Source organism: Scyliorhinus torazame, chromosome 6 (genome assembly GCF_047496885.1).
Source record: "Scyliorhinus torazame isolate Kashiwa2021f chromosome 6, sScyTor2.1, whole genome shotgun sequence".
Taxonomy (NCBI): Eukaryota; Metazoa; Chordata; class Chondrichthyes; order Carcharhiniformes; family Scyliorhinidae; genus Scyliorhinus; species Scyliorhinus torazame.
This window is the reverse complement of record NC_092712.1, coordinates 146,680,576-146,752,664: the sequence shown is the minus strand read 5'-3', so window position 1 is coordinate 146,752,664 and position 72,089 is coordinate 146,680,576.

Sequence of the window (72,089 nt, the reverse complement as noted above, 5' to 3'; positions counted from 1 at the left end):
GCAGGCCACCACATTCCGGGAGGCCCTCCCAGGGCCTGGAGAGCCCCTCCAGAGTGGTCCAGGTACTTTCAGCACTCTGATGCACCGCTCGATGAAGCCCTGGGCGCCATATGGGTGTCGTGATAGCATTTTCCGCGACAGTCCAAGGCCTCCAGATAGGTGTCATCAGCCACGACTGCAGCGGATAACCCCTGTCGCACAGGAGCCAGCCCCTTACCTGGTGGAGTGTCTCAAAGGTGTCGGGCACCGTCGAGTGTGCCGGGGCAAAGGCGTTGTGCACCCTGCCTGGATACCGGGTGAAGATGTACATGATGCTCATCCAGTGGTTACACACCAACTGCACATTGAAACAGTGCAATCCTTTCCGATTAATGAAGGGGACATGCATCCCTTCGATCACCTCCTGGATCTGGGGCATGAAAACCTGGTGGGCTAGGTCCAAGTTTAAGGTAATTTATTGTGCCACCCGGGCATACAGGGCACCCGTTACGACGCGGATGCACCTGTGCACAGATGTCTGGGAGATTCCAGACAGATCCCCGCTCGGTGCCTGTAAGGAACCTGTGCCATTAAGATTCAGGGCGACTGTCACTTTGACAGCCACCAGGAGCGGGTGTCCTCCCCTATACCCCCAGATGCGCCATGACCCAGCACAGATGTCGCATGGTCTCTCTGCTCAGCCTCAGTCAGCAACGGAACATCCGGATCCTCGTGTGGCAGGCTCTGTCAATACACACGAGGCCTGAAAATGAAAAATGAAATGAAAATCGCTTATTGTCACAAGTAGGCTTCAAATGAAGTTACCGTGAAAACCCTCTTTTCACCATATCCCGGCGCCTGGTCGGGGAGGCTGGTACGGAAACTGCTGGCCTGCTTTGGTCTGCTTTCAAAGCCAGCAATTTAGCCCTGTGCTAAACAGCCCCTTATGCAGGCCTGATGCGACGCCTCCATCCCACCGGCCTGTTGGGCGGGCGGCTCTCCATCCTCAACGACTGGCTCCTGCTCCTCTGGGGCAGGCTCCTGTTGTGCAGGGTCCTCCCCAAGCAGCTCCTGCTCGTGCAGCCTCAGTGCATCCGCTAGGATTGCGGCGGCCAGGCAGATGCCAACCACACCAGGCTATACACCAAAATCCATTTTGTGCAGGGGGTAAAGTGCTGCCATGTTAGCATGGTGAGGTCTCCCATGCCCAACCAGGTCCAATGGGCTACGTGTGGCCCAGGCCTGCACTGAATCCCCTGCCCCCACATGCCCTCTCCCCGCTTCCCATCCCAGACTCACTCCCCAACCATTCCCCTGACACTCTTCCCTCCGTACTGCCCCACCGGTACCTGTCATCGGGGGACCTCCTGCCCCTCCACCCATCCCTGCCAGCACTATGCTCTGCAGCCCCTGTCCTGTGCCCTCCTGTGGGGTCTACCCTGGGCGGCCTCCTTGGGTGTTACCCCGCCAGCACGGCCCGGGGACAGGGTGGGCGAGGGGTTTTGGCACCCGTTGGGAATGTACCTGTAGTGTGCTGTGGATCTTCTGTGCGGCATACAGGGTGTGCCTACCTGTCTGGGGGCAGTTTGGATGGGAGCAGCGGTGCAGTGGGCAGGTTGTGCTTGGTGCCAGCCAGTGCTCCTGCGGAGTGGCTTGGCTGATGGTACCACTGGTGGGGCATCTACCCTCGCCGGGGGGTGGTGGGTGCGGGGAAGTATGCCAGGGAGGGTTGCAAGGGCCACAGTGCAAGTGTCCACTGTTTGGCCCCCCCGCCCCCTGCCTGTAGTGGAGCAGCTCCTCGGATGGGTGCGCTGAGGTGTGTCAATACCTGGTGGGCCACTGGTCGCACTGGGACAAGAACATCCGGTTGATGGCTCGGCTGAGGTCTGGGGTTCCTGGACAGTGGCCTGGGAGGGCACCATACGGCTGGTAGTCCTCTGCACATTTATGGGACACGGAAAGCAGACAGCGGGGTGCGCAGCCAGATGGTTGCCTTGCAGGCCGCGGCAATAGCGGCCCATGCCCAGCCAGTCTGAACCCAAAGCCTACCACCTGGTCACCCCTCCCCCCCACACAGTACGCCCCCTAGACCTGGCAGATCCCCCTGCCAGGGCACAACTGGCAGCCCACGCTTGCACCTTTGGAAACAGCCTTAGCAGCCACAATGCCCAGTTCCTGGTTTTAAATACCTCAAGTGAACCGCGTCGGTGTCACTTCCTGGCAGAAGCGGAGCATTGTGGGAGTTTAGAGATTACCAGGTTGAGCCCATTAATGATATGCTAAGGGCCATTACTGTACGAATTGCTTGCCACCTCCTGGCATGGGATGTGGAACACATTCACGCCACCACCGAGGCGCCGGAACATGCATTCCGGTGCGTGCCAGGCGCTGACTTAGATTTTCAGCTGGCGCCCGATTCTCCCATTCGCAATTCCGACATCACTGGATGGAAAATCCCATCCTTTATCTCTGTACTCACCTCCTATCAATATTTCTATCACAAAGACTTATGTACAAATTTATTTTATAATGCAAATCTGTAAACATTATTTATGAGGGTAGAGGTATGAAATGAGGTTCTGACACCAAGAGCTCAATTTTCAGACATCACCAATGTTGGGAATGGAAGCAGACGGAGCCCGAAAATGACAATGTCGGCTGGCATGCCGGCTTCCCAACCTCATTCCTGACATTGATCATTTTGGCCAATGTCGGTTTGGAGTTCAGAAAGGCCCCCTGTCTATAGGAATTCAGCAAGTTATTAGGTTTGTTAAGAGCCTGATTAAAGTAAGTTAAGGAGTCAGCCTCCAGTTTATGATGCAACTGGGTGGGCAGCTCAATAGCTTCGAGGCAGATGCCCGCAACAGACAGTGGTGCCAGTGCTCCGGATGGACCTGCAGGCCCTACTTGGCTGCTTGGGTGGGATTGTGGCCAAAATCCACTCAGTAGCAGGGTTTCCTTCTCTCCCATAAACCTCATTGTGTGTTCTTGGTGAAGGGCCCAGACTCAAATAAACGGTTTTACTATGCTGACACTGCTGGGGACGAAGACATTTTTTTGCCTGATCAACAGCTTTATGATGTTATCATCAACTACTTTTTCTGTGCTCTGTTTTCCCAATAGTGCAATGTTTATTTGCACAAGATAAAGGCGTGACAAGTGCTTATAGCCTCTGTTGCTTGAAAGGCTGATTGACACTTTTATAGGGTTGTAGCAACAGCAGTTTGTTTGAGCATTGCTATAAAGAAAGACATGTTGAAGCTTTTTGTCTTGCATTTGTCTTGCAAGTGGCTGTTTAGCACAGGGCTAAATTGCTGGCTTTCAAGGCAGACCAGCAGCACAGTTCGATTCCCGTAACAGCCTCCCCGAACAGGCGCCGGAATGTGGCGACTAGGGGCTTTTCACAGTAACTTCATTTGAAGCCTACTTGTGACGATAAGCAATTTTCATTTCATTTCATTTATCAGGACACTTTGCAAGAATACCAGTAGAAGAGGAAAACAACAATGTATATTGTATGACAAGAGAATGCTGATTAGTTGGCCAGTGGATTCTGACTGGTAGAGGCATTGCCATGGAGAATGCACCAGTTGATGGTGAGACAGTAACTGTCAAGCATTGTTTGAAAGTTAAACCTGGCAGTTTGACCCTGATTGGCCAAGGCATTGAATCAGTGAATAGCTATCACTTATTTTGCTTCGCTGAAACAGGCACAATGTGTGTACGTGTTCTTGCTGTCAGTAAACAACAGGGCTTTGTGATTAATATATATATAGCTGCCGACTTCCGGTTGCGGCTATGCCTAGGTAGCTCGCACGGTCGGCAGCTCCCGCCGATAACTGGGTGCTTTTAAGGAGCTCCAGCGGCATTTGGACAACGATTCCCGGTGTGGGAAGGAAACAGTGAGGGTCCCCCAGCACTGTATGGAATGGACCAGGAGTGGAGCAGTCAAAAAAGTGGCTTTAGAGAAGAGAGGAGAATGGGCACGAAAAAACAAGATGGCGGCGGGTGGGGCTCAGGCTTAAAACTTACCTTGCAGGAGAAGCAGCCTTCAGATTTTCGGCGGGAGCAGTGTCCAGGGGCCTGTCGGGAAGGTAAGTGTAACTTTCAAAACTTATCTTTCCAGCTGCAGGAAGTCAGCCGTGGGGATTTTTGGGAAGATTTGTTCGTACCTGTATATAAGTTGGGCGGTTGCTAAACCCGAGACACTACACTTGTAGTGTCACCCACCCTTCCACCCCCTCTAACCTAAGGGTTGAGTGAATATCAGGAAAGCTCTTCCTTTCTTTTTCTTGATTTATCTAGAGGAGATGGCAGGGAAGGCAGTACAATGTTCCTCCTGCAGAATGTTTGAGGTGAGGGACGCCGCCTGTGTCCCTGCTGATTCAATCTGTGGGAAGTGCACCCATCTCCAGCTCCTCAGAAACCGTGTTAGGGAACTGGAGTTGGAGCTGGATGAACTTCGGATCATTCGAGAGGCAGAGGTGGTCATAGATAGAAGCTTCAGGGATGTAGTTACTCCGAAGAATAAAGATAGATGGGTGACGGTGAGGGGCTGGGAAGAAGCAGTCAGTACAGGGATCCCCTGTGGTCATTCCCCTTAGTAACAAGTATACCATTTTGGATACTGTTGGGGGGGGGGGGACTTACCAGGGGTAAGCCATGGGGTACAGGTCTCTGGTACAGAGTCTGTCCCTGTTGCTCAGAAGGGAAGGGGGGAGAGGAGTAGAGCATTAGTCATTGGAGACTCCATAGTTAGGGGGATAGATAGGAGATTCTGTGGGAACGAGAGAGACTTGCGGTTGGTGTGTTGCCTCCCAGGTGCCAGGGTCCGCGATGTCTCGGATCGTGTTTTCGGGATCCTTAAGGGGGAGGGGGAGCAGCCCCAAGACGTGGTCCACATAGGTACCAACGACAGAGGTAGGAAAGGGGATAGGGATGTAAGGCAGGAATTCAGGGAGCTAGGGTGGAAACTTAGATCTAGGACAAACAGAGTTATTATCTCTGGGTTGTTACCCATGCCACGTGCTAGCGAGACGAGGAATAGGGAGAGCAGTTGAACACGTGGCTACAGGGATGGTGCAGGAGGGAGGGTTTCAGATTCCTGGATAAATGGGGCTCATTCTGGGGTAGGTGAGACCTCTACAAACGGAATGATCTACACCTGGACCAGAGGGGTACCAATATCCTGGGGGGGAAAATTTGCGAATGCTCTTTGGGAGGGTTTAAACTAGTTCAGCAGGGGATTGGGAACCTGAATTGTAGCTCCAGTATACAGGAGGTTGAGAGTAGTGAGGTCATGAGTAAGGTTTCAAAGTTGTAGGAGTGTACCAGCAGGCAGGAAGGTGGTTTAAAGTGTGTCTACTTCAATGCCAGGAGCATCCGGAATAAGGTGGGTGAACTTGCGGCATGGGTTGGTACCTGGGACTTCGATGTTGTGGCCATTTCGGAGACATGGATAGAGCAGGGACAGGAATGGTTGTTGCAGGTGCCGGGATTTAGCTATTTCAGTAAGCTCGGGGAAGGTGGTAAAAGAGGGGGAGGGGTAGCATTGTTAGTCAAGGACAGTATTACGGTGGCAGAAAGGACGTTTGATGAGGACTCGTCTACTGAGGTAGTATGGGCTGAGGTTAGAAACAGGAAAGGAGAGGTCACCCTGTTAGGGGTTTTCTATAGGCTTCCGAAAGGTTCCAGAGATGCAGAAGAAAGGGTTGCAAAGATGATTCTGGATAAGAGCGAAAGTAACAGGGTAGTTGTTATGGGGGACTTTACTTTCCAAATATTGACTGGAAACGCTATAATTTGAGTACTTTAGATGGGTCCGTTTTTGTCCAATGTGTGCAGGAGTGTTTCCTGACACAGTATGTAGATAGGCCAACGAGAGGCGAAGCTATATTGGATTTGGTACTGGGTAATGAACCAGGACAGGTGTTAGATTTGGAGTTGGGTGAGCACTTTGGTGATAGTGACCACAATTCGACTATGTTTACTTTAGTGATGGAAAGGAATAGGTATACACCACAGGGCAGGAGTTATATCTGGGGGAAAGGCAATTATGATGCGATGAGGCAAGACTTAGGATGCATCAGATGGAGAGGAAAACTGCAGGGGATGGGCACAATGGAAATGTGGAGCTTGTTGAAGGAACAGCTACTGCGTATCCTTGATAAGTATGTGCCTGTCAGGCAGGGAGGAAGTGGTCGAGCGAGGGAACCGTGGTTTACTAAAGCAGTTGAAACACTTGTCAAGAGGAAGAAGGAGGCTTATGTAAAGATGAGATGTGAAGGTTCAGTTAGGGCATTCGAGAGTTACAAGTTAGCTAGGAAGGACCTAAAGAGAGAGCTAAGAAGAGCCAGGAGGGGACATGAGAAGTGTTTGGCAGGTAGGATCAAGGATAACCCTCAAGCTTTCTATAGATATGTCAGGAATAAAAGAGTGACTAGGGTAAGAGTAGGGCCAGTCAATGACAGTAGTGGGAAGTTGTGCGTCGAGTCCGAGGCGATAGGAGGGGGCTAAATGAATATTTTTCGGCAGTATTCACACAGGAAAAAGACAATGTTGTCGAGGAGAATACTGAGATACAGGCTACTAGACTAGAAGGGCTTGAGGTTCATAAGGAGGAGGTGTTCGCTATTCTGGAAAGTGTGAAAATAGATAAGTCCCCTGGGCCGGATGGGATTTATCCTAGGATTCTCTGGGAAGCTAGGGAGGAGATTGCTGAGCCTTTGGCTTTGATCTTTCAGTCATCTTTGTCTACAGGAATAGTGCCAGAAGACTGGAGGATAGCAAATGTTGTCCCCTTGTTCAAGAAGGGGAGTAGAGACAACGCCAGTAATTATAGACCAGTGAGCCTTACTTCTGTTGTGGGCAAAGTCTTAGAAAGGTTTATAAGAGATAGGATGTATAATCATCTGGAAAGGAATAATTTGATTAGAGATAGTCAAGACGGTTTTGTGAAGTGAAAATTAAAAATGAAATGAAAATCACTTTTTGTCACAAGTAGGCTTCAAATGAAGTTACTGTGAAAAGCCCTGTGAAAAGTGTAGGTCGTGCCTCACAAACCTTATTGAGTTCTTTGAGAAGGTGACCAAGCAAGTGGATGAGGGTAAAGCAGTTGATGTGGTGTATATGGATTTCAGTAAAGCGTTTGATAAGTTTCCCCACGGTAGGCTATTGCAGAAAATACGGATGCATGGGATTCAGGGTGATTTAGCAGTTTGGATCAGAAATTGGCTCGCTGGAAGTAGACAAAGGGTGGTGGTTGATGGGAAATGTTCAGCCTGGAGTCCAGTTACTAGTGTGTACCACAAGGATCTGTTTTGGGGCCACTGCTGTCTGTCATTTTTATAAATGACCTGGACTCCAGGCTGAACATTTCCCATCAACCACCCCCCTTTGTCTACTTCCAGCTGTATAGAACCTTAGTTAGGCCACACTTGGAGTATAGTGTTCAATTCTGGTCGCCACACTACCAGAAGGATGTGGAGGCTTTAGAGAGGGTGCAGAAGAGATTTACCAGAATGTTGCCTGGTATGGAGGGCATAAGCTATGAGGAGCGATTGAATAAACTTGGTTTGTTCTCACTGGAACGAAGGAGGTTGAGGGGCGACCTGATAGAGGTATACAAAATTATGAGGGGCATAGACAGAGTGGATAGTCAGAGGCATTTCCCCAGGATAGAGGGGTCAATTACTAGGGGGCATAGGTTTAAGGTGAGAGGGGCAAGGTTTAGAGTAGATGTACGAGGCAAGTTTTTTACGCAGAGGGTAGTGGGTGCCTGGAACTCACTACCGGAGGAGGTAGTGGAAGCAGGGACGATAGGGACATTTAAGGGGCATCTTGACAAATATATGAATAGGATGGGAATAGAAGGATACGGACCCAGGAAGTGTAGAAGATTGTAGTTTAGTCGGGCAGTATGGTCGGCACGGGCTTGGAGGGCCGAAGGGCCTGTTCCTGTGCTGTACATTTCTTTGTTCTTTGTAGAAGAATGGGTGAGTTAATTTGCAGATGACACTAAAGTCGGTGGAGTTGTGGACAGTGCGGAAGGATGTTACAAGTTACAGAGGGACATAGATAAGGTGCAGAGCTGGGCTGAGAGTTGGCAAATGGAGTTTAATGCAGAAAAGTGTGAGGAGATTCATTTTGGAAGGAATAACAGGAAGACAGAGTACTTGGCTAAGATTCCTGGTAGTGTGGATGAGCAGGGAGATCTCGGTGTCCATATACATAGATCCCTGAAAGTTGCCACCCAGGTTGAGAGGATTGTTAAGAAGGCGTATGGTGTGTTAGCTTTTATTGATAGAGGGATTGAGTTTCGGAGCCATGAGGTCATGTTGCAGCTGTACAAAACTCTGGTGCGGCCGCATTTGGCGTATTACGTGCAATTCTGGTCGCCGCATTATAGGAAGGATGTGGAAGCATTGGAAAGGGTGCAGAGGATATTTACCAGTATGTTGCCTGGTATGGAGGGAAGATCTTATGAGGAAAGGCTGAGGGACTTGAGGCTGTTTTCGTTAGAGAGAAGAAGGTTAAGAGGTGACTTAATTGAGGCATTCGAGATGATCAGAGGATTAGATAGGGTGGACAGTGAGAGCCTTTTTCCTCGGATGGTGATGTCTAGCACGACGGGACATAGCTTTAAATTGAGGGGAGATAGATATAGGACAGATGCCAGAGGTAGGTTCTTTACTCAGAGAGTAGTAAGGGCGTGAAATTCCCTGCCTGCAACAGCAGTGGACTCGCCAACACTAAGGGCATTCAAATGGTCATTGGATAGACATATGGATGATAAGGGAATAGTGTAGATGGGCTTTAGAGTGGTTTCACAGGTCGGCGCAACATCGAGGGCCGAAGGGCCTGTACTGTGCTGTAATGTTCTATGTTCAGGCAGCGTGGGCCCAGTGGTCCCGGGAGCAGCAGGAGTTTTTAAGAAGCTGCTTTGCTGACTTGAAGGGGAGATGCTGGCCCCTATGAAGGCGTCGATTGAAAGGCTGGTGGAGACCCACAAGATGCAGGCGACGGCGATCAAGGAGGTGCAGCAGAAGGCCTCTGATAATGAGGACGAAATTCTGCGCCTGGCGGTCAGAGTGGAAGCGCACGAGGCGCTGCACAAAAAATGGCAGGAGAAGCTGGAGGACTTGGAGAATAGGTCGAGGAGGCAGAACCTGCGGATTCTGGGTCTCCCTGAAGGCGTGGAGGGGTCGGATGCTGGGGCGGTATGTGACCACAATGCTGAGTACGCTGATGGGCGCGGGGGCCTTCCCTAGGCCCCTGGAGCTGGATGGGGTGCACAGAGTCCTGGCAAGGAGGCCGAGGGCGAACGAGCTGCCAAGGGCTATGGTGGTGAGGTTCCACCGCTTCACCGACAGGGAGTGTGTCCTGTGATGGACGAAGAAGGAGCGGAGAAGCAAGTGGGAGAACACGAGATCCGGATTTATCAGGACTGGAGTGCAGAGCTGGTCAAGAAGCTTGCAGGATTCAATCGGTCCAAGGCGGTCCTCCACAGGGAGGGGGTGAAGTTCGGGCTGCTACAGCCGGCGAGGCTGTGGGTCACGTACCAGGACCGACACCATTATTTTGATACGCCGGATGAGGCGTGGACGTTCATTAAGAATGAGAAGTTGGACTCGAGTTAATGGATTGCAGTATGTTATGGGGGTTGTTGGTGAGGGGGATGGGGCGGTGTTTGGGTGGGGTTTCCCCACGTTTTCTTGTGTCTTTGTGGCCCGTGGCCGGGAGCCCTTGGGGATTTGGGTGAGGTCGCAGTTGAGAGGAGCTGCGTCACAGGGGGTGGGGTCAACCTAGGCAGGGAGCGCGGTTTTTCCCACAAAATGGTGGGGGCAGTACCTGAAGCGGGGGAAGGTACTGTGTTCGATATCCGCATTGGTTCATACGGAGTGTAGGGGGGGGGGACTTTCTCTACCCCACTTAGGTGGGGGGGGGGGGGGGGGGGGGAGCTGGATATTTGGATGGGGAATCCACAGGGGGATTGGAGGTAGAGGCGGGAGCGGCCGGGGTCAGCATGAGTCAGCTGACTTTCGGGAGTGCAATTGGGGGTGTAGGAGGGTTAACCAGTTGCTTGGCCGGGGGAGGGAGGTGTTTGGGGGGGGACTGGGTTGCTGCTGTGCTGACTGAGGGGGAACTGATGGTAAGAGGGAGAGTCGGGGCGGGGAGCCTCCACCTGGGGGGGCTGGAGGGTGTGGGAGGCGTGGGCACGTGGCTGGCCTAAAAAAAGAGATGGCTAGTTGGCGGGGGTGGGGGGGGGGGGGGGGGGGTTGGAGGCCTGAATGGGCCGGTCAAGAGGGCCCGGGTGTTTTTGCACTTAAAGGGGCTAAAGGCAGACGTAGCCATGCTGCAGGAAACACACCTGAAGATCGCGGCGGATCAAACCAGGCTGAGGAAGGGATGGGTGGGACAGGAATTTTACTCAGGGCTGGATGCAGAGAACAGGGGGGTCGCAATTTTGTGAGTAAGCGGGTGGCATTTGAGGTGGTGGGTATTGTGGCAGATAAGGGGGGGTCGTTATGTTATGGTGAGTGGCAGGCTGCAGGGGGCCCAGGTGGTGCTAGTGAATGTGTATGCTCCGAACTGGGACGATGCAGGGTTCATGAAGCAGACGATGAGCAGGATTCCGGATCTGGAGTCATGTAGTTTGGTAATGGGAGGGGGGCGGGGGGGGGGACCTTTAATACGATCCTGGACCCGACAGTGGATCGGTCTAAGTCAAGGTCGGGATAAGAGACCAGCAGCGGCCAAGGTCCTGAGGGGGTTCATGTACCAGATGGGGGGAGTGGATCTGTGGAGATTTGCCAGGCCAAGGGCGAAGGAGTTTTCCTTCTTCTCCCATATGCACAAGGCTTACTCGCGGATAGGTTTTTTCGTGGTAAGCAGGGCGCTAATTCCGAGAGTGGAGGGGGCGGAGTATCGGCCATTGCGATCTCGGACCATGCCCCACACTGGGTGGAGCTGGGGATGGGGGAGGAGAGAGGCCAACACCCGCTGTGGCGAATGGGCGTGGGACTGCTGGAGGACGAGGAGGTTTGTGGGCGGGTCCAGAGGTGCATCTAAAGATATATGGAGGCCAATGATAATGGGGAGGTTTCGGTGAGTGTGGTCTGGGAGGCACTGAAGGCAGTGCTCAGGGGGGAGCTAATCTCAATCAGGGCCCACAGGGAGAAGAGGGAGAGGATGGAGAGGGAGAGGTTGGTGGGGGAGATACTGAGGGTGGATAGAAGGTATGCGGAATCCCCCGAGGAGGGGTTGTCGAAGGAACGCCGGGGCCTTCACGGAGTTTGACTTGATATCCACGGGGAAGGCTGAGGCCCAGTTGAGGAAGGTACAGGGAGCAGTGTATGAGTATGGGGAGAAGGCAAGTCGGATGCTGGCGCATCAGCTGCGGAAGAGGGCGGCGGCTAGGGAGATTGGGGGAATTAGAGATGGGAGGGAATATGGTGCTGAGCGCAGCTAAGATAAATGAGGTCTTTAAGGACTTTTGTGGTAAATTATACGAGTCGGAACCCCCGGAGGGAGGGGAGGGGAGGGGATGAGGCAATTCCTGGAACAACTGAGGTTTCCAAAGGTGGAGGAAGGGCGGGTAGAGGGATTGGGGGCCCCGATTGAGATGGAGGAACTAATTAAGGGGTTGGGGAGTATGCAGATGGGCAGGGCCCCGGGGCCGGGTGGGTTTCCCGTAGAGTTCTATAGGAAATTCTCAGAGCTGTTGAGAACTTTTAGGCTAAGGAAAAGGGAATCCTTCCCCCGACAATGTCGCAGGCTCTGATCTCACTTATCCTCAAGTGTGATAAGGACCCGCTGCAATGTGGCTCCTATAGGCCGATTTCGCTCCTTAATGTGGATGCCAAGCTGTTGGCCAAGATCTTGGTCACAAGGATTGATTACTGTGTACCGGGAGTGATTCATGAGGATCAGACAGGGTTTGTGAAGGGCAGGCAGCTGAATACGAATGTGCGGAGGCTTCTGTATGTGAACATGATGCCCTCGGAGGGTGGGGACGCAGAAGTGGTAGCGGCAATGGACGCCGAGAAAACCTTTGACCGGGTGGAATAGGAGTACCTGTGGGAGGTGTTAGGCAGGTTTGGGGAGGAATTCATAGGGTGGGTCAAATTGTTGTATCAGGCCCCGGTAGCAAGTGTTTCGATGACCCGGCGGCGGTCAGGGTACTTTAGACTATATTGTGGAACGAGGCAGGGATGCCCCTTGTCCCCCCTGCTGTTTGCCCTGACGATTGAGCCGCTGGCCATGGCGTTGAGGGAGTCCAGAAACTGGAGGGGGTTGGTTCGGGGTGTGGGGGGGGGGGGGGGTGGGGGGGGGGGGGGGGCGGGAGGAGCACCGTGTTTCACTGTATGAGGATGACCTGCTTCTGTACATTGCGGATCCGGTGGAGGGGATGGGAAGGCCATGTGGATACGTAGGGATTTTGGAGACTTCTCGGGATACAAGCTAAATGTGGGAAAACGCCAGTTCTTTGTGGTGCATGCGAGGTGCCAGGAAAAGAGCTTGGAGGAGCTCCCGCTCAAGATGATGGAAAGGAGCTTTCTGTATTTGGGCATCCAGGTGGCCAAGAGTTGGGGGGTCTTGCATAAGCTCAATTTAGCGCAGCTGGTAGATCAGATGGAGGAGGACTTTAGGAGGTGGGACATGTTGCCACTCTCCCTGGCGGGTAGGGTGCAGTCCGTAAAGATGACGGTCCTCCCTAGGTTCCTGTTTGTCTTTCAGTGCCTGCCCATTCTCATCCCCAAGGCCTTCTTTAAGCGGGTAAATAGGAGTATTACGGGATTTGTGTGGGCAAATAAGACCCCGCGGGTTAGGAGACTGTTTCTGGAGCGCAGTCGGGGGGAGGGTGGGTTGGCGCTGCCGAACCTGTGCAGCTATTACTGGGCAGCGAATGTGTCTATGATTCGGAAATGGGTAATGAAGGGAGAGGGAGCGGCGTGGAAACGGTTGGAAGCGACGTCCTGTATAGATACTAGCCTGGGGCACTGGTGACGGCACCGTTGCCGCTTCCGCCAAAACGGTATACCACGAGCCCGGTGGTGGCGGCAACACTGGGGATTTGGGGGCAGTAGAGACGGCATAGCGGGGAGGTAGGGGCCTCAGTCTGGACCCCGAGATGCTACAACCACAGGTTCGCTCCAGGTAGGATAGACGGCGGGTTCCTAAGCTGGCACAGGACGGGAATCAAAAGGATGGGGGACTTGTTTATCAATGGGACTTTTTGCCAATCTGAGGGCGCTAGAGGAGAAATTTGGGTTGCCCCCAGGGAACACTTTTAGGAACATGCAGGTTTGGGCGTTTGTGAAAAAACAGATAGGGGAATTCCCGCTGCTACCTGCCTGGAGGATACAGGACAGGGTGGTTTTCGGCATGTGGGTCGGGGATGGCAAAGTATCGGACATATACCAGGAGCTGCAGGAAGCGGAGGAGGCCTCGGTGGAGGAGCTGAAGGGCAAGTGGGAGGAGGAGCTGGGTGAGGAGCTGGATGAGGGCCTGTGGGCTGACGCCCTGGGCAGGGTCAATTCCTCCTCATCTTGCGCCAGGCTGAGCCTGATTCAGTTTAAAGTGGTGCACCGGGCGCATATGGCAGGGGCGAGAATGAATAAATTATTTGGGGTAGAGGACAGGTGTGTGAGATGTTCAGGGAGCCCAGCGAACCATGCCCATATGTGTTGGACATGCCCGGCACTTACGGAATTTTGGAAAGGCTTTGCAAAGGCTAGGTCCAGGGTCTTGGACACTCAGGTAAAACCGAGCTGGGGGATAGTGATATTTGGGGTATCGGATGATCTGGGAGTGCAGGAGTCGAAAGAGGCCGGAGTTCTGGCCTTTGCCTCCTTGGTAGCCCGGAGAAGGCTCTTGTTAATGTGGAGGGACGCGAAGCCCCCAAGCGTAGAGGCTTGGGTCAGTGACATGGCGGGGTTTCTCAGGTTGGAGAAGATGAAGTTTGCCTTGCGAGGGTCCTTGCAGGGGTTCTCCAGGCGGTGGCAACCGTTCCTTGACTTTCTCGCGGCACGTTAGATCGAGGTCAGCAGCAGCAGCAATCCAGGGGGGGGGGGGACGGAGGGGCGGGGGGGAGGGTGTTGGTGGGTTGATTTCATTTTATTTGTAAGGGGCAAATGCCCCACCTTGTTTTGTTTTGTTTGTTAAATTGTTAACTTGTTGGAGGGTTAAGTTGTTTTGTTGGCTGGGAGAGGTGAGTGCATATTTAAAAGAGACTTCAGTTCCTGGAGCAGGCCACAGGCTGCAGGGTTGCTGGGAGAGGTGAGTGCATATTTAAAAGAGACTTCAGTTCCTGGAGCAGGCCACAGGCTGCAGGGTTGCTGGGAGAGGTGATTGCATATTTAAAAGAGACTTCAGTTCCTGGAGCAGGCCACAGGCTGCAGGGTTGCTGGGAGAGGTGAGTGCATATTTAAAAGAGCTTAGTTTACAGGTCGAGTGGCAGTTGGAGACTTCAGTTCCTGGAGCGGGCCTATTGGTTCATTGGAAATCAGGCAGGGTACAAAAGGTGTGGCAGGAGGGCCTTTAGACACGGAGTGCTGATTGGAACAGAGTGCATCTGAGTTTAGGTGAGTGACTGAGTTCGGGTGAGTGGCGAGAGAGGGCTGAGTTTTTGTTGGTGTTCGGGTTTATCCTTGAGGTTCTATAAAAAAAAAATTTTAAATTTAAATTACTTAAATTAATTAACTAGTTGAATATGGCTGGACAGGTGATGTGCTGTTGCTGTATGATGATGGAACTGGTGGATCCCATTGAGACCGTCAGTGACCACATCTGCAGCAAGTGTTGGCTGCTCGAGGAACTTCAGCTCAGAATTGATGAGCTGGAGACCGAGCTGCACACTCTGCGGCACATCAGAGAGGGGGAAAATTACCTGGACGCTTTGTTTCAGGAGGCAGTCACACCCAGTAGAATATGTACTGTTAATTCGGTCAGTGGTCAGGGACAGAGTGGTGTGACTGCAAAGGAGGCAGGTAGGGGGATCCTGAGTTTAGGAGTTGAGGAGCCTCAGCCCTTGACCTTGTCCAACAGGTATGAGGTACTTGCTCCCTGTGTGGTGAGGAAGAGGGCTGTAGGGAGGATGTGTGACTGACCTCTGCACCGTGGTACAGGAAGCCATTCAAGAGGGGGGAGCAAAAAGACAAGTGGTAGTTGTAGGGGATTCTATAATTAGGGGGATTGATGGCATCCTTTGTAAGCTAGATCGTGAGTCCCGCATGGTATGTTGCCTGCCCAGTGCCAGGATGAGGGACATCTCTGATCGGCTAGAAAGGATTTTGGCGAGGGAGGGAGAGGATCCAGTTGTTGTGGTCCACGTTGGGACTAACAACATAGGTAAGACTAGGAAAGAGGACCTGTTTGGGGATTATCAAACACTAGGGACTAAATTAAAGAACAGGTCCTCCAGGGTTATAATCTCTGGATTACTACCCGAGCCACGTGCCAATTGGCATAGGGTTGAGAAAATTAGGGAAGTTAACACGTGGCTAAAGAAGTGGTGCGGGAAAGAGGGATTCCATTTCATGGGGCATTGGCATCAGTGCTGGGGCAGGAGAGACCTGTACCGTTGGGACGGTCTTCACCTGAACCATTCTGGGACCAATGTTCTAGCGAAGTGGATAAATAGGTTGGTCACAAGGACTTTAAACTAGCAAGTAGGGGGGAAGGGAAGGGTAAAGCTATGGACAGTATAATGGTTAATGGAGAGCAAGGCAGCAGGTTACGTGACAGGTTATTATGTCGGGTTCAAAGACAAGGAAAATTAGGAGAAAGGGTAAGAGGAAAAATAATTTGCGAAAAGTTACTGATCAAGGTGTTAGGATTCATAACAAAGACATAAAAAACAGCATAAGTGTACTTTACCTGAATGCTCGTAGTATACGGAATAAAGTGAATGAGATGATGGCGCAAATCATCGTGAATGACTATGATTTAGTGGCCATTACTGAAACATGGTTAAAAGATGGTCACGACTGGGAGTTAAGTATCCACGGGTATCAGACTATACGAAAGGATAGAATGGATGGTAAGGGCGGTGGTGTAGCTTTGTTGTTTAAGGATGGCATCCGGGCAATAGTAAGGGATGATATTGGTGCTATGGAGGACAAGGTTGAATCAATTTGGGTGGAAATCAGGAATAGTAAGGCGAAAAGGTCACTGATAGGAGTAGTCTGTAGGCCACCAAATAGTAACAGGATGGTAGGGCAGGCAATAAGCAAAGAAATAACGGATGCATGTAGAAATGGTACAGCGGTTATCATGGGAGATTTTAATCTGCATGTCGGTGGTTTAACCAGGTTGGTAAAGGCAGCCTTGAGGAGGAGTTTATAGAATGTGTCCGGGATAATTTCCTGGAACAGTATGTAATGGAACCTACAAGGGAACAAGCAGTCCTAGATCTGGTCCTGTGTAATGAGGCAGGATTGATTAATGATCTCATAGTTCGGGATCCTCTTGGAAGGAGCGATCACAATATGGTGGAATTTAAAATACAGTTGGAGGATGACAAGGTAAAATCAAACACTAGTGTTTTGTGCTTAAACAAAGGCGATTACAATGGGATGAGAGAAGAACTAGCTAAGGTAGACTGGGAGCAAAGACTTCATGGTGAAGCAGTTGAGGAACAGTGGAGAACCTTCCGAGCGATCTTTCACAGTGTTCAGGAAAGGTTCATACCGACAAAAAAGAAAGACGGTAGAAAGGGGAAAAATCGACCGTGGATATCTAAGGAGGTGAGGGAGAGTATCAAATTGAAGGAAAAAACATACAAAGTGGCAAAAATTAGTGGGAGACTAGAGGACTGGGAAGTCTTTAGGGGACAACAGAAAGCTACTAAAAAAGCTATAAAGAAGAGTAAGGTAGACTATGAAGGTCAACTTGCTCAGAACATAAAAGCAGATAGTAAAAGCTTCTACAAATATATAAGACAAAAAAGAGTGGCTAAGGTAAATATTGGTCCTTTGGAAGATGAGAAGGGAGATTTAATAATAGGAGACGGGGAAATGGCTGAGGAGCTGAACAGGTTTTTTGGGTCAGTCTTCACAGTGGAAGACACAAATAACATGCCAGTGACTGATGGAAATAAAGATATGACAGGTGAGGACCTTGAGATGATTGTAATCACTAAGGAGGCAGTATTGGGCAAGCTAATGGGGCTAAAGGTAGACAAGTCTCCTGGCCCTGATGGGATGCATCCCAGAGTGTTAAAAGAGATGGCTAGGGAAATTGTAAACGCACGAGTGATAATTTATCAAAATTCACTAGACTCTGGGGTGGTCCCAGAGGATTGGAAAGTAGCAAACGTGACACCACTGTTTAAAAAAGGAGGTCGGCAGAAAGCAGGTAATTATAGGCCGGTAAGCTTAACTTCGGTTGTAGGGAAAATGCTGGAATCTATCATTAAGGAGGAAATAACGGGGCACCTGGAGGGAAATTGTCCCATTGGGCAGACACAGCATGGGTTCATAAAGGGTAGGTCGTGTCTGACTAATTTGGTAGAATTTTTTGAGGACGTTACCAGTGCAGTAGATAACGGGGAGCCAATGGATGTGGTATATCTGGATTTCCAGAAAGCGTTTGACAAGGTGCCACACAAAAGGTTGCTGCATAAACTAAAGATGCATGGCATTGAGGGTAAAGTGGTAACATGGGTAGAGGATTGGTTAACTAACAGAAAGCAGAGAGTGGGGATAAATGGGTGTTTCTCTGGTTGGCAACCTGTAACTAGTGGGGTCCCTCAAGGATCAGTGTTGGGCCCGCAGTTGTTCACAATTTACATAGATGATTTGGAGTTGGGGGACCATGTGCAATGTGGCAAAGTTTGCAGATGACACTAAGATGAGTGGTAAAGCAAAAAGTGCAGAGGATACCGGAAGTCTGCAGAAGGATTTGGATAGGTTAGGTGAATGGGCTAGGGTCTGGCAGATGGAATTCAATGTTGCCAAGTGTGAGGTTATCCATTTGGGGAGGAATAACAGCAGAATGGATTATTATTTAAACGGTAAGATGTTAAAACATGCTGCTGTGCAGAGGGACCTGGGTGTGCTGGTGCACGAGTCGCAAAAAGTTGGTGTGCAGGTGCAACAGGTGATTAAGAAGGCTAATTGAGTTTTGTCTTTCATTGCTAGAGGGATGGAGTTCAAGACTAGGGAGGTTATGCTGCAATTGTATAAGGTGTTGGTGAGGCCACATCTGGAGTATTGTGTTCAGTTTTGGTCTCCTTACCTGAGAAAGGACATATTGGCACTGGAGGGAGTGCAGAAGAGATTCACTAGATTGATCCCAGAGTTGAGGGGATTAGATTATGACGAGAGGTTCAGTAGACTGGGACTGTACTCATTGGAGTTTAGAAGGATGCGGGGGGATCTTATTGAAACATATAAAATTATGAAGGGAATAGATAGGATAGATGCGGGCAGGTTGTTTCCACTGGTCGGGGAAAGCAGAACTAGGGGGCATAGCCTCAAAATAAGGGGAAGTAGATTTAGGACCGAGTTTAGGAGGAACTTCTTCACCCAAAGGGTTGTGAATCTCTGGAATTCCTTGCCCAGTGAAGCAGTTGAGGCTCCTTCTTTAAACGTTTTTAAGAAAAAGATAGATACCTTTCTAAAGAATAAAGGGATTCGGGGATATGGTGTACGGGCCGGAGAGTGGAGCTGAGTCCACAAAGATCAGCCATGATCTCATTGAATGGCGGAGCAGGCTCGAGGGGCCAGGTGGCCTACTCCTGCTCCTAGTTGTTATATTGTGTTGTTCTCTTTGCATTATTTTTTCTTTTGTGGTGGTTTGTAAAAATTTTGGAAAAAAACATTTAAAAAAAAAAAAAAAATGTATATAGCTGCCAGTACATGCAAATGTACCAAACTGTAAGCCTGACTGGGACTCCTAAATTGGTTGTCAGTATAATTCTTAGCACGCTGAGGATTATTTAGCAAATATTGTCCAATCACATCTAATGTTGAACACTGTATTTAGATTTTTTGCAAGCATGGACTGGTTGGTTACAATCTTTACTTTACCCATTGTGAACAGTGGCTGGGGCATGCTGTTAGATATGATCCGCCGGCCTTCGGGAAGTACAGCCTATATACCCAGCTTCACACTGCACTGAAATTTATGTATCACATTACTTATTTGTATGATAGGCAGAATGTCTTTTTGGCATGACGGCAGTATCCTGTTAGTAACAAAACCACTTGTGTTGCTACTGCATAGTAGCAGAGTGAAACAGCTAGATACTTTGCCAATGGATGAAGGGACCAAATGTGATGCAGGACTCCGTGCTCCATGGGATGTTCCCAGGGACAGTCACCAAGACAAGCATCAACTGCAGCTGGAGAATCGTCAACTCGGTGAAAGACGCTCCAATGTCTGCGTAAAACTTGTTGGTCTTCCAGGGCAAATTGTTGTCTGTGACCGAGTGTTGCAGATTGGCACATTCCAAGGTCCAGGACTATGTGCTGAGGAAATCACTAATCCTTGGGGCAGTGACTGAAGAGACACAATGGGGAAAGATCCCTGTCCAAGGCTTTTCAGCCAAAGTACAAAACGAGAAACCTGTTCTTTCACAGCCCACAGCTGTTCCTTCACAGCAATCGGCCAGTCAGGCAGAAGTGATCCCACCAGCTGTACTGAGAACAGAACTACCATCATTCCAAGATTTCCACGAGTTCCCAACAACTGCAGTGGAACAACAGCAGTCACCAAGGCAACAAAGGCTAGGGGAATGACACTCACCATACAAGGAACATCTCCTGGACAAACAGACAATGCCAACACATACGTGATCCATTCAGAGACCTGCACGATTGAAAGACGATGCGTGCAATGCATGCGCAGTAGAACAAGCAGTTGTTAATGCATGAGAACAGTGAGTGCGATGTGGGTAACACACTGTCACGCAGGATCATGCATGTAAATGTATCTTTTGCTTGGGAGAAAAAAGGGGATATTTGTATCTTTTGTTCTATATGCAAAGGGAAATGTTTGTGTTTTGGAAATACAATCTCACCGGGTGTACTAAATGACTACGTGGCATTCCGCAGTGATGTGACTCTCCCATGAGGCACTCCACCAGTAGGCTGCCATTTCTGATCAGTCCAATAAAGACTTTCACTGAGTACACACTGAAGAATCAAGCCATCCTTATACATGAAACAGGTTCACTATCCCTTGAAAATTGGAGGCTCCACGAATGGGGTGGAATCCAGAAACTAAGTCCCACCCACCACATTTAAACTCCTCTCCCACCTCCATTCTGACATGATAGGAGACGCATGAAAATCTGGGCACTGGCCTGCAAAGTAAGAAGAAAGAAGCTTGAATCAGATGGTCTGACCTGTTAGAGAAGTCAGAAGTGGATGGAGATAATTTGTGAATGGCTGGGTCTCAAAGTAATGTTTGGATTGTTGAGAAACTGTAAATCACTCAGAATATACCATTTGCAAAACATACAAACAGAATGGAATCATTCTATTTTTGGCAGAGTTCCAGATAACATGCAATAAAGTGAACAAAATAATGTGCTGTCTTTTTGAAATTTAAGTGTCAATAGATCTGGAGCCATTGAGTATTTGGAATTTCAAAGTTCCTTACTTCAGTGCTTTTAAGAGAAATCTAGTGGAAATTGCCAAGTCAAATATGAGTGTGTGCTTCATTTCTTCAACGCTTTCTGAGGCACTTAGGGTTGCTTTGAGTTTCATTTGACTCCTTAGCAACAGTGGAGCTTTATAAAAAATCTATCACGAAGCTGACCCTGAGAGCCTTTATTTTCTTAGTTGTACAGTGGACAAAAAATAATTTCTGCAAAAGTCAAAAATCTCAGATTCTTTTTCCAGAGTCTGTGCATAGTAAGGTCACAGATTGATGAGTATTTACAGACTTGATGAAGCATGTCCTGGAAAACAGGGCGGGATTCTCTGTTGGCCGACACCAAAATCAGCAAAGGCGATTGGGTGGAGAATCAATTCTGACGGCAGAATCGCGGCAGGCGCCGATATGACACCAAATCGCGATTCACCAAATTCACTGGTTTAGCACAGTGGGCTAAATCGCTGGCTTGTATTCAATTCCCGTACCAGCCTCCCCGAACAGGCACCGGAATGTGGCGACTAGGGGCTTTTCACAGTAACTTCATTGAAGCCTACTTGTGACAATAAGCGATTTAAAAATTTTTTTTTAAAAATTCTCCGTCACCTCGTCAATCTGTTCCGGAATGCATGCACAGTAAACACCGTTTGCATGTCATTAGTGGGCCTGAACCGGTATTTTCCGGGGCCTCCATGATTCTCCGTGTCCGATGGGCCGAGTTCCCAACGTCGTGGTTCACTCGTGAAACTGGCATGGTGGCTGCTGAGCGAGGGAGAGAGGAGGTAGGACCCAGAGAGGAGCGACTGCGGGCTGCCGGGCCAGACACTGGCCGGGCTGGCTGGGGTGGGGGAGGACTTTCCAGGGCCGAGGTGGAGTCGGGGGGACCAGTCTGAGTGGCCGGATGACCCTCCCACCCCAGCACGGGATTCGGGCGGTGTCCAGGCATGGACCGCCATTACAGCAGCCACCATGCTGTGTGCCCACTGACCACCCACATTGGTATTTGGTTCTGCAGTGTGACACCGGCCATATGGGTGCTGCAACCCCTCACCCTCACATACCACCCCACTGCCACACTACCCCCCCTGCCCCAACTCCCTGCAACCCGGCCTCCACCCATCGGCGGCCCACCCAGTGCAACACCCACAAGGCCCTGGTGAGGGCAGTACCAGCCAACGGTACCCCTAGCATGTGGGTTGGGCGCCATGGCCAGAGACCCTCGAGTATCCAGGCACTGACTGGGCCAGGGGTGTGGCGATGGGGGGAAGGAACATCTGGGGCAGATCCCACAGTGCCAACCGGGTCCACCGTGTAGACCATGTCATGGTATCCATATTAACATATCATGGTGCAATCATACACACACACTGATGGACAGGTAGACGGACCAATCAACACACACGCAACATCACAGCCAATCACCAATGAGAGCACATGCACTATAAAACAGGGAACACCACAGTTCCCGCTCATTCCACCAGGAGATAGATCAGAGCACAGAGCTCACAGCGTGCCACTCAGACATACACCATGTGCTGAGTGCCTCTCTAAGATGGTGCTAGGGCTGGGTCCACAGGTTAACTGGTGAAGTACGAACCACAGCCAGAAGTTAACAGTTGTTATTGTACAGAATAATAAAACAGAGTTGTACCATCTACAACCGTGTTGGTTCGTTTGTATATCGGAACACCCAACACGACATAGTACCAGGATTGGAAACTCGCCATCAACTGTGAGACCTACCTGCACCTCTTCAGAGATCCGCCATCCTGCGCCATGGACACCATCAGCCCGCCGCAGCCGCTCCAAATCGCTGGAAAACTCAGCGTCAACTGGGAGCTGTTTAAACAGCACTTCCAGCTCTTCTTAGAAGCCACCGACAGGGAGAATGCATCGGACACCAGGAAGATCGCCCTCCTCCTCTCCACGGCGGGGCAACACGCCATCCACATCTACAACTCCCTGGCATTCACAGAAGGCAAGGACAAGACGAAGTACAAGACGGTCCTTCTAAAATTTGAGCAAAACTTCAGCGTCAAAGTGAATGAGAGCTTCGAGAGGTACCTCTTCCAGCAGCAACTGCAGGGTAAGGATGAGCCTTTTCAATCTTATTTGCCACACCTCCGTATCCTCGCGCAGTCCTGCGGCTATGGGGCCACCTCCGATTCCATGATTCGGGACCAGATAGTTTTTGGGGTCACCTCGGACACCCTACGCCAGCAGTTCCTCAAAATAAAGCGCCTCATCCTAGCCACTGCCATCGAAACCTGCGTCCTCCACGAAGACGCGACCAGCCGCTCCTCCCAATTTCAGGCGGCCGAATCGGCACGGCAGGGGTCCTACGAGGCCGAGCGGGTCCGGTCGATCGAGTTCCTCCCGGCCCGCGGCCCGGACGAGGGCGGCCATTTTGCACGCTTTCCGAGGCCTCCCACGCTTGTACGCGCCAAAAGAGGGGACGTCGACACAGAGGGACGTGACGCGCAGGCGCGCTCTACACAGGAACGAACCGCGCATGCGCGGTGGTGCAACGAACGCCATGACGTCACGACATGCAGCAACTGTGGATCCGCACACTTAAAGCGGCAATGTCCAGCCAAAACTCGACAATGCCTCCGCTGTGGCAGGATGGGCCACTACGCTGCCTGCTGTCGAGCAGCTCAACCTGCCAACGCTCCGCAATTCTGCCAGCCTCGCAGGGACGTGCGGGCCATTCAGCCTCCATACACCGATTCATACCCTGACGACGTACAGACCGGTGATACCGACGACCGGGAACCCTTCCGCGTTGCGGTAATAGACAGAAATCGGATGTCCTCAAGTAGGACCCACCAGCCGATGCCAGTGCACAGCGTTAATCCGGGTGATGAATGGTGTGCCACCCTAACGTTCAACCGATCACCAATCACATTCTGCTTAGACACTGGTGCCTCCGCCAATCTCATTGCATGGTCAGCCTTCTACACCTTGAAGGTCAAACCACCGAATCGGCCATCCCACTATCAGTTGGTCGATTACAACGGTAATGTTATCCCGGCCATGGGGTCCTGCCAGCTCGAGGTTGCACATAGTTCATACACAGCCACACTGTCTTTTGAGATAGTTGGATCCTCGAAGGACTCTCTGCTAGGCGCACAGGCGGCAAGATCCTCCACCTCGTTCAGCGGGTACACACTCTGTCTCCAGAAGGCACGTCCGACTTCCCGGATGCAGACTTTAGGGCACAGCTCCACTCGCTCCTCGCCCACAACCAGGAGGTTTTCGAGGGCATGGGCACACTGCCCTACACTTACAGAATACGGCTCAAACCGGACGCCACCCCGGTCATTCACGCACCCCGTAGGGTCCCAGCACCGCCTCAAGCAGCAGCTGCAGGACCTGCAGGACCAAGGAGCGCTTTCCCGGGTCACGGAGCCCACGCCATGGGTCAGCTCCATGGTGTGCATAAAAAAGCCCTCTGGCGAGCTCCGGATCTGCATCGACACGAAAGACCTGAACAATAACATCATGAGGGAACACTACCCCATACCCAAACGGGAAGAAATCACAAGCGAAATGGCCCGGGCAAAATTTTTACCAAGCTTGATGCCTCAAAGAGCTTTTGGCAGATTCAGCTGGATCAGTCCAGCAGGAAGCTGTGCACTTTCAACACTCCCTTTGGCAGATACTGCTACAATAGGATGCCGTTTGGCATCATCTCGGCATCCGAGGCATTTCATCGAATCATGGAACAGATGATGGAGGGCATCAAAGGGGTGCGCGTCTATGTTGACGACATCATCATCTGGTCCACCACACCACAGGAGCACATCAGTCATCTCCAGCGTGTCTTTGCTCGGATACGAGAGCACGGCCTCCGCCTCAACCGAGCCAAGTGTTCTTTTGGCCAAACTGAGCTAAAGTTTCTGGGGGACCACATATCCCGGTCAGGGGTGCGTCCGGATGCCGACAAAGTGGCAGCTATTGCAGCCATGCCGCAGCCGGCAGACAAGAAGGCAGTGCTCCGCTTTCTCGGGATGGTCAACTTCCTGGGGAAGTTTATCCCCAACCTTGCCTCGCACACAACGGCTCTTCGCCACCTAGTAAAGAAGTCCACGGAGTTCCAGTGGCTGCCCGCACACCAGAAGGAGTGGGAGCAGCTCAAGATCAAGCTCACCACCGCCCCGGTCTTGGCGTTCTTCGACACTACTCGAGACACAAAGATCTCGACTGATGCCAGCCAGTCCGGCATGAGGGCGGTACTCCTGCAACGGGATGACACTGCATCATGGGCCCCGGTCGCCTATGCCTCGTGGGCCATGACCCCCACAGAACAGCGCTATGCGCAGATTGAGAAGGAGTGCCTGGGTTTGTTAACTGGCATAGATAAATTCCATGACTATGTGTATGGCCTTCCGCAGTTCACTGTGGAGACCGACCATCGCCCCCTGGTCAGCATCATACAAAAGGACCTCAATGAGATGACCCCTCGCCTCCAGCGCATTCTGCTCAAGCTCCGGAGGTATGACTTCCAACTTGTCTACACCCCGGGAAAGGACCTCATCATCGCGGATGCCCTGTCCAGAGCAGTGAGCACACCGCCCGAATCGGGGGGGTTCGTCTGTCAGGTCGACGCACATGTAGCCTTCACATCGGCCAATCTGCCAGCTACTGATGCAAGTCTGGCCCACATTCGCCGTGAGACTGCGGCTGACCCCCTTCCACAACATGTGATGCGCCACATGACAGAAGGGTGGCTCAAGGGGCAGTGCCCACAATTCTACAATGTCCAGGATGACTTGGCCATCATTGATGATGTCCTCCTAAAGTTGGACCGGATTGTGATCCCACACAGCATGCACAGGCTTGTCCTCGAACAATTGCACGAAGGCCATCTCGGGGTTGAAAAGTGCAGGCGGAGGGCCCGAGAGGCGGTGTACTGGCCGGGCATCAGCGACGACATCGCCAACATGGTGCTCAACTGCCCCACCTGCCAAAGGTTTCAGCCGGCGCAACCCCCTGAGACACTTCAGCCCCATGAGTTGGTAACGTCCCCCTGGGCAAAGGTGGGTGTGGACCTTTTTCATGCGCTCGGCAGGGACTATGTCATCATAATTGACTATTTTTCCAATTATCCGGAGGTCATACGCCTGCACGACTTGACATCATCAGCTGTAATCAGAGCATGTAAAGAAACCTTCGCTCGCCATGGCATTCCGCTTACCGTCATGTCGGACAATGGGCCCTGTTTTGCGAGCCAAGAATGGTCTTCTTTTGCTGCTTCATATGGCTTCACACACATGACGTCCAGCCCTTTGCATCCCCAGTCGAATGGCAAGGTGGAAAAGGGCGTCCATATCGTGAAGCGGCTCCTCTGCAAGGCTGCTGATGCCGGATCTGATTTCTGTTTAGCCCTGCTGGCCTATCGCTCGGCCCCACTGTCCACAGGCCTCTCGCCAGCCCAGCTGTTGATGGGTCGCACCCTCAGGACCACTGTGCCGTCCATTCATGTTCCTAAACCCGACCATGCTCCAGTACTGCAAAGGATGCGACAGCAGCGTGCTCAGCAGAAGGTGGCACATGACACTCGGGCAACTGATCTTCCTGCCCTGGCGACTGGAGACAACGTCCGCATACACCTACCAGAGGGTGGCTGGTCGGCAACTGCCGAGGTTCTCCACCCTGTGGCTCCCCACTTGTTCCTGATTCGCATGCCTGATGGCTCCATTCGCCGGCGTAATCGGTGGGCCTTTCGGCTGCTTCCGCACTCGCTACGTGATCATGCACCGGTGCCACGCCCTCCTGTTGTCCCTGATGTCGACTTCGTGGAGCTTCCTGCCACTCTGCCTATTCGTTTATCGCCCGTGGCCAGGCCCATTCCTCAGCCAGTGGATCCTGACCCACCCTTGAGGCGGACAACCCAAATTCATCGCCCACCTACTAGACTGGACTTATGAGCCCGTTGCACATTGGACTCACTGAATTGTTGTGCAACAATGTTAACCTATTTCTTTTTTTGTCGTTCCAGGAGTTCTCTCTCGATATTTGATGATTGCACTTGTTTTGTTTGTGGTACAACCTCGTTGCTATGTTGCACCTGACACCTCCCTATGTATATAGTTTAGCCTCATGTACATGTTGTAAGTATTGCACACACATACTCAGCCGCACTCAGTACACACCAATATTTATTACCATGTAGGCACATATCCTTGTGAGTGAGTGCCTCTCTAAGATAGTGCTAGGGCTGGGTCCACAGGTTAACTGGTGAAGTACGAACCACAGCCAGAAGTTAACAGTTGTTATTGTACAGAATAATAAAACAGAGTTGTACCATCTACAACTGTGTTGGTTCGTTTGTATATCGGAACACCCAACACGACAGCCCGGTGGGCCTGCTTGGGCACGGGGGCATGCACCACACTAACATGTTAACCTTTCACCCCCTGCAGACAGTGGATATTAGGATTCAACCAGCAATGGTGGCCTTCCTGCTCATCGCCGCAGCCCTGGGGGATGCCTTGCGGCTGTACGAGCTGGTGCTGCTCGAGGAGGAGGAGGAAGCTGCAGCAGCGAAGCGTACCCCAGGGGAACGGGAGGCAGCCACCCAGGATGGAGAGCAAGCCGCCCAACAGGCCGAGGAAGAGGAGGTGTCAAGGGGGCGCCACTGGAGGCCTCGTGTGTACCGGCACCATCCGTCATTCAAGGACCAGTTGGACCGGGCATGCTGTCGACGATTCTGGTTGAGCAGAAAGACGGTGCGACATATCTGCCAGATGATGGCACACCTGGCCCCGCAGGTGTATGGGGGAGGAAACCCGCTTCCAGTCACCATCAAGGTGACAGTTGACCCAAACTGTTAAGCGCCGGAGTCCTTCCAGGATCCGAGTGGGGACCTGTCTGGGATCTCACAGACGTCGGTGCACAGGTGCATCCGTGCCATCGCGTAGACCCTATATGTCCAGGTGGATCAATACGTCTATTTCAATACGGTGGAGGGGGAGGATGGGCAGAACACAGGGCTCAGGCAGGCACGGGAGGGCACACGATGTGTGCGCCAGGGCCAACGCTCAAGAGCCGTTCTGATCGCCTCCAGGTTCACTGACGAAGATGGGTGGTAGAGGGGGGGACTGGTCAGGGGCACGGTCACCGCATCCCAACCCCACACACCCTCACAACCCCCCCCCCCATCCCCTTCCCTCCAGCCACCCCTGCCTGCAACCCCTCCGTGATACATGCCTGCCACACTGGGTGGGGGCCCTGGGTTGGCAGTAACAGCGGGTCAGGTCCGTGGGATGGAGGATGATGACAGCCCGCTCTGCGATGAGCTCTGGTGCTCTGCATCGTACGACAACGTCTGACTCCTGCCCAGGGTAGTACTTTCCACCATCCACCTGGGTGATCCCTGCATGCGAGCTAGCCATTCCATCACATGGAGCCATCGGATCCCTGAGGTGGCGGTGGTGGGGGAGGGTGGGGAACACGGGCCACCCACAGGGTCCACCTATTTGCACTTCCCCAACGTCTGCCCTATTCCCCTCCACCCCAGCCCCGGCCAGCCCAGACCAGCCCACCCCTCACACCCATCAGGCAGAGCACCGAGGCAGGTTGTAACAGCAGTAACAGGTGTTTATTGTGAACAAATACGTACAGATTTGTGCCCATCCCTTATAACATAGAAATAACATAGAATTTACAGTGCAGAAGGAGGCCATTCGGCCCATCTAGTCTGCACCAGCTCTTGGAAAGAGCACCCAACCCAAGGTCAACACCTCCACCCTATCCCCATAACCCAGGAACCCCACCCAACACTAAGGGCAATTTTGGACACTAAGAGCAATTTATCATGGCCAATCCACCTAACCTGCACATCTTTGGACTGTGGGAGGAAAGTGGAGCACCCGGAGGAAACCCACGCACACACAGGGAGGATGTGCAGACTCCGCACAGACAGTGACCCAAGCCGGAATCGAACTTGGGACCCTGGAGCTGTGAAGCAATTGTGCTATCCACAATGCTACCGTGCTGCCCCTGCACTAAACTGTGTCCTGCATCTATGCCAACTTAACTAGTGTCTACTTTTCTGGCTCTTTGGGCCTTAATGCTATGTCTAGGTGGATCCCCAGGCAGTACAGCAGGCGTGGAGGTGGCCTGCTTTGATCCCTGCTCTGCACCCTGAGACCCCGTTGGTGGCCGTCTTCCAAAGCGACCAGGCCTGGGTGGGCGCAGCTGCTGCCCGGGTGTCCCAGCTACGTGGGGTCGCCCTGATCTGCCCGTTGCCCACCAAATGCACCAGGGGCAAGAAGGGGAGAGTCCGAGGTGCTGCGGTGTTCCAGCACCTCCGTCACGGGCCCCGTTACCTCCTCCTCCCTCAGAATGCCCGATGGCCCCTGGGCTACTCCTTGGGACGGGGGTGCGAGCGGAGCTATTCCCTGAGGCTATCCCACCAGCTGGCACTGCCAGTCCTGGAAGCCCGCTGTGGTCTTCACGGGGGTCTGCATGCTCGTGGCCATGCAGCACAGGGAGTGGACCATCTCCTTCTGTGTCTGCGCCACGTTGGCCAGCACCTGGGCAATGTCACCGATGTTCCCAACCATGGCCTGCTGTGACTGGGCCACGCTCAGGAGTGCTGCTGCAATTTCCAGGTGGCTCTGGGACACGGTCGCCTGTGAGGTGGCAACACTATCCTGGGCCTCGGTCAGTGCCTGCATGGAATGCCACAGGCCTTTGACATGCTGATCCATAGCCAAAACCCTTGTCCCCAATGCCTCCACTGCAGATGCCACCCGTGCGGTGTTGACCTGGGTGACATGCATGGTCGGCAACACCCCTTGCTGCTCCATGCGGTTTGACTCCTCCAACTACGCCTGCAGATGCTGGATGCTCGCTGACAACCCCTCATGTAGTCCCTGGCTCTGCAACTGCATCTCCATTACGGATGGGACTGTCCATTCCAGAAGCCCGAGACCCGTCTAGACGGCAGCTAGTCCCTGGGGTCGGCCTGCCCTCCGACCGTCCGCCCCCTCGGATGTTCCTACCTCCACCTGCTGTACCGGGTCAATTATGCGGTGCGCACCAGATAATGTCCCAGGAGCCTCTTCACTAACATGGGCAATCGAGGTGAGTGTCTCTGGGATGGTGGAGGGTGTTGGAGACAGCTGTGACGGAAAGTCAGTGTCATCCTCCGATCCGAGGTCCAGCGTGTCCTGAGTCTCGGACGGAGGGCTGGTGTCCGAGCTGCTCCCCCCGTCAGTGCTCGGCTCATGGTGGGGCTCTGGTTGTGGCACTGGCAGGGGGCAGGGAACACTAGATAGACCCGCCCCATCTCCAGCAGGTCCTGCAAGACACAAGACAAGACACATGATTAGACCGTGGGCCGGGAGGGAGTGGGGGTGAGGGTGGTGTTGGGGAGGGGTGGACGCATGTGTCGTGGGGAACCGCACCTAACAGGGGTCTCACTTCCTCGCCCGCAGCCGAGCTCCACCTCGGCGACCTCCCTTTCCTCCAGGCTGCCAACCAGATCCAGGGCCCTCTGCTCAGCCACGGTGAGGGGCCGCAGGTCCCTCCTATCTTCTCCCGGCCATTGTGCATGGCCTTCTCCTTGGGGGGCGGGGGTGGGGGGGGGGGGGGGGGGGGCGGGACACAATGACCGACAGTGTTAGACAATCCGATGCATGCAGTCCAGGGAGTGAATAGGTTAGGGCCTCAGTGGTCTGGTCACCTGACCATGGTAGCCGTTTCCACCATTCACAAGGCCCCATTCCGTGTGGACCCAGGAGTCAAGGAGTAAAGATCTGGGGCGGGATTTTCCATCCCGCCGCACCCGTTTTCTGGTGTGCGCATCCCCGTCGGCAGCGGGGTTCTCCGTCCCGGCAGTTGACCAATGGGGTTTCCCATTGTGGACACCTCCACGCCATCGGGAAATCTGCGGCATGAATGCGCTGCCGGCAAAACGGAGGATTCAGCCGATGAAGAATTCAGCTCCTGCCGTTCAGCTGCTGTTCCTGGACATAGTTTAACTCTGTTTATAGTTGCAATAAATTATTTGTTGTTCAGGAAACCTCCTGGTTCATACCTCACGCTATTACATTGGCAACAATGGTAAATTGGAGAATGGTCACAGACGGTAAAACATTGAGGAGGAAGGAAACATCGACGGAAACCTCCGGAGAAGAGACAAGAGGTGATCACCACATTATCAGTGAGTGAGAAACAATGCCACTAATATGAAAACTCGATTCTTTTGACCAGGGAACAGAAGACTGGGGCCGATACATTGAGAGGTTTCGATAATTTTTCGCAGCTGATCAGATTACTGGAGAAGGCAAGCAAAAGATCATCTTACTGATGGAATGCAGACTCCAGACATATAACCTCATTAGAAATTTTACATCCCCAGAGGCCCCAGATACCAAGTCGTTTGATCAATTAGTCATTTTAGTGAAAGAGTGTTATAACCCCAGACACTCCATCATACTGCAATATTATAAATTTAATTTGGCAATCAGGGACCCAGGAGAGAAAATTTCCCAATTTGTAGCCAGACTTTGTCGAATGGCTGAACACTGCTAATTTAGCTCATAATTAAGTGACATGCTATGCGATTGTCTTGTTTGTAGTATTAACGGCCTCAATATCCAAAGAAAGTTATCAGCTGAAGCAAAGGTTTCCCTGGATAAAGCGATACAGATAGTTCAAGCCAACGAATGTGCTGAAAAGGGCTCTTCGGAGCTACAGTGCGTGCAGGAAGGCCAGATGAATCAAATGAGGAGTGGGACAGATGCTTGATGATGACCCTGAGTGGTGGTTACGGAGGAAGCTGAAACAAGATCTCAGGAACTGGATCGTAGACAGAAGCATCGAAGAAAAAACGTCTGTCATTCCAGGAATTTTGCTGAGTGTTACAGATGTGAGAGAGATAACCCTCAAGAGAAGTGCCAATGCAATGATTTTGCTTGCTTCAATTGTAACAGGAAGGGACACATTCACGCATGTGACCGCGCTGGGCATCGGGCCCCATCACCTCCTCCTCCCTCGGGGTGTCCGATGTCTCCCGGCCTACTCCTTGGGATGGGGATGTGGATGGAGTGAGCTCCGGGGGCTGCACCGTCACCTGCCGCTGCCATCCTGGAGGCCCGGTCTCATATCGACCATGGTCTCCATGCTCGCGGCCATGGAGCACAGGGTCTGTGCCACACCGCTCAGGGACTGTGCTACGTCATTCCGGGACTGTGCTATGTCACTCAGGGACCATGCCAGGTCCCTCTGTTTCTGGTTCAGGTCAGCAAATGCCAGGCCGATGCTGTTGATGCCCTAAGCCATGGCCCGTTGTATTTGCACCATGCTTTGGAGAGCTGCTGCAGTGTCCATGTGGTCCCGGTACATGGCTGCCTGTGACATGGCCGCCCTTTTCTGTGTCTCGACCACAACCTGCGCAGAGTGTACCAGGCCCTAAACATCCTGACCCAAGACTAATACCGTTGCATCCAAGGCCTCCAGGCCACCCGTGTGGTGTTGGCCTGGGTGGCACGCATGGTCGCACCACCTCCTGCCCCTGCAGGCCGTTGTACTCCTCAACTGCACCTGCAGGCACTGGGTGATTGCTGACATCCCCTCATGTAGTCCCTGGCTCTGCACCTGCATCTCCAGCATCGATAGGTCCACCCTTTCCCGAAGCCTGGCACCCATCTGGATGGCAGCAAGTCCCTGGGTTCGGGCCACTTTCTGACCGTCTGCCCCTTCGCGTGTTCCTACCTCCACCTGATGTATCACAGCATGAATGTGGTGATGAGCACCAGATAGTATACCAAAGTGCCCAACCAAGGTCAGTGTCTCTGGGCTAGAGTGGGTGCTGGTGACAACAGTGCCGGTAAGTCGGTGTCATTCCCCGATGTGTCCTCAGGGCTGCCGCGGGATTGTGGCCGGGGTGGATCATCGCCAGGTGATCCTGCAAGACAGAAGACAAGACGTATGGTTACGTCACGGGTGGAAGTGGTGTGGGGTGAGGGGGTGGTGGGGGAGTGGTGGGGGTGGGGGTGGTGGGGGTTGTAGGGGGGTTGCCACACGTGCCATAGGGACACCACAATCCATAGAGCGTTCATTTGCTTCCTCAATGCCGACCTCCGCCTCAGCAACTGCCCACTCTCCGGGCCCAGCCTCCCAGGTCGAAACGCCCTCTGCTCTGCGGTGGTGAGGGGGTGCAGGTCCAGCTGGCTCTCTCTGATTTTCTCTCTCTCCCTGTGGTTGTGGGCCATCTTCTCCTGAGACAGGAGAGGCAGACAATGCACGCAGTGAGACACTCAGACATGGGCAGCACAGGGAGTCCACAGCTAGTGGCCTATATTTTCAAGGCACCACCCAATCATGGCCGTTGGCATGGGTGTTGGCATGTGGTGTAGGGTAGGATGCGCGCGTATGTTGGCTGGTGGGGTTTGATCGCCTCCTAAAGGGGGGGTGGCTACAGGTGTGTGGGACAGGTATTTGTGCCAGGGGCATAGTGGTGGAGGTGGCTCACCCCAGTTGGCCTGGGGGCTTGCTCATCCTCACCCAGTGAATCAGATGCCGGTGTTGGTTGGAATTGCACAAGGTCCACTTGGAACCGGTGATAGCCCATTAATGTGTCCTGAATCACTACAGGACTGGCGCCTCTTTTGTTAACGTAGAACTCACATGATTCAGTCTTTGCACTTTGGGTTGGATTCTTCAGCCACACCTGCCACAAGATCGCCACGGACGGGACGTGGACTATGTAAAGGTCCATTGATCTCAGGCGGGAATTTCCGGTCGTCGGGCGGGCGAGGTCGAAGTATACCGCCCATAGTCTCTCAAACGGAGAACCCTGGCCTGGATGTTTTGGGCCTAGGAGAGTTTCTCCCCGGTCTAGCCCACACTTGGAAAAATTTTTCAGCAGTGGGAGATGAACTCAGCAGCGAGACAGGGTCCGTCGAGATCGGGGCACCATTTTGAAAGCGTGCCCCAATCTCTAAGTTATCTTGAGGGTCCCTCAAACCCCCAACCCACAGACAATGCCATCCTCCACAGACATGGGCATTCCCCGCCCCTTCCCCCAAGAGAGAACACCCCGCTATGGGGTCTCTCTTTCAGACCAACCCCCTGTGACAATATGTATATTGGAAGAATAATGGAGGGTTAACAATTTACTGTAACTTCACCCAACCACTAGATGGCGATCAAACGCATACATGTGGATCACGTGATACTCTTGATTTGGGGAGAAGGTTGTTAAGCGAGGTAGAAAATAGTGTGTTATCATGAGCTCTGTAATTAGAATCATAGTTTTAATGAATCTGTAATCGTTTATATCTTAGCAAGCAAGTCGAATATATTTAGCTGTAGTGTAAATAAATTAGCTTTGTTCAAAACTTAGTTTTAATATTCTTTGTGAGACACTATACTTCAAAGCCATCCTCATTCAGAAAGCAAAGAGCATCACATGATACCAGGAGTGGAATCATAAGGTACCAGGTGTGCATGCAAAGATAATTAGAAAGGTTCAGCAAGAGAAGAGGAGTTTGCAAAAATTTCCGTGAAACAAAACTGGAAAAAAACATTGCTAATCAGAGTCTGACTTTAACGACACGTTGAAGCAAATCCCAGTCGATTTGGAAGCGAGAGGGAAGGTCTGCAAACTCCACGGCAATTTAGTACTTTGGGGAAAGTAGACGTTAATTGGCGCAATTTCAAGCAGCAGTTTGAATTGTATATCTCTGCCCGAGACCTAGAAGTGGCCAGCAGACAGTGAAAAATAGCACCGTTTCCAACAGTGGCTGGTTCGCAAGCCCTTGAAATCTTTGAGGACGAGGCAGATAAAAAAATTAGGTCAAAGTTGTTGAAGAGTTTGACAGCACTGCCAGTTGCAACAAAACAAATCGTTTGAACGGTATGTGTTCAGGCAAAGAGTGCAAAAAGCAGGTGAAACGCTTGACTGCTTCATAACGGACCTGAGACTTAAAGCGCAGACATGTAATTTTTCGATTCTCCGAGACTCACATCTGCGAGATCAGATAGTCTACGGAGTAAAAAGTGACAAACTGCGGAAAAGGTTATGGCGACAGTCTGATTTGACGTTAGAAGACACAACCAGTATGTGTCGAGCAAGTGAACTTGCTAGAAATCAATTCTCAGAAATGTTGGTTGGAGAAAATGGCGTGAAAACTAATAACGTGGCTGACCCCATTAATGCGGTGGCGCAGCTAAAAAAAGAAACATGCTCCAGACGGCAGTCATTTTATGCATGATGCCACGAGTATCATGATGTGTAAATGGCGTGGCAACGTGCATCAGATCAAAACATGCCCTGCATTTGGAAAAACCTGTGCGAAATGTCACAAGCTTAACCACTATGCATCTCAATGTAGATTGGGAACAAATTTGCAGCAGTTTAAAAAGATTAGTGCAGTGAACAAGGGAAGAGCTATGCAAGAAGTAAGCATTAAAAAAAATGTTAAGCAAATGATCAAACCAGACTCGGAGGATGTATTTGACTTAGATGATTCCTTCTTTGTTGAAACCGTGGAAAGCATGGAAAAAGCACATCAATATATTACCAATTCGGAAACTTTAAAACAGATTTACATCATTCAAAAAACTATAGATTGGACGATTCGTTTAATAATAAATGGAACCAACATAAAGATGAAATTGGATACCGGAGCAAGAGCTAATCTCATTAATCAGACAGACATAGCTAGGTTAATGATAAAACCAGTGGCTGACGAGAATGATTGTCAACTGCAAAATTATAATGGCAACTTAATATCCACAATGGGTACCTGTTATTTAATGTTGAGGTCAAAGAGAAAAAGGTTCCGATTAAATTCGAGATCGTTGAACCAAAGAGATCATCATTACTTGGTGTTCAGGCATGTGAGATTCTGAAGCTTGTGAAATGCATTGACAGCTCGGACAGGATTTCATCCAATTGCAATGACCAGATTGACGTGATTATTCAGAACTTTCCTCACGTCTTTCATGGTATGGGAACACTACCATGAGAATACGAAATCCAGTTGAAAGCAAATGCCAAACCAGTAATACATCCACCTAAGAGGGTTCCAGCTTCTTTGAGGGAATGTTTCAAAGTGGAACTTGAGCGTATGCAGCAGTTGGAGATAATCGCCAAAGTGGAAGAACCAACTGACTGGGTCAGATCTATGGTTTGTGTGAAGAAAGCCAATCGTGACCTGAGAGATTTGTATCGATCCCAAGGATCAGAATCAAAATATTAAGCGGGAACACGACCCGATTCCTAAAAGGGAGGAAATTACTAGTGAAATGTTAGGTGCCAAGATCTTTACCAAACTAGACACATCCAGGGATTTGTGGCAACTGAAGTTAGATGATGCAAGTAAGAAACTCTGCATGTTTAACATACCACACAGGAGATACTTCTTCAACAAAATGCCTTTCGGGATCAATTCAGCTTCTGAAATGTTTCATTGGGCTATGGAACAGATGGTTGAAGGTATCACAGGCGTACAAGTGTACGTGGATGACATCATCATTTGGTCATCAAATGAAAGGAACATAATGCACTACTTCTGCAAGTCATGAAGCGGATTGAACAGTTTGATCTCAAACTGAACAGAGCCAAATGTCAATTTGGCATCTCCATAATAATTTGTTTGGGTGATCAACTATCAGCTCAAGGAGTCCAGCCAGACACGGAAAAGATTGCAGCCATTACCAGAATGTCATGTCCAAAAGACAAAAAGGCAGTCCTAAGGATGCCAGATGTTGTCAATGTTTGGAGCAAATTCATACCAAACTTGGCATCACATACCATGGCACTAAGACAGCTTATTGAAAGAATGTCACATTCACTTGGTCTGAGGAACACAACAGGGATTGGTCTGATCTGAAAAGAGCACTCACGACAGTATCTGCTCTGTCGCTCTACGATCCTCAAACAGTACGAAGATCTCGACAGATGCCAGCAAAGACGACATAGGCACAGTGCTGTTAGAACAGACAAGTGAAGGGCTATGGCAACCAGTTGCATGTGCCTCAAGAGCGATGACACCAACCGAGCAGTCCTATGTGTAAATTGAAAAGGAGTGTTTTGGTCTACTCACAGGTATGGACTAATTCCGTCACCACGTGTATGGGTTACCCACAGTCACTGTTCAAACTGATCATCGTCCTCTCGTCTCAATTATAAAGAAGAATTTGAACGACATGTGTCCATGACTACAAAGAATGGTCATGAAACTTCAAAAGTATGATTTTGAGCTAGTCTACGTGCCAGGAAATGAGATAGTTGTAGCTGATGCACTATCACGTGCAACCGATGATCCAGGGGTGACAGACATTGTGCAGATCATTGAAGCTCAGGCAACCCTCATTGAAGAAAACCTACCTGTCTCTCACGACAAGTCGAAGCTCATCAAATAAGAAAAGTGTAAAGACGAAATTATCCAATGAGTGTTAAAGTACATGCAGGATGGTTGGCCCAAAGAAACTTGTTCCAACTACTGGAACATACGAGCAGAACTAAGCAATGCTAATGGGTTCCTGCTCAGGCAAAATCGTATTGTCATACCGACTTCTTTACGACAAATGATCCTCAGCAAGATGCATGAAGGCCATCTGCGGATGCAAAAATGTAAAAGAAGAGCTTGTGAGTCCATGTATTGGCCAGGAATCAACAATGACGTGAGCAACCTAGTTGCACAATGTGAAACGTGTCAGAAGAACCAGTCCCATCAACAGAAGGAAGCACTGACAATGCACAAAATCTTCACAACCCCATGGTCGAAAGTAGGCATTGATCTGTTTTTCTTTCAAGGTGGTGAATACTTGTTAGTCAAAAATAACAAAGAACAAAGAAAAGTACAGCACAGGAACAGGCCCTTCGGCCCTCCAAGCCTGTGCTGACCATGCTGCCCACCTAAACTAAAATCTTCTACACTTCCTGGGTCCATATCCCTCTATTCCCATCCGATTCATGTATTTGTCAGGGTGCCCCTTAAATGTCACTATCGTCCCTGCTTCCACCACCTCCTCCGGCAGCGAGTTCCAGGCACCCTCTACCCTCTGTATAAAAAAACTTGCCTCGTACATCTCCTCTAAACCTTGCCCCTCACACCTTAAACCTATGCCCCCTAGTAATTGACCCCTCTACCCTGGGAAAAAGCCTCTGACTATCCACTCTGTCTGTGCCCCTCATAATTTTGTAGACTTCTATCAGGTCACCCCTCAACCTCCGTCGTTTCAGTGAGAACAAACCGAGTTTATTCAACCGCTCCTCATAACTAATGCAAATAGTCATTGACTATTTTTTGAATTATCCTGAGGTAATCAAGCTACCCAACTCAAGTTCAAAGCAGTCATCAAGGCTACAAGGAAATATTTGCGAGGCATGGCATCCCATTCACCGTAATGAGTGACAATGGACCGTGTTTTGATAACAGCGAATGAACTGCGTTTTCCATAAACCAAGTGACCTAAATCAACAAGTATCTGATTCCTTGGATAAAAGATCTTTATGCAAAGCTGGTGGGGGCATCGCATAGTGAAAACTCGGCTTAAATTGTGCTTACCTACACCTTGAACTGGACAAAGGCTCCAGGAAATATGCAGCAATCAACACACACAAGGGACTGTTCCAGTATACAAGACGGCTTTCACAGAATCATAGAATCTACGGCACAGAGACAGGCCCTTTGGTCCAAACTTGCCCATGCCAACCAAAAAGCCCATCTAAGCTAACCCCATTTGCCTGCATTTGCCCTATATCCCTCTCAACCTTTCCTATCCATGTATCTGTCCAAATGTCTTTTAAATGTTAACCACTTCCTCCGGCAGCTCATTCCACATACGTACCACCCTTTGTGTAAAAATGTTGTTTCCCATTAATTCTTTCCCCTCCTAACTTAAACCTATGCCCTCTAGTTTTTGATTCCCCAATCTTGGGAAAAAGACTGAGTGCATTCACTCTATCCATGCCTCTTTTGATCTTATACACTTCCATAAGATCACCCCTCAGACTCCTACGCTCCAAAGAAAAAGTCCTAGCCTGTCTCCAATCTCTCCCTATAATTCAATCCTTTGAGTCCTGGCAACATCCTTGTAAATTTCGTCTGCACTCTCTCCAGTTAAATAACATCTTTCCGATAGCAAGGTGACCAAAACTGAATACAATATCCAGGTGCAGCCTCACCGATGTCCTGTACAACTGCAACATACTTCCCAACTTCGATACGCTGCCCTGATGGATGAAAGCCAGCATGCCAAAAGCCTTCTTCACTGCCCTACCTACCTGTGACTCCACCTTTAGGAAACCGTGCACCTGAACTTCAAGGCCCCTCTGTTCCACGATACTCATCTGTTCCATGATATTCCCTAAGGTTCTATCATTCAACATGAAAGTCCTACCTTGATTTGACTTTCCAAAATGCAACACCTCACACTTATCTGTATTGACTCCATTTGCCATTTCTCGGCCCACTTCCACAACTGATCAAGATCCTGCTGTAATTTTTGATAACCTTCCTCACTGTCTACAAATCCACCTATTTTAGTGTCATCTGCAAACTTACTGATCATGCTTTGTACTTTCTCATCCAAATCATTAATATAGATAAGAAACAGCGATGGGCCCAGCACTGACCCCTGAGGCACACCACTAGTCAGAGGCCTCCAGTCTGACAAGCATCCTTCCATTACCCTCTACATCCTACCATCAAGCCAATTGTATATCTAATTTGCCAGCTCTCCCTGGATTCCATGTGATCCAACCTTCCAGAGCAGCCTACCATGTGGAACTTTATCAAAGGCCTTACTGAAGTCCATATAGACTACATCTTCCTCCCAGCACTCATCAACGTTCCAGGTCACTTCGTAAAGAACTCTTAACAAATTTGTAAGGCATGATCTCCCTTGCACAAAGCCATGCTGACTACTCCTAATCAAACCCTGGCTTTCCAAATGCCTGTAAATCTTACCCCTCATAATCCTCTCTCATAACTTCCCCACCACAGATTTTAGGCTTGCCAGTCTATAATTCCCATGTTTTTATTTTCAGCCCTTCTTAAATAACATTTGCTACTCTCCAATCTTCTGGTACCTCACCCACGGCTAACGATGATGTAAATATTTCAGCCCGGGCTCCCGCAATTTCTTCTCAAGCCTCACGCAGTGTTCTTGGATATACCTGGTCAGAGCGAGGAGATTTATCTACCTTCATACATTTTAATACGTCCATCACCTCCTCTACTGTAATGCGAACTGTCCCCAATATATCACCACTAGCCTTCCCAGTCTTCATGTCTTTCTCCACGGTAAACACAGAGGAAACATATTGAGAACCTCGCCCACTCCTACGGTTCCACACATAAATGTCCACTTTGGTCGTTGAGGGGTCCTACTCTCTGTCTACTTGTTATTTTTCCTTTAATATACTTAATGATCCCTTTGGATTCACCTTAATCCTCTTGACCAAAGCTACCTCATGCCCCATCAAACAAGCTACTCCAATCAACCCTTGCAAGCTCCTGTCTAATTCCATTAAAATTCGCCTTGCCCCAATTTAGAACTTACACCTGTGGACCAGTTTTGCCCCTTTCCATAACTATTTTAAAATTAATAGAACTATGGTCACTGGTCCCAAAGCGGTCCCCACCTTCACCTCAATCACTTGCTCTGTCCTATTTCCAAGAGTAGGTCAAGTTTTGCCCTTTCCCGAGTAGGATCCTCCACATACTGTCTGAGGAAATCTTCCTGAACATGCTTAACGAATTCCACTCCATCTAAGCCCAAGCCCTTAACACTATGGCAGTCCCAGTCTATGTAAGAAACGTTCAAATCCCCTGCGATGACAATCCTATAACTCCTGCAAGTCTCCCCAATCTCCCTGCATGTTTGTTCTTCTAATTCCCGTTGACTATTTGGGGGCCCAAAGTACAACCCCAATCAGGTCACCATCCCCTTATTTTTCTTAGTTCCACCCTCAAAGCCTCGCTGGATGATCCCTCGGCTATTTCATCACTGACTACTGATGTGGTGCTCCCCTTAATCAATAATGCAACCCCCCCCCCCCCCTCTCATTCCTCCATCTCTGTCTCGCCTAAAGCACCTGTACCCTGGAACATTAAGCTGCCAGTCCTGCCCCTCCCTTAGCCACGATTCAGTTATGGCTATAATATCCCAGTCCCATGTACCTATCCATGCCCTGAGTTCATCAGCCTTACCTGTCAGCCCTCTTGCATTGAAATAGATGCAATGCAATTTAATCCAATAGGTTTCCCTGCTCACCTAATGAAGGAGCTAAGCTCCGAAAGCTAGTGATTCCAAATAAAACCTGTTAGACTTTAACCTGGTGTTGTAAGACTTCTTACTGTGCCCACCCCAGTCCAACGCCAGCATCTCTACATCAATCTATTTTAAACCCTCCCTTGTCGCTCCAGCAAATCTGCCCACCAGGATATTGGTTCCCCTCCAGTTCAGATGCATCCCATCCCTCTTAAACAGGTCACCACCACCCCAGAAAAGATCCCAATGATCTAAAAATCTGAATCCCTGCCCCCTGCACCAATTCCAAGCATTCATCTGCCAAATTCTCTTGTTCTTACCCTTGGTAGCACGTGGCACTGGAATAATCCAGATATTACCATCCTCGAGGCCCTGTTTCTTAACCTTTTTCCCGGCTCTCAATAATCACTTCTCAGGACCTCATCCCTATTTACATCATTTGTGCCAAAGTGCACGACTTCTGGCTGTTCACCCTCCTCCTTGAGAATGTTCTGCACCCGCTCCAAGATATCCTTGACCCTGGCACCCGGGATGCAACACATCATCCTGGACTCCTGTTTGCGGCCACCGGATCGCCTGTCCCCCTAACTATTGAGTCTCCTATCACAACAGTCCTGTTTACCTTTACTTTTTCCCGCTGTGCCCCAGAGCCAGTCGTAGTGTCACAGATCTGGCTACTGCTGCTTTCACCTGATGGTCATTTCCCCCAACAATATCCAAAACGGTATACTTGTTTACATGGGGAATGGCCACAGGGGACTCCTGCACTACCTGCCTGCTCCCTTTGCCTTTCTTGGTGATGACCCAGCTACTCTCTGCCTGTATCTTAGGTGTGACTGCCTCACCAAAACTCTTATCTATAAATGCTCATCATCCCTGATGATCCTGAGTTCATCCATCTCCAGCTCGCTAACTTGGTCTCCCAGAAGCTGTAACTGGGTGCACTTCCCACAGGTATAGTCATCAGGGACAACAGAATTCTCCCTCAGCTCCCACATCTTGCAGGAGGAGCACATCACTGCCCTCATTGCCATCGCAACTGCACCAAGAGGAAAGTTAAGAGGACATTACCTGAGATTACCTGTATTCTGCTGAGACACCACTCGCCAAAGCATCTCGAGCCAAAGCCTCACCAATCAAGCACTCTGCTGCAAATTTTCTAATAGCGCATCTCCCTCTCTCCCTCCCTTGACAACAGCTCCTCCACAAACCACACTCTGGAAGCATTGACTCCCTAATGCAAACCTTCCCCACAATAGTGAATCAGCATTGCTGCTCTGCAGGACGCTTGCCTTCACTCGAACACGGAGGGTGTCTTGCTGAGGTCCACAATCTTCTCTGCAACAGCCGAACAGCGTTGCCGCTGATATGCTTTTTTGTCCACATGCACCAATAAACATCACAGAATTAAATTAATTTCTGGGCATGGTCAACTACTATGGCCATTTAATCCCAAACCTGGCAACTACATTAGCGTCTTTGTACCATGTCCATAAAACACATCAATGTTGGCACTGGAGAGACCTACAACAACAGGTTTTCAGGAATGTTAAGCTTGCCTTACAATCATCCAACTTCTGAGTTCATTTTGATTCAGGCAAACTGATCACCTTAACATGCGATGCTTCGCACTGTGGGATGTGAGCCATCCTATTATATAGATCGATCCATAACTTTTGCTTCCAGGAGGTTACCTGATGCATAAAGAAAATATTCACAGATTGAGAAAGTGGGCCTGGCAGTGATATACAGCATAATGAAGTGTCATCAATAAATTTTTGATTGTCACTGTACTATCATAACCGATCATAAACCGTTATTGGGTTTACTTTGCGAGGATAAGCCTATTCCTCCTATTGCCTCTGCTAGGGTGCAGTGGTTAGCAGCATCGACCGGGGACTCCAATGTTGATGCTCTGAATCAACATCCATACCCTCAGAATGTGGCTCCACCACTGGTGCCACAGGAAATTGCCCTGGCTTTGAATTTTCTGGATACTTTGCCCATATCAGCGGCTCACATAAGGAACTGAGTCACACGGACAGGATCCTCTCAAAAGTGAAGATGATTGTTTTATGTGGCTGGCCCTGTGACAACTCTTAGCAGCTCAGATGCTACAAACTGAGAAAAGACAAACTCAGTTGCGATGATGGAGTATTACTTTGGGGTTCCCAGGTGGTGGTGCCACCGTCAGCAAGAGAGCCACAACTGCAAGAAATTCATATTGCGTACCCTGGTCAAATCTAACTGAAAATGTTGGCCAGGTGGTACATATGGTGGCCGGGCATTGACAAAGACATGGAGCATCTGGTCCACCAGTGTGCCACAGTAGATTCTGCAGCTTGCAGCTCAACTTCATCTTTGGGAATGGCATGGCCGCCAATAGACAAGGTGGCATATAGATTTTGCTGGCCATTTCTTAAGAAACATGTTCTTGCTACTGGTCGATGCCCACTCCAATTGATTGGACATCCAAGAAATGAGTACAATGGCTTCAGCAGCCACCATCAAAACTTTAAGATGGATTTTCCGAATTCATGACCTCCCAGAAGTTTTGGATAACTGCACCACATTAAGGGGGTGGAATTCCAGCGTTTCATTCAGACTAACGGTATACAATGCATCCGTACAGCCCCTATCACCCGGCCTCTAATGGCCTGGCGGAAAGAGCTTTTAAAACTGCAGGGGAGCCAATTTTCTCCTTTCATACAACACCAGCCCCCCATTACAACCGGGGTCACCCCAGTGGAACTGTTGATGGGCCATCGTCTCCGGATTTGGCTAAATATGGTGTTCCCCAATTTGGTGGGGAGGGTGGAGGCAGGGCAAGCTACACAACAAAAGTATCATGACTCGACCAAAGCAGCAGAGTCTTCAAAGCAGATAATTCAGTTTTTGTCAGAAACCTCGGGGTTGGACCAACAGGGTTACCTGGAAAAATCATAGCAAGGTCTAGGCTGCATGTATTTGGTGGTCCTATAAGGGAAACAGGTGTAAAAGCATGTGGACCACATAGTAGGAAGAGATGTTGCAACCCTAACAGCAAAGCAAGTGGGTCCAGTAATTGCTGCTGTTATTTGATCGTCAGAGCCTGAATTGAGGGAAATGGATGTTTTACAACAGGCCCCTCTTGCTACTCGAGAGAAGAGTGACATTGGTGCATCCTCTGAGAACTTCAGACAACCATTTGTTGCTGATAACATCACTACCTCAAGGGTGGGGTGGAAGAACATGTCACAGAGCTGCAGTGTTCAGCCAGAATTCAGAAGTCATCTGATAATCTGACCGTATGAGACCTGAGGAAGGCACAGTGCTCCGAAAGCTAGTGATTTGAAACAAACTTACTGTGCACATCCCAGTCCAACGCCGGCATCTCCACATCATGACCTTATGAGAGACTGTGCTCGACCACCCCCTTTTGTGGTTCTGTCATTGTCTTGTAATGTCTATAATCATAGATGTCGGTCTTCAGCCAATACGATTCACTCCACATTATATCAAGAAATGACTGAAGGCACTAGATATTTCAAAGGCTAAGGGACCTGATAATATCCCGGCAATAGTACTGAAGACTTGTGCTCCAGAACTTGCCACACCCCGAGCCAAGCTGTTCCAGTACAGCTAAACACAGGCATCTACCCAGCAATGTAGAAAATTGTCCAGGTTTGTCCTGTACACAAGAAACAGGATAAATCCAACCCAGCTATTTACCACCCTCTCAGTTTACTCTCCATCATCAGTTGATGATGGGAGGAGTCATCAACAGTGCTATCAAGTGCCATTTACACAGCAATAATCTGCTCACGGACGCTCTGTTTGGGTTCCGTCATGGTCACTCAGCTCCTGACCTCATTACAGCCTTGGTTTAAACATGGACAAAAGAGCTGAATGCCAGAGGTGAGGTGAGAGTGACTGCCCTTGACATCAAGGTAGCATTTGACCGAGTATGGCATCAAGGAGCCCTAGCTAAACCAGAGTCAATGGGAATCATGGGGAAAACCCTCCGCTGGTTGGAGTCATACCTAGCACAAAGGAAGATAGTTGTGATGGTTGGAGTTCAATCATCTCAGCTCCAGGACATCACTGCAGGAGTTCCTCAGGGTAATATCCTAGGCCCAACCATCTTCAGTTGCTTATCAATGACCTACCTTCCATCATACGGTCAGAAGTGGGGATGCTTGCTGATGACTGCACAGTGTTCAGCACCATTCGCAACTCCTCAGATAATGAAACAGTCCATGTCCAAATGTAGCAAGACCAGGATAATATCCAAGCATGGGCAGACAAGTGGCAAGTTACATTTGCGTCACACAAGTACCAGGCAATGACCATCTACTACAAGAGAGGATCCAATCATCGTCCCTTGACATTCAATGGCATTACCATCACTGAACCAACCCAACAATTAACATACTGGGAGTTACCATTGATGAGAAACTGAACTGGACTAACTTGATAGAGTTTTACTAACTTGATAGAGTTTCACTAACTTGATAGAGTTTTACTAACTTTATCGAGTTTTCGAAGAGGTCACAAAATGATTGATGCAGGTACGGCAGTGGATGTTGTCTATATGGACTTCAGTAAGGCCTTTGACAAGGTCCCTCATGGCAGACTGGTACAAAAGGTGAAGTCACATGGGATCAGGGGTGAGCTGGCAAGATGGATACATAACTGGCTAGGTAATAGAAGGCAGAGAGTAGCAATGGAAGGGTGCTTTTCTGATTGGAGAGCACTGACTAGTGGTGTCTCGCAGGGATCAGTGCTGGGACCTTTGCTGTTGTAGTATATTTAAATGATTTGGAGGAAAATGTAACTGGTCTGATGAGTAAGTTTGCAGATGACACAAAGGTTGGTGGTATTGCGGATAGCGATGAGGACTGTCAAAGGATACAGCAGGATTTAGATCATTTGGAGACTTGGGCGGAGAGATGGCAGATGGAGTTTAATCCAGACAAATGTGAGATAATGCATTTTGGAAGGTCTAATTCAGGTCGGGAATATACAGTGAATGGTAGAACCCTCAAGAGTATTGACAGTCAGACAGATCTAGGTGTACAGGTCCACAGGTCAGTGAAAGGGGCAACACAGGTGGAGAAGGTAGTCAAGAAGTCATACGGCATGCTTGCCTTCATTGGCCGGGGCACTGAGTATACGAATTGGCAAGTCATGTTGCAGCTGTATAGAACCTTAGTTAGGCCACACTTGGAGTATAGTGTTCAATTCTGGTCGCCACACTACCAGAAGGATGTGGAGGCTTTAGAGAGGGTGCAGAAGAGATTTACCAGGATGTTGCCTGGTATGGAGTGCATTAGCTATGAGGAGAGGTTGAATAAACTCGGTTTTGGACTTCCAGGTGCGGCTATGCAGAGCTAGGTCGCATATTCGGTAGCTCTCGCTTGGAACGGACTTTTGGGCTCTTTTACAGGGCCCCCACGGCATTTGTTTGACATTTCCCGGTGCGGGAAGAAGACTGCAGCATTCCCCTGACAGTGTCCCCCAGGAATGTTATGTCTTTTGGCTACCAGACCCGGCAGAAACAGTAAAAGATTTGGCTTGAGCTGCAGGAATAGACAAAAGCCTCTTCCAGCATGCAGGCGGGGGAAGGGCAAGCTTAAAGCTGCAAACTGACTTGAGGGCCTCTATCAAAGGTGAATTCTAGCAGCAGAGGGAACAACTGTGAAAAGAACAACCAAGGCCATTGAAGAAGCAGGGACGAGGCTTCCGGTGGCGGCCATGGAGTAGGAGGTCGCGCAATTGGCAGCTCCCGTCTGGAACTGGCTCTCAGACCTTTTTCAGAAGTTTCCATAGACTTTTTGGGGCAGACTGGTGAAGCGAACACTGCCAAAAGGATTCCCTCTCGACTTCCGGTTGCGGCTATGCGGAGCTAAGCCGCACGATTCGGCAGCTACCGCTACCACGGACTTTCGGGCTCGTTAGAGGAGCCCCAACGGAACTTTTTTTTTTTTTTGACGCAACCCGTGGGGAAGGGAAGAGAGAGGTCCCCCCTCCAACTTCTATGAAACGGACCAGACGTGTAACGGCCAAAGGAGCAGCACTGGAGCAATGGGAGAAGCGAGGGAAAGAAAACAAAATGGCGGCAGCCAGGGACAAAGGGGAGCTGCAGGAGTTCATCAAGCGCTGCTTCGAGGGGCAGCGTGAGGAGATGCGCAAGGGAGATGTTGGCGCCTATGCTTTCGGCAATTGAAGGACTCGGGATCACCCAGAAGGCCCACGAAGCTAAGATCCATGAGGTACAGAAAAGAGTCAGTCAGAACGAGGACGAGCTCGTGGGCCTGGCGGTGAGAGTGGAGCAGAACGAGGCGCTACACAAGAGGTGGGCGGGAAGACTCGTAGACTTGGAGAACAGGTCGAGGAGAAAGAATCTGCGAATCCTGGGTCTCCCTGAGGGAGTGGAGGGGGCTGATGCCGGGGCATACGCGAGCACGATGCTCGAGGCGATGATGGGCACGAAGGCCCCTTCGAGGCCGCTGGAGTTGGATGGGGCACAGCGGGTGCTGGCGAAGAAGCCCCAGGCAAATGAGCCGCCAAGGGCGATGGTGGTGAGGTTCCACTGGTTCACGGACAGAGAGTGGGTCCTGAGATGGGCCAAGAAGGAGCGGAGCAGGAAGTGGGACAATGCAGAGATCCGAATATACCTGGACTGGAGCACGGAGGTTGCAAAGCGGAGAGCGGGTTTCAACCGTGCCAAAGCGGCGTTGTACCGGAAAGAAGTGAAATTCGGAATGCTGCAGCCAGCGCGACTGTGGGTCACATACAAGGGCCAACACTATTACTTCGAAACGCCTGAAGAGGCGTGGACCTTTGTACAAGCCGAAAAGTTGGACTCTAACTGAGGGTTTGTGAGGGTGGGGGGGATGTTTTGGGGTTTGATGTGTGATGGTTGTTGTATATAGGGGGTCAAAGACAAAGGTTGGTGGTTGATGGGAAATGTTCAGACTGGAGTCCAGTTAATAGTGGTGTACCACAAGTATCTGTTTTGGGGCCACTGCTGTTTGTCATTTTTATAAATGACCTGGAGGAGGGCGTAGTAGGATGGGTGAGTAAATTTGCAGATGACACTAAAGTTGGTGGAGTTGTGGACAGTGCGGAAGGATGTTCCAAGTTACAGAGCGACATAGATAAGCTGCAGCGCTGGGCTGAGAGGTGGCAAATGGAGTTTAATGCAGAAAAGTGTGAGGTAATTCATTTTGGAAGGAATAACAGGAAGACAGAGTACTGGGCTAATGGTAGGATTCATAGAATTAGAATTATCATAGAATTTACAGCGCAGAAGGGGGCCATTCGGCCCATCGAGTCTGCACCAGCTCCTGGAAAGAGCACCCCACCCAAGGTCAACACCTCCACCCTATCCCCATAACCCAATAACCCCACCCAACACAAAGGGCAATTTTGGACACCAAGGGCAATTTATCATGGCCAATCCACCTAAACTGCACATCTTTGGACTGTGGGAGGGAACCGGAGCACCTGGAGGAAACCCACGCACACACGGGGTGGATGTGCAGACTCCGCACAGACAGTGACCCAAGCCGGAACCGGAATTCTTGGTAGTGTGGATGAGCAGAGAGAATCGGTGTCCATGTACATAGATCCCTGAAAGTTGCCACCCAGTTTGAGAGGGTTGTTAAGAAGGTGTACGGTGTGTTAGCTTTTATTGGTAGAGGAATTGAGTTTCGGAGCCATGAGGTCATGTTGCAGCTGTACAAAACACTGGTGCGGCCGCATTTGGAATATTGCGTGCAATTCTGGTCGCCGCATTATAGGAAGGATGTGGAAGCATTGGAAAGGGTGCAGAGGAGATTTACCAGAATGTTGCCTGGTATGGAGGGAAGATCTTGTGAGGGAAGGCTGAGGAATTTGAGGCTGTTTTCGTTAGAGAGAAGGTTAAGAGGTGACTTAATTGAGGCATACAAGATGATCAGATAGGGGTGGACCTTAGGGTGGACTATAGTGAGAGCCTTTTTCCTCGGATGGTGATGTCTAGCATGAGGGGACATAACTTTAAATTGAGGGGAGATATAGGACAGATGTCAGAGGTAGGTTCTTTACTCAGAGAGTAGCAAGGCCCTACCTGCAACAGTAGTGGACTCGCCAACACTAAGGGTATTCAAATGGTCATTGGATAGACATATGGATGATAAGGGAATAGTGTAGATGGGCTTTATAGAGTGATTTCACAGGTCGGCGCAACATCGAGGGCCGAAGGGCCTGTACTGCGCTGTAATGTTCTAATCACGCGCAGGAAATGTTACATGGGCTGGGGGAGAGAGACAAGGCCGCGACAGGAGCTGCGCCAGAGGGGCGGAGCGGGCTTTGGAAAGGCGGGAAGGGGAACGAAGGAATGCATATGGATTGGGAGACTCGCACGCGGGGAGGTCAATGGGACGGCGGGGGAAGCCGGGGTCAGCAGGCGTCAGCTGACTTACGGGAGTGACATGGGGGGAGCAAAAAAGCTAGACAGGGGTCTAGCGGGGGGGAGGGGAGGGGGGGAAGGGGGGGGAAACAGGGTTGCTGCTGCACTGGCCGAAAGGGAATGGGACACAGAAGAGGTGGTCGGGACGGGGGTCCCCCCTCTGGGAGACTGGAGGGTGAGGGAGGCGTGGACACGGGACTGGCCCAGAAAAGGAGATGGCTAGTCGGGGGTGGGGGGGGGGGGGGGGTGTAAGAGCCCCTCCAATCCGGCTGATAACGTGGAATGTGAGGGGCCTGAATGGGCCGGTGAAGAGGGCTCGAGTGTTCACACACTTAAAGGGACTGAAGGCGGATGTGGCCATGCTCCAAGAGACACTCCTGAAGGTGGCGGACCAGGTCAGGCTAAGAAAGGGATGGGTAGGACAGGTATTCCACTCGGGACTGGACGCGAAGAATAGAGGGGTGGCAATATTGGTGGGAAAGCGGGTGTCATTTGAGGCCAAGACTATTGTAGCGGACAATGGAGGGCGATATGTAATGGTGAGCGGTAGGCTGCAAGGGACGTGGGTGGTGTTGGTAAACGTATACGCCCCAAACTGGGATGATGCAGGATTCATGAAGCGCATGTTGGGGCGCATTCCGGACCTGGAGATAGGAGGCCTGATAATGGGAGGAGACTTCAATACAGTGTTGGATCCAGCACTGGACCGCTCCAAATCAAGGACTGGAAAGAGGCCGGCGGCGGCCAAGGTACTTCGGGGGTTTATGGATCAGTTGGGGGGAGTGGACCCATGGCGGTTTGCAAGGCCGCAGGCCAGGGCATTTTCTTTCTTCTCCCATGTACACAAAGCCTACTCCCGGATAGATTTCTTTGTTCTGGGTAGGGTGCTCATCCCGAGGGTGGCGGGGACGGAGTATTCAGCTATAGCCGTTTCGGACCATGCCCCGCACTGGGTGGAACTGGAGCTGGGAGAGGAGAGGGACCAACGCCCATTGTGGCGGCTGGATGTGGGACTGCTGGCGGACGAGGTGGTGTGTGGGAAGGTGAGGGGGTGTATCGAAAGGTACTTGGAGGCCAACGACAACGGGGAGGTGCGGGTGGGGGTGGTATGGGAGGCATTGAAGGCAGTGATCAGGGGAGAGCTAATTTCCATTAGGGCTCATAGGGAGAAGACAGAGGGTATGGAAAGGGAGAGGTTAGTGGGGGAGATTTTGAGAGTGGACAGGAGATACGCAGAGGCCCCAGAGGAAAGATTACTTGGGGAAAGACGACGGCTCCAGACGGAGTTTGACCTGTTGCCCACAGGGAAGGCGGAGGCACAGTGGAGGAAAGCGCAGGGGGGGAAAAGGCTAGTCGAATGCTGGCACACCAGCTCCGTAAGAGGATGGCAGCGAGGGAAATAGGGGGAGTCAAAGATGGAAGGGGAGCCACGGTTTGGAGTGCGACGAAAATAAACAAGGTATTTAAGGCCTTTTATGAAGAGCTGTACAGATCCCAGCCCCCAGCGGGGGAAGAGGGGATGAGACGATTCCTAGATCAGCTGAGATTCCCGAGGGTGGAGGAGCAAGAGGTGGCTGGTTTGGGGGCACCAATTGGGTTGGAGGAGCTGAGCAAGGGTTTGGGGAGCATGCAGTCGGGGAAGGCCCCGGGACCGGACGGATTCCCGGTGGAGTTCTACAGGAAGTACGCAGACCTGTTGGCCCCGCTACTGGTGAGGACCTTTAATGAGGCAAGAGAGGAGGGGACCCTGCCCCCGACAATGTCGGAAGCGACAATTTCTTTGATCCTAAAGCGGGACAAGGACCCACTGCAATGTGGACCGTACAGGCCGAGCTCGCTCCTCAATGTGGATGCAAAGTTGCTGGCAAAAGTTCTGGCCACGAGGATCGAGGACTGTGTCCCGGGGGTAATCCACGAGGACCAGACGGGATTTGTAAAGGGCAGGCAACTAAACACCAATGTGCGGCGGCTCTTAAACGTGATAATGATGCCATCGGAGGAGGGAGAGGCGGAGATAGTGGCAGCTATGGACGCGGAGAAGGCCTTTGACCGAGTAGAGTGGGAGTACCTCTGGGAGGTGCTGCGTAGGTTTGGGTTCGGGGTAGGGTTTATCAATTGGGTTAAGCTCCTTTACAGAGCCCCGATGGCGAGTGTAGTGATGAATCAGCGGAGGTCGGAGTACTTTCGACTGTACCGAGGGACGAGGCAGGGGTGCCCCTGTCCCCCCTGTTGTTCGCATTGGCAATCGAACCATTGGCCATGTCATTGAGGGAGTCTAATAAATGGAGGGGGGTGGTCCGAGAGGGAGAAGAACATCGGGTGTCGCTATATGCGGATGACCTGTTGCTGTACGTGGCGGATCCAATGGAGGGGATAGTGGAGGTCATGCAGACTCTAAGGGAGTTTGGTGAGTTTTCGGGCTGTAAGCTCAATGGAGGGAAGAGTGAGCTCTTTGTATTACAGGCGGGGGACCAAGAAAGAGGGATAGGGGACCTACCGCTGAGGAGGGCGGAGGGGAGCTTTCGGTATCTGGGGATCCAGATAGCCAGGAGTTGGGGGACCCTACATAAACTGAATCTGACGAGGTTGGTGGAGCAAATGGAGGAGGATTTCAAAAGATGGGACAAGTTACCGCTCTCGCTGGTGGGTAGAATGCAGTCGGTCAAGAGCAAGATATATACATGGCAAAATGATATATTTACACAGCTTTGTACACTGGCCCTCACCTGTACGTGCCAGTTTCCCCAACCCTTCATGTTATCTCTTGCTCATCCACCCTCCCAGGCAGTCACCCCTTTAGAGGAGATGTTTTTACACAGAGTGTAGTAGGTGCCTGGAACTCGCTGCCAGAGGAGGTGGTGGAAGCAGAGACGATAGTGACATTTAAGGGGCATCTTGACAAATACATGAATAGGATGGAATAGAGGGATACAGACCCCGGAAGTGTCGAAGAGTTTAGTTTAGACGGGCAGCATGGTCGGCACAGGCTTGGAGGGCCGAAGGGCCTGTTCCTGTGCTGTACTTTTCTTTATTATTTGTTCTTTGTCTTTGGACTAGCCATATTAATACTGTGGCTACCAGGGCAGGTCAAAGGCGAGGAATCCTGTGGTGAGTAACTCACCTCCTCACTCCCCACAACGTCTGTTCACCATCTACAAGGCACAAGTCAGGAGTGTAATTGAATACTCTCCACTTACTTGGATGAATGCAGCGCTAACAACACTCAAGAAACTCGACACCATCCAGGACTAAGCAGCCGCTTGATTGCTCCTCCTCCCACAAACATTCAAACCTTCCACCACTGACGAACAGTGGCAGCCGTGTGTACCGTCTACAAGATGCACTGCAGGAACTTGCCAGTGGTTCATAAGGCAGCACCTTCCAAACCCATGACCACTACCATCTAGAAGGAAAAGAGCAGCAGATACCTGGGAACCCCACCATCTGGAGGTTCCCCTCGGCGTCACTTACCACCCTGACTTGGAAACATATCGCCGTCCCTTTACTGTCGCTGGGGCAACATCCTGGAACTCCCTCCCGAACAGCACAGTAGGTGTACCTACACCTCAAAGACTGCAGCGGTTCAAGAAGGCAACTCACCATCACCTTCTGAAGGGCAACTAGGGATGGGCATTAAATGCTGGCCTAATCAATGACGCCCACATTCTGGAAATTAATTTTAAAAAAGTATTGAGGGGCTTGAGGGGAGAGTGATGTGGAGTGGTCCCTTTAAGTTCATGTGCCACATGAACAGCCCGGGGCCTATAGCACGGGAACGCTTGAACCCTAGTCAAAGGGGAGATAGCAAGGGCCCTGCAGAGTGGGAGCCCCAGTCAGTGTAGACCTGGGAGACAGGGAGTAAAGACTTGTATTCTTGCTGCTGTTCCTATACATTGCTAACTCTGCTGTTAGTTCCAATAAATCACTTTGCTGTTCAAGAAGCTTTTCTGGTTGATAACCTCACACTGTTACAGTGGGTCAGTGCCTGTTATAGAGCCTGCCAAATTTAATTTCCATTGCTTTTAATTGATATACTGGGCAGCTGATCCAAAACACCTGTGTTAAGCCCAGGCAAAAAGCGAGAAACCAATTCCTGTCTTTCCAAATAACATTTGATTATAATAAAATGGCCAACATTATTACATTTTCATATCTAACAGTGTTTGAGGGATGAGGGCTGCAAATTTACTAAAACCTATTTGACACAATCATCCAGTCTCCATCCACTCCCAATAGATGAACTGAGATTCACACTAGAAACCTACATTTCATTTCTGATTTTTATGGGCATTTGATTTAGAGCCTCCAGCCCTCATAAAGAATCTGAAAGCTATGAGAGCAGTGTCTCATTCTGCATTACATCCAGTCATGAGCTCCATCTCTAATATTTGCTTTGGTGGAATCCTGGCAATGACTTGGAAAGCTGGTCGGAAAATTTCGGACCTTAAAAGATTTCCTGGAGACCTCATCATTATAATATTCTTGGCACGGAGATCACCTCTGGGGGCTCAGTGGAACATGATTGCTGTAGTGGTCAGTGACTTGCCACAGCAAGGAGGCGCTCTCTGTACCATTAAGGAAGAAGGGAATCCTTCCAGGTTTCCATTTGCCCGACCACTCTGACTTTATCCTGAGGTGGGCAAGGCCTTGGACGGGAAATCCACCTTTGCACCAACTGAGGACCTTAATTGGCCACTTAAGGGCCATTTCATGCCTAGCCTCAATTGTTAGGTTGGTGGTAAGATTGGCGTTCATGGAGGAAGCAGGAAAAAAAGAGTTACATCTCGGATGGGAAGCTGGACCGGAGGGAGTGGTGGAGAGGGAAAGGTCGGGCATTACCCTTTTAAGGTCCAGCGGCCTCCAGATCGGTGGCTGCTCTCCCTCCCTCTTGAGAATGTTCTGCAGCCGCTCCGGGATATCCTTGACCTTGGGCACCTGGGAGGCAACACATCATCCTAGACTCCTGTTTGCATCCACAGAATCTCCTGGTCTGTCCCCCTAAATATCGAGTCTCCTATCACTACGGTCCTGTTTACCTTGATGATAATAATCTTTATTGTCACAAGTAGGTTTACATTAACACTGCAATGAAGTTACTGCGAAAATCCCCTAGTCGCCACAATCCGGCACCTCTTCGGGTACACCCTTTCCCGCTGTGCCCCAGAGTCAATCGTAGTGCTACAGATCTAGCTATTGCTGCTTTCACCTGAATGGTCATCCCCCCAACAGTACACAAAGCGGTATACATGCTTATGAGGGGAATGGTCACAGGGGACTCCTGCACTCTCTGTCTGCCCCTTTTGCCTTTCCTGGTGGTCACCCAGCTACTCTCTGCCTGCACCTCATGTGTGACCGCCGTTACCCTGTCATGTTCTGTAGACTGTCCGAAGTGAATGATGAACTACAGAACATCTAATTTAAATAATTTATCATGGAACAACTGCGTGATAAGATAACTAGGTTAGATAAAATAATAAACTACTAACTCTAATTAACTATTGTAGACCTACTGCAAAATACATCTATGCTCCAGCACAACCTACTCCCAACTCCCATGCCACAAGGTTACGTGGTGGGTTTACACTGCAGCGTAGTGCTTGGAGGTTGTGCATAACATTATGTACAAACTTGATTTATGCATATCATCACATACCTCTTTGAGGTCCAGTGGCCTCCTGATCACTCTCCTACTCCTCACACAGATCCTCCCACCCACCGCCCACCCCCACCCCGGCATCTCTCCCAAGACACTGATTGCTGCATTAGCGTCTCTCCGGGCCTTCATATCCTCCCCATGCAGAGACCCTGTGAACATGTCTGGGACTCCAAAGTCTGGCCTTTGGCTCCGACCCCCTCCTGAACTTCCATTTCTGTCTGCTGGAGCGCTATTGCTGCAGGGAATGGAGAGCTGCCAGGCAATCATATTGGCCATAACAAGTGAAGGCTAGTAAGATGGGCTCCCCAACACCCATTCATTTATATGTGATTGAATTATGACTTCTCTTCTCCTTAAAGAGCAGAAGAGAATTCATTAGTACCCCCTCTCCCTGAAACATAATTTTAGCCTGGCCCACACTACCAACATGCCCTCCCCCTGCCCACCTGAGAATCATGTTGTGGGCATGTCAGAGTAGCACACCTCATCCTTCAAAGCACTTGGGCCAAGTGGGCAGGTCATCCAGCCTTCGCTGGCACAGGCTTCAGTGCCAGTTGACACATACATGCTTGAGGTCCATAATGGGGCCCCATGCTGCCATGGGTAATGCACAGTCACAGGGATGAACCTAGGACAAGCCAGTTGTGTGGGTGAAGATCATGGCCCAGGCACCCTGGCTTGCCAGTTCCCCGTCAAGTTTGATGTACATGTGGGCCCTCGCAAATAGCACAACTGTGACCTCCCTTTTACAGATATAAAGGTGAACTAATCAAGTAAAGAGAAATAATTTTGGGGGGCTCGTTTGGGGACTCTGGAACAACAGAACATAGCCTAAAAACTAGAACCAGGGGTGGGATTCTCCGAGCCCCCCACCGGGTCAGAGAATCGCCGGGGGTTGGCGTGAATCCCGACCCGCCGGTTGCTGAATTCTCCGGCACCAGATATTCGGCGGGGGCGGGAATTGCGCCACGCCGGTTGGCGAGCACCCCCCCCCCCCCCCCCGGGCGATTCTCCGGCCCGCGATGGGCCAAAGTCCCGGTGCTGGAAAGCCTGTCCCGCCGGCGACAATCAAACCACCTCTCTTACCGGCCGGGCCAGGCGGCACGGGCGGCCTCCGGGGTTCCTTCCGGGTGGGGGGGGGCGCGGGGCGATCTGGCCTCAGGGGGTGCCCCCGCGGTGGCCTGGCCCGCGATCGGGGCCCACCGATCCGCAGGCGGGCCTGTGCCGTGGGGGCATCTTTTCCCTCCGCCTCGGCCGCAGCCTTCACCATGGCCGACTCGGAAGAGACACCGCTGACGCTCCCGCCATGCGCGGACTTCCGCCGGCCGGCGAAGTCCTTTCGCCCGGCTGGCGTGGCGCCAAAGGCCTTTCCCGCCGGCCGGCGGTGTGCCAACCACTCCGGCGCAGGCCTAGCCCCTCAAGGTGAGGGCTTAGCCCCTAAAGGTGCGGAGAAATCCGCATCTTTGGGGCGGCCAGACGCCGGAGTGGTTAACGCCACTCCATCCTGCCAGGTCCCCCCCGCCCCACCGGGTAGGGGAGAATCCCGGCCCAAATTTTAAGGAATGAAGTTAGAAAATATGGGGGCGATTCTCCCATGCCGCGCTGTCTGGCAGAATTGCTGCACACGCCAGTTTTCCGCGCGACACCGGTCCGACGCCGTTCCGCCATTCTCCCAACCGGCGAGAACGGCTTCATTGGGGTCGGCGCCACGCATGCCGGAGAATCCGCCGAGCAGTCGTGCTGGCTGACGGAGCGGAAGAGGGAGGTGAGTAGGTGGGCCCATCCCAGCAACCAGAATGTAGCGTCCACGGCCGGTGATGCCGGGGGGTGGGAGGGCTGTAGGAAGCGTCGGCCGCGATCCCCATGGGGTAATGGGCTGGGGGGGGCGGGTTGGGGGTGGCATTGTGGGGAGAGGGGGAAGGGTGGATGTGGTTGGGGGGGACTGGGGGAGAGGGGTGACCGGTGGACGTGGTTGGGGGGGAGTGGGGGAGAGGGAGGAAGGGTGGGTGTGGTTGGGGGTGGTGGGGGAGAGGGGGGAAGGGTGGATGTGGTTGGGGGGAACATAGAACATACAGCACAGAACAGGCCCTTCGGCCCACGATGTTGTGCCGAACCTTTGTCCTAGATTATCATTGAATTTACAGTGCAGAAGGAGGCCATTCGGCCCTTTGAGTCTGCACCGGCTCTTGGAAAGAGCACCCTACCCAAACTCAACATCTCCACCCAACACCAAGGGCAATTTGGACATTAAGGGCAATTTATCATTGGCCAATTCACCTAACCCGCACATCTTTGGACTGTGGGAGGAAACCGGAGCACCCGGAGGAAACCCACGCAGACACGGGGAGGACGTGCAGACTCCGCACAGACAGTGACCCAAGCCGGAATCGAACCTGGGACCCTGGAGCTGTGAAGCAATTGTGCTATCCACAATGCTACCGTGCTGCCCTTGAGAACAAATAAATCTACACTATATTATTTTACCGTAATCCATGTACCTATCCAATAGCTGCTTGAAGGTCCCTAATGTTTCCGACTCAACTACTTCCACAGGCAGTGCATTCCATGCCCCCACTACTCTCTGGGTAAAGAACCTACCACTGATATTCCTCCTATATCTTCCACCTTTCACCTTAAATTTATGTCCCCTTGTAATGGTTTGTTCCACCCGGGGAAAAAATCTCTGACTGTCTACTCTATCTATTCCCCTGATCATCTTATAAACCTCTATCAAGTCGCCCCTCATCCTTCTCCGTTCTAATGAGAAAAGGCCTAGCACCCTCAACCTTTCCTCGTAAGACCTACTCTCCATTCCAGGCAACATCCTGGTAAATCTTCTTTGCACCTTTTCCAGAGCTTCCACATCCTTCCTAAAATGAGGCGACCAGAACTGTACACAGTACTCCAAATGTGGCCTTACCAAAGTTTTGTACAGCTGCATCATCACCTTACGGCTCTTAAATTCAATCCCTCTGTTAATGAACGCGAGCACACCATTGGCCTTCTTCACAGCTCTATCCACTTGAGTGGCAACTTTCAAAGATGTATGAACATAGACCCCAAGATCTCTCTGCTCCTCCACATTGCCAAGAACTCTACCGTTAACCCTATATTCCGCATTCATATTTGTCCTTCCAAAATGGACAACCTCACACTTTTCAGGGTTAAACTCCATCTGCCACTTCTCAGCCCAGCTCTGCATCCTATCTATGTCTCTTTGCAGCCGACAACAGCCCTCCTTACTGTCCACAACTCCACCAATCTTCGTATCGTCTGCAAATTTACTGACCCACCCTTCAACTCCCTCATCCAAGTCATTAATGAAAATCACAAACAGCAGAGGACCCAGAACTGATCCCTGCGGTACGCCACTGGTAACTGGGATCCAGGCTGAATATTTGCCATCCACCACCACTCTCTGACTTCTATCGGTTAGCCAGTTCGTTATCCAACTGGCCAAATTTTGGAAGGGTGTCCTCGTCACCTTCCTGCCACTGCACTCCAGCTGGGGGTCCCGGTCCCTAGGGCAACCGTGGAGGGCCGCCCCCCCACCCCCAAACCAGGCAGGATGGTGGCATCTTTTGCCCCGCCCCCTCCTCCTTCCCCCTTCTCACTCCTTCACCCCCGTGCCCTTCTCCTATCCCATCCACCCTGGAATGGGCTGGGGAGTGGGGGAGAGGGGGGAAGGGTGGATGTGGTTGGGGGGAGTGGGGGAGAGGGGGGAAGGATGGATGTGGTTGGGGGGAGTGGGGGAGAGGGGGGAAGGGTGGACGTGGTTGGGGGGAGTGGGGGAGAGGGGGGAAGGCTGGATGTGGTTGGGGGGGAGTGGGGGAGAGGGGGAAGGGTGGACGTGGTTGGGGGGGAGTGGGGGAGAGGGGGGAAGGGTGGACGTGGTTGGTGGGGGAGTGGGGGAGAGGGGGCAAGGGTGGATGTGGTTGGGGAGGGAGTGGGGGAGAGGGGGAAGGGTGGAAGTATTTGGGGGGGAGAGGGGGGGGCAGGGTGGATGTAGTTGGGGGAGTGGGGGGGGGTGGGAAAGGGTGGATGTGGTTGGGGGGGGAGTAGGGGGAGAGGGGGAAGGGTGGATGTGGTTGGGGGAGTGGGGGGGAGTGGGGAAGGGTGGACATGGTTGGGGGGAGTGGGGGAGAGGGGAGAAGGGTGGACGTGGTTGGGGGGGAGTGGGGAAGAGGGGGGAAGGTGGATGTGGTTGGGGGAGTGGGGGGAAGGGTGGACGTGGTTGGGGGGAGTGGGGGAGAGGGGGGAAGGGTGGATCTGGTTGGGGGGAATGGGGAAGAGGGGGAAGGGTGGACGTGGTTGGGGGGAGTGGGGAAGAGGGGGGAAGAGTGGACGTGGTTGGGGGAGTGGGGAAGAGGGGGGAAGGGTGGACGTGGTTGGGGGGGGGAGCGGGGAAGAGGGAGGAAGGGTGGACCTGGTTGGGGGGAGTGGGGGAGAGGGGGGAAGGGTTGACGTGTTTGGGGGGAGTGGGGGGAAGGGTGGACGTGGTTGGGGGGAGTGGGGAAGAGGGAGGAAGGGTGGACCTGGTTGGGGGGAGTGGGGGAGAGGGGGGAAGGGTGGACGTGGTTGGGGGGGGGAGCGGGGAAGAGGGAGGAAGGGTGGACCTGGTTGGGGGGAGTGGGGGAGAGGGGGGAAGTGTTGACGTGTTTGGGGGGAGTGGGGGGAAGGGTGGACGTGGTTGGGGGGAGTGGGGAAGAGGGAGGAAGGGTGGACCTGGTTGGGGAGAGAGGGGGGAAGGGTGGATGTGGTTGGGGGGAGTGGGGGAGAGGGGGGAAGGGTGGATGTGGGTGGGGGGAAGGGTGGATGTGGTTGGGTGGAGTGGGGGAGAGGGGGGAAGGGTGGACGTGGTTGGGGGGAGTGGGGGGCAGGGTGGACGTGGTTGGGGGGGAGTGGGGAAGAGGGAGGAAGGGTGGACCTGGTTGGGGGGAGAGGGGGGAAGGGTGGACATGGTTGGGGGGAGTGGGGGAGAGGGGGGAAGGGTGGATGTGGTTGGGGGAGTGGGGGGAAGGGTTGATGTGGTTGGGGGGAGTGGGGGAGAGGGGGGAAGGGTGGATGTGGTTGGGGGGAGTGGGGGGAAGGGTTGATGTGGTTGGGGGGAGTGGGGAAGAGGGGGGAAAGGTGGACCTGGTTGGGGGGAGTGGGGGAGAGGGGGGAAGGGTGGACGTGGTTGGGGGAGGGGGGGTTTGGAATGGGCGACGTGAGGGCTAAGGAGGATGGGTAGTGTAATGGGATACAGGGAAGGGTGGATGGTATAGGAGAAGGGCACGGGGTGGAGGAGTGAGAAGGGGGAAGGAGGAGGGGGCGGGGCAAAAGATGCCACCATCCTGCCTGGTTTGGGGGTGGTCTTGCCAAGGCGACGGAGGCGTCCCATGCGTCACTGTGTGTACAGGGACTGCGTTTCCTTCGAGGACCTAACAGAGGTTGCATGCAGGAGGAGACTCCGACTGAGCCATGAGACGGTCAGCCATATATGCCAACTGATGGCGCGCCTCGAACCACGTGGAACTGGGGAGGACATGCCATCCCAGTGAGGGTGAAGCTGATTGTCGCCCTGAATTTCTTCTCGACCGGCTCCTTCCAGTCACCGAGCGGGAATCTTTGCAGCATCAGTCAGGCCTCGGTGCACCGGTGCATCCGGGCAGTCACCGATGGCCTTTATGCAGTCGTGGAATGATACATCAATTTCCCGGAGGACCACGCACACCAGACTGCCAGGGCATCGCAATTCGCCGCAGTGGCCGGCATCCCGATGGTACATCGTGTATGGGGAGCACGTCAACCTGTGTGCGCCAACGGGGACAGGGACGTCTTCCTAAACAGGATGGGCACATATTCCATGAACGTCCAGGTGGTGTGCGACCAGGGAATGAGAATAATGCACGTGTGTGCCCAGTATCCAGGAAGCGTGCATGACGCCTTTATATTGGCGCAGTCATACATCCCCGCAATTTTCGAGGGTCACCCACCCAGGATGAGGGGCTGGTTGCTGGGCGACAAGGGATATCCGTTGCGGCCATGGCCGATGACACCCATACGGAGGCCACAGTCCAACGCGGAGAGCCGGTACGAGGCCCATGCGGCAACCAGGGGTGTAGTGGAGAGGTGCTTCGGCCTCCTGAAAATGAGGTTCTGGTGCCTGGACCACTCAGGGGGCTCTGCAGTACGACCCCGACAGGGTCGGAAGGATCGTCGTCGCCTGTTGCATGCTGCACAACATCACCCAACAGAGGGGCGATGTGATGGAGGAGGAACAATCAGGTGAGCACCCACCTGCCGCACCATCGCACAACCCTACCACACACGGCACCACCGTCAAACAACACAACACCTGCGGCACCTCGTTACTGTCGGTAGACAGTAGGGGGGGGCGGGGGGTGGGCGGGGGGTGGGCGGGGGGTGGGCGGGGGGTGGGCGGGGGAGCAGAGTTGGGGGGGTGGGTGGGGGGTGGGCGGGGGGTGGGCGGGGGAGCAGGGTTGGGGGGGTGGGTGGGGGGTGGGGGGGATGGGGGGGCGGGCGGGGGGTGGGCGGGGGGTGGGGGGGGTGTTGGGGGGCGGGGATAGGGGGTGGGGTGGGTGGGGGGGGCGGGGGGGGTGCTGGGGCCCAACGTTGCACCTGGGACACATGTGGAACCCCCAACCCCACCCCACCCAGTGGGCAGGTGCCATGGCGGGGGAGCAGGGTTGGGGGGGTGGGCGGGGGGTGGGGGGACGGGGGGGCGGGCGGGGGGTGGGCGGGGGGTGGGGGGGGGGTGTTGCGGGGTGGGGATAGGGGGTGGGGTGGGTGGGGGGGGGCGGGGGGGTGCTGGGGCCCAACGTTGCACCTGGGACACATGTGGAACCCCCCACCCCACCCCACCCAGTGGGCAGGTGCCATGGCGTGGGTCATAATGTCCCCACCTTGTGATAATGTTGCGTTCATGTGTGCGTCCTGCCAATGTTCACCCAACCCTGAGGTTCATCTCCTTCCCCCCCCCCCCCCACCACCAAGGGCAAGACAGCTCACCGTTACAGGAAGCGTGCAAGAACCGGAGGGGATCACCTGTGCTGCACCCCTGACCGTCTATGAGCAAAGGGCACTGGACCTTGCTGAGGGGGCTGTGAGCCGGGAGGTAGCACCGTGCCAGGTCGGAGGCGAAGCTCCAAGTGAGAATCCACTGTGTGCATGCAGTCCTTCATCCCATCAGTACCCCCACCCCCCTCAAACCCCACCGCCTGACTCTGCACCAGCCCCACAGTCCACACCCTCACACCCCACCGCCAGACTCTGCACCTGCCCCACATTCCACGCCCTCACACCCCTCCGCCTGACACTGCACCAGCCCCACAATCCACACCCTCACACCCCACTGCCTGACTCTGCACCAGCCCCACAGTCCACACCCTCACACCCCACCGCCTGACTCTGCACCAGCCCCACAGTCCACACCCTCACACCCCACCACCTGACAATGCACCAGCCCCACAATCCACACCCTCACACCCCACCGCCAGACTCTGCACCAGCCCCACATTCCACACCCTCACACCCCACTGCCTGACTCTGCACCAGCCCCACAGTCCACACCCTCACACCCCACCGCCTGACTCTGCACCAGCCCCACAGTCCACACCCTCAAACCCCACCGCCTGACACTGCACCAGCCCCACAGTCCACACCCTCACACCCCATCACCTGACACTGCACCAGCCCCACAATCCACACCCTCACACCCCACCGCCTGACACTGCACCAGCCCCACAATCCACACCCTCACACCCCACCACCTGACAATGCACAAGCCCCACAATCCACACCCTCAAACCCCACCGCCTGACTCTGCACCAGCCCCACAGTCCACACCCTCACACCCCACCGCCTGACTCTGCACCAGCCCCACAGTCCACACCCTCACACCCCACCACCTGACAATGCACCAGCCCCACAGTCCACACCCTCACACCCCACCACCTGACTCTGCACCAGCCCCACAATCCACAATCCACAGTCTTCTGCGAATGCTGCTGGGCCAAATGTTCCCTTTAACTCTGTGATTGATTGCGTTTTCTCAACAAAATGTACAAAGGGGTATTGCCAGAGGTGAGAGTTAGGTCACAGAGCAGGTTTGAGGGCCGAATGGCCTTCCCTGCCCCTTTGTTCACATTGCATTTTGTTGCTCTCCCGAATCATTTTGCATCCTGTATGGGTTGGGTTGTGTATTTGCACACGTGCAGATTACATAACTGAATAATTAGGCATGGCTGCAATTACTTGGATTTAATTGGATTCTCATGTTGTTTTCCACCCAAAGGTATGATTATTAACAACCTTGTTTTTTTGTATCAGTTTTGTGAACCATTTCCTTCTGTCTGTGATGGTCAGGTTAAAATTAAAATGTAAAAATCGGTTACCTTTAGTTAAAACCTGCATGTAACATGTAAGTTACCCACCCTGCCAATCAATCTTAAAAAAATTGTTGTGCTTAATTGATGTCTTATTTATTTCTAGGATTAAAATGAATGTCAAGACTATATTTTCTGTCGTTATGTCTATCAGTATATCTTGTGTGACACTATCTGTCAATGTTTTCGAGCTGGCTGTTTTTCATTGCAGCATCCTGAGTCTGTTGCTTTTTGCTGAGAAATGGTTTTCTAGAATGATCTAATTCAAGTCAGTACACGAGGAAGTCACCAAACATTATCACACTCACCGGGGACCTCGCAGACAGTTGTGAAAGAAAATAGGAAATAGCCAATGCAGCACAATCTACTCCATCACTCATATCACTTCATGAATAAATAAACAGTTGAGTTTAGGAAGATCAAGATAAATGTTTCACAAACTTTGAAGTTTTTATATCCAATTTTTATCGTTGAAAAATGTTGCATTCTTCAGAGTTTGTTAAATATGACCTTTGGACTATGTTCAAACGTGATTAGATATTACGCAGTTTCTGATGCAGGCACAACTTGATTGTCTTTGTAAGTAAATTCAGTGATCTTCTTATCCCAGTGTAGTGCTTCACCAAACAAGGATGTAGATTAAAGACAGGACTATAAAACTAAAACCCAATTCATTAATCTGTGCTCTTGTCGATGTGTCTAGAGCCTGGCTTGAATATCTTTGTGATGGTAATGTTGATTGTTTCACTGGTTATATTTTGACACAAAGGGGATGATTTTGAGTCTGCGTTAACCGTCAGTGAGAATAGCGACAAAGGTGGAAAATTCGGCAAGAATCGGAAAACGTGATTGTCTCCAGCGCGATTTCCGATTTTCCAGGCCCCTTGCTGGAGGCGTGATTAGAAATCCGCCACAGAAGGCCGGGAACCTCATTTTAACACATTATCATATCATTAGCAAGCCCTCCCTCCAGGACTTCCCCACTCACTGAATATTCATTGGGTATTGGCATGATTTACAACAGCTGTATAAAAACAAGAACCTGGTGACCTCACCTCTGAAGGGGATACCAGAAGTGAGCACTCAGGTTCTCATCACCACCCAAGGTGCCAGCCACAGAGGGTGCAGCAGGGAGGTCACCGGGGACCCAGATAGGTGAAACTCAGGGCTGGCAAGGGGAGTTCAATCTCGGCATCTGGAGGGGTGAGGTGGCCTGGAGGCCTTAGCAGCCCTTCATGGCCTTTAGGTTTAAAGGGATCTGGCGGCTGGTTTTCAGGCACCTCTGGGTTTGTGGTGATATAACTGCTGAGGGATTGCCTTTCCAGCCGGAAAGTGGGTGGGAACAGTTGAATCCATTGGGTCAGCACTGTGAAGTTATTGGGTCGATCCCATGAGAGGCCAGGCTGCATGCGCAGAGTGGGGACTCTGAGAAGGGGTGTTTTCCAGCCTCATGAGGCCTGAAGACCCTCACAGAGAGGGGAGGATAACTGCAGTGTGAATGAACCCCCACACCCAGGCAGCACTGTGAAGCCAAAGGGCATCAGCTGTATGGATGTGCAGCCACTGGTTATGGACGACAGGATACCAACGATTACTAGCTGGCTGGTCCAATTGGAAGGCTTGTTTAATCTGCAGTCCAGGTGAGCTTGTGGAATTAATGTGTCATCTAAGGATGAAGTTGACATGCTAATTGCTGTCTTCACACAAATCAGGTGTGTTTCGCCTGCCACCAAAGTTGCCTCATCAACCCCCTGACCCTTTCTTGACAAGTCAATTTTGCCAATTGAGTCAACATTGCAATGATGAGTGTGGCACTGATTGGCACCCAATTTTAGTCCTTTGGGGGGGGGGGGTCATCTGACCCAACTGTGTGCCCCTCTACCACAGCTACATTCGCATTCGGGTGTCCCTGGAGAGGGAGCATGTGGTGTCCACTGGCACCCTCAAGACCTTCCGTGTTGTTGGGCCCTGCAGTGGCTGGGGTGCCTTATCGACTCTTTTAGTCACATTTTGGTTCAATGTTTTAAGTCTCTTTTGTGATTTGTTTTTTGTTCAAGGCAGTTTCTCTTTAAGGGACTGTCCCTTTAATTTGTCCCTGAGTTTATTTGATTTACTTGACTTGGTTATTTGTATTCATCAAAATGGTTAGAAATGTTGCTCCCAAGCATTGAACCCCAAGGCTAATAGCCACATCTACATAACAGAAAGGTTACACAGATGTGGTCCACAATGCAAGACATTATGGTGAAGTCTCTCATCACTCACCCCATTCAAGGCAATGGTGGAGGGGGGAATCATCTAGGTCCCACATGAGGTTAGCATGCGGGACCACTGAATGCACTCGACTGCCCTAACACCTCACGCTTTGGGGGCTGGGGGTGGGGGGGGGGGGTGGGGGGGGGTGGGGGGTGGGGGGGGTGGGGGGGGGGGGGGGTCAGGGGTCAGGGTTAGGTTCTTCAGACTCTCAGATATTGAAGCGCTTCATTCAGGTGGAGTTGAGAGGGCCAACCAAGGAGAATGAGCTATTGTGTGACTGGGGAGGGAGTGAGGCTTAGTGGAAAGATGCTCACAAAGGGGGAAGTACATGGGTGGATGCCCCAGACGCCGAGAGGGCTGAGGATCAGGGCTTTGTCAGGACTCCACATCACTCATTTTGATTTTCTCTCCCTTTCAGTTTATGATTCTAGAGACTGATGGAGCCTGCCGAGTTCTATTGATTGTGATTGACCTCTCGGGTTATAACGCCTGGATTACTCCCAGTGTCACATGCTAGCAAGTACAGAAATAGGAAAATAGCGCAGATGAATGGGTGGTTTAAGAGTTGGTGCAGGATAGAGAGTTTGAGTATCCTGGACCACTGGCCCTGTTGCTGGGGAAGGTGGGCCCTGTACAAGCGGGACAGTCTCTCTCTCAACCAGAACAGGACTGATATCCTTGCTGGCAGGTTTGCTGGTGGGAGAGGTTTAAACTAATTCAGCAGGGGGAGGGGATGCAGAATAGGGAGACAACATAAAGTCGAGGCCATCTAGCCTTGTCTGACGAGTTAAGGGCAAGGATTGACACGTGGAATTGTGTTCTAGTAGCCATTACCGAGTCGCAGTTGAGGGAGGGTCAGGACTGGCAGCTGAACATTCCGGGATATAGAATCTTCAGGCAAGACAGAGGAGGGGGTGAAAGAGGAGAAGGCATTGCATTATTAGTTAAAGAATCAGTTACTGCAGTAAGGAGCGATGATATCTTGGAGAGGGCATCAAATGAAGCTTTGTGGGTAAGGCTTAAGAATAAAAAAGAGACAGCCACCTTGCTAAGTGTTTACTATAGACCCCCAGATAGTCAGTGGGAAATCGAGGAGCAAATATGTGCATAATTTGCAGAGGTGTGTAAAAATAATAATAGGGGAATTATATAAGGTGATTTCAACTTTCCCACTATTAATCATTGTGTTGAGGGCTTAGATGGAGTGAAGCTCTTAAAATGTATACAGGAGAATGTTTTAGCTCAATATGTAGAGGATCCAACAAGGGATGCTGCAATGCTGGACCTAATTCTGGGGAATGAAGCCAGACAGGTGGTTGACTTGCTGGTGGGGGGAGCATTTTAAAGATAGTGACCACAGAATGGTGCAATTTGAGCTTGTTATGGACAAAGAAATAGACAGGTTGGATTGGAGGAGAGCGGATTTCAGTAAAATAAGACAGGTTCTGGCCAAGATAGACTGGAATGAGTTACTTGCAGGGAAATCTAGAGTAGTGGGGGCATTGAAAAAGGAAATGGGGAGGATGCAGGCCCAACATGTTTCTTCTTGGGTAATAGGGAGGAGTAACAAGCCCTGAGAACCATCAATATCCAGAGACATTCAGGATACGATGAGAAGGAAAAGAGAGGCTTTTAGCTAGTACAGGGGGAGCAAACCAATGGACTAATTCATGCAGGATGGAGCTTAAGAAAGCAATTAGGAGAGCAAAGAAGGTTATGCGAAATCTCTAGCTGGTGAAAGTAGGGAAAATCCAAAAATATTCTATACGTAGATCAATAGGAAGAGGATAACTAGCGGGAAATCTGTGGGTGGAGCCAGAGGACATTGGTACCGTGTTGAACGAATACTTCACATCTGTCTTCACCCAAGATAATGATGAGGTAAATATGGAACTCAAGGAGAGAGACTGCGAGGTTCATGAGCAAATTATCATAGGGACTGACAGGGTATTGGAGGTGTTGGCAGACTTAAAAGTGGAGAAATCTCCAGGTCTGGACGAATTGTGTCCAGGAGACTGTGGGAGGAGATGCCAGAGGACTGGAGAACAGCAAATGTGGTTCCACTATTTAAGAAAAGTTGTAGAGGTAAGCCATTGACAAGGTCCCACATGGAGACTTACAAAGAAGGCAAATGCCCATGGGATACAGGGTAACTTGATAAGGTGGATTCAAAATTGGCTTAGCTGTAGGAGACAGAGGGTGATGACAGACAGCTGCTTTAGTGACTGGAAGCCAGTGTCCAGTGGGGTACCATAGGGATCTATGCTGTGTCCCCTTAAGTGAAAGGTCAGCTATGAAGGGGCACAGGTTCAAGGTGAGGGGAGGGAGGTTGAGGGGGGATTTGTGGAAAAATTTGTTTACTAAGAGGATGGTGACGGTCTGGAATGCACTGCATGGGAGAGTGGTAGAGGCGGGTTGCCTCACATGCTTGAAAAAGTACCTGGTGAACAGTTGACACATCATAACCGTGGGCAGCACGGTAGCATTGTGGATAGCACAATTGCTTCACAGCTCCAGGGTCCCAGGTTCGATTCCGGCTTGGGTCACTGTCTGTGCAGAGTCTGCACATCCTCCCTGTGTGTGCGTGGGTTTCCTCCGGGTGCTCCGGTTTCCTCCCACAGTCCAAAGATGTGCAGGTTAGGTAGATTGGCCATGCTAAATTGCCCTTAGTGTCCAAAATTGCCTTTAGTGTTGGGTGGGGTTACTGGGTTATGGGGATAGGGTGGAGGTGTTGACCTTGGGTAGGGTGGTCTTTCCAAGAGCCGGTGCAGACTCGATGGGCCGAATGGCCTCCTTCTGCACTGTAAATTCTATGATAATCTATGATAACATTCAAGGCTATGGGCCAAGTGGTTGGCAAATGTGATTAGGTAGGCAGGTCAAGGGGAACAGTGGTTGGAACTTGGACAGTGGCGCTGAGGACCCGGGTTTGAATCCCGGCCCTGGGTCACTGTCTTGTGGAGTTTGCACATTCTCCCCATGTCTGCGTGGGTTTCACCCCATAACCCAAAGATGTGTAGGGTAGGTGGATTTGCCACGCTAAATTGCCTCTTAATTGGAAAAAGAATAATTCGGTACTCTAAATTTTTTTTAAAAGGTAGGCGGGTTGGGTGTTTTTCATGTGTCAGTGCAGACGTGATGGGCTGAAGGGCCTCTTCTGCACTGTATTTTCTGTGATTCTCTGACCAGTAGGAATGACATCGACGTGTCGTTGCATGTGACCAGGAACACTGCCCTGCAGAGGAGGGGTGGGCTGGGTCCATTTCTCTTTTGGGAGCAAGGCCACAGGTGACAGAGCTTTGGAGGAGACACTACCGGCCAAGAAAATTCTGACATCAACCTTCCTACCTCCAGATGTCAGAGCTCCAGTGCCGGAGAAGACTGCACTGGTGGACCACCTGTGCCAGGTGATGTAAGAGTTGGCACCACATGCACTGGGAGATCACCCATTGCCTGTGACTCTTAAGATTACTGCTGTGCTGAACCTCTATGCCAGCAGCTCGTTTCAGGGCTGTACAGGTGACCTTTGCGACATATCCCAGTCAGTCGCGCACAAATGTATAAGGGAGGTCACAGATGCACTATTCAGAAGGGCCCACATGCACATGTATTCTCTATTCCATCGGACAGAAGGTACAAAAGTTTGAGAACACGCATCAAGAGATTCAAAAATAGCTTCTTCGCCGCTGTGATCAGGCTCCTGAATAGCCCTCTTATGGCCTGAACTGATCTTTCTATGCATCTTCTCTACAGTTGTAGCACTATATTCCGTATTCTACACCCAATGTCTATGTTTATGTATTTACATCATGTATTTATAGTATGTTCTGTGTATTCATGTACAGAGCGGTCTGCCTGGACTGTACGCAGAATTATACTTTTCATGTATCTCGGTGCATGTAACAATAAATCAAATTCTAAGTCTACATTAACTTGGATCGGAGCCAGGTGAGTCAGGACAAAGAACAAAGGGAACAAAGAACAAAGAAAAGTTCAACACAAGAACAGGCCCTTCGGCCCTCCAAGCCTGTGCCGATCATGATGCCCGAACTAAAAAAAAAATCTTTTTGCCCTACCTTGGTCCGTATCCCTCTATTTCCTCCCTATTCGTTGACCCATCCAGATGCCTCTTAAATGTTGCTAATGTGCCTGCTTCCACCACATCCTCTGGCAGCGTGTTCCAGGCACCCACCACTCTCTGCATGAAAACGTACCTCGCACATCTCCCTTAAACTCTCCCCCTCTCACGTTGAATCTGTGTCCCCTTCTAATTGACATTTCCACCCTTGGAAAAAGCCTCTGGCTATCCACCCTGTCTATGCAATTACATCATAGTTCCATCCCTTAATCCAGGCTCTCAGTTCATCTGTTTAACCTGTTACACTTCTTGCATTGAAGCAAACGCACTCCAGACCTACAGTCCTGCAGAGCCATGTGGCTTCCCTCTGCCTGCTCTTACTCTGCGCTATGGATGCCAGAGCCATTGGCTTCACCCGCAAGACAGACATGCCCCAGATGCAGGGTATCACCAACTGCACCCATGCGGTTCTGCGCTCCCCACAGCAGCATGGGGCATAATTTCTGAACTGCAGGGGATACCACTCCCTCAATACCCAGCTTGCCTGTAATCACACAATGCACATCATGCAGGTATGTGCCCGTTTCCCAGGAGCATCCATGGTAGTTTTCTCTTGTGGCGATCGCAGACATTTTTGAGGGAGAGCAGCAGCTGGAGGGGTGGCTCCTCAGGGACAAAGGGTACCCATCCAGGAGGTGGCTGACAGCACAATGCAGAGACCTCAAACAGCCACTGAGACTGCCACAAACAGCCGCTGAGTGTCACACAAACACCCGCTGAGACTGACACAAACAGCCGCTGAATGTCAAACAAACACCTGCTGAGACTGATACAAACAGCCGCTGAGTGTCACACAAACACCCGCTGAGACTGACACAAACACCCGCTAAGACTGATACAAACACCCGCTGAGACTGATACAAACACCCGCTGAGACTGACACAAACACCCGCTGAGTCTGATACAAACTCCCGCTGAGACTGATACAAACACCCGCTGAGACTGACACAAACACCCGCTGAGTCTGATACAAACACCCGCTGAGTCTGACACAAACACCCGCTGAGTCTGACACAAACACCCACTGAGACTGACACAAACACCCACTTAGACTGACACAAACACCCACTTAGACTGACACAAACACCCGCTGAGACTGACACAAACACCCGCTGAGACTGACACAAACACCCGCTCAGACTGACACAAACACCCACTGAGACTGACACAAACACCCAATGAGACTGACACAAACACCCGCTGAGGCTGACACAAACACCCACTTAGACTGACACAAACACCCGCTGAGACTGACACAAACACCCGCTGAGACTGACACAAACACCCGCTGAGACTGACACAAACACCCGCTGAGACTGATACAAACACCCGCTGAGACTGACACAAACACCCGCTGAGACTGACACAAACACCCACTTAGACTGACACAAACACCCGCTGAGACTGACACAAACTCCCGCTGAGACCGACACAAACACCCGCTGAGACTGACACAAACACCCGCTGAGACTGACACAAACACCCGCTGAGACTGATACAAACACCCGCTGAGACTGACACAAACACCCGCTGAGACTGATACAAACACCCGCTGAGACTGACACAAACACCCTCTGAGACTGACACAAACACCCGCTGAGACTGACATAAACACCCGCTGAGACTGACACAAACACCCGCTGAGACTGACATAAACACCCACTGAAACTGACATAAACACCCACTGAGATTGACACAAACACCCGCTGAGACTGACACAAACACCCGCTGAGACTGACACAAACACCCGCTGAGACTGACATAAACACCCACTGAGACTGACACAAACACCCGCTGAGACTGACATAAACACCCGCTGAGACTGACACAAACACCCGCTGAGACTGACACAAACACCCGCTGAAACTGACACAAACACCCGCTGAGACTGACACAAACACCCGCTGAGACTGACACAAACACCCGCTCAGACTGACACAAACACCCGGTGAGACTGCCACAAACACCCACTGAGACTGACACAAACACCCGCTCAGACTGACACAAACACCCACTTAGACTGACACAAACACCCGCTGAGACTGACACAAACACCCGCTCAGACTGACACAAACACCCACTGAGACTGACACAAACACCCGCTCAGACTGCCACAAACACCCACTGAGACTGACACAAACACCCGCTGAGACTGACACAAACACCCACTTAGACTGACACAAACACCCGCTGAAACTGACACAAACACCCGCTGAGACTGACACAAACACCCACTGAGACTGACACAAACACCCTCTGAGACTGACACAAACACCCGCTGAGACTGACACAAACACCCACTGAGACTGACACAAACACCCACTGAGACTGACACAAACACCCACTTAGACTGACACAAACACCCGCTGAGACTGACACAAA